Below are 60,948 nucleotides of genomic sequence, written 5' to 3'. Positions count from 1 at the left end.
CCTGTTTTTTGAATTATTGAGAACTGTTTTAGAGTTACAAACCAAGTAAGCCTCTATTTGGCCTGCTGTCTTCTCTATCCACGTGAGAGTTCAAGATGAGATTGATAGAAGGGAGAGGAATTTCTTGTGGGGTGGAAGTCCAGACAAGAAAAAGAATCATCTTATAGCTTGGGAAAAACTGGCACTTCCTAGGTCTAAAGGTGCCCTATCTTCTTCTTGTGTTCTTACTTGGAACTTCTTGGCGTCCAAAGAAGAGTTGTGGATGAAATGGTTCAGGGACAAGTACATAAAATGGACATTTTTGGACCATGAATCCCAAGACTAGTGATTCTTCAGTTTGGAAGGCTATTTGGAGTACCGGTGTGATTCTTTTGCAGCATCTCTTCTTCTCTATTGGTAATGGTCACAAATTCAGCTTTTATTACGGTCCATGGTTCAATGGACACTCTCTTCAGCAGCTATTTGGCTCGAGAAGACTACTTCTGATCCTATGGCAATCCTCCTTTCATCTACTAGGTGGAGGATCCCGAACAGTTGGCCCTCTGAAATCAAAAATTTCCTGCATTAACAATCTAATTACAACCTTGAGGATTCCATTAAGTGGAAGCATGGCATATTTTGTTTCAAGGCAGTTTGGAAGGTTTTTATAGAGCACTCCGATCCTGTCCCTAGGTACAGCCTGATATGAAAAATAAAATAAAAAATAAAACAGGCCCAGAATTGCTGTACAGTCTGCTCTCATTTTACATAAACTCCATTCCATCATGTTATAATCTCGGAAAGAGAGGATTTGTGGGCCCTGCCATTTGTCTTCTATGTTACTCTGAAGCTGATTCCCAAGACCACTTATTTTGGTGTTGGAACTGGTTCATTCAATTGTGCCACTGCTATGGACTCATTCTTGTTTTGCATTTCTCGGAAGTACTGGAGTGGTTCACAGATATCTTATGGAACAAGTGGAGTCATCTTTCTGTCATATTTTCAAGAAAATCACCTTGTATCTTACTTTTCTTGAGCTCTTTATCAGCATATACGAACTTTCAACTGGTGCCAAGAAAGATCTATAAAATTTGGTTTCAGGTGGAAGGATTCATTAAGACTGATAGAATTCATACCTTGCCACTACCAAATAATAAGAAAAAATAATAATAAATTATTACAAAAGAAATATCAGAAAGTCCTATTTGGAATCAAATGTGCATATGTACTATGTAGTGGTTTTATTGCTGTGATGTAGTCAGCCAGAAGTTCATCAGTAACTTGATTCTCTCTGCAAATTTAGCCTCAATATTACACTACTTTTTTTTTTTTTTTTTCCCCATAGCTTTCTTTTGATTTTTTACTTAGCCAGCCACAAATTTAATGCTGCACAAATTCGTAGCTTTTGTTAGCAATTTGTTAAATTTCTTATGACTGAGAAAGGAACAAGAAGATGTAGGTAAAATTGGTTTTCTGAATTCATGGATGTCTCTATTCAGTGAAATCACACAATGAGGCCACAAACCATGCTTGAAGGCTAGGGATTTTTTTTTGAGGTTCCAGAGAGCACTGAGGAGCAATCTAATAGGAGAACCAAACGTTACAATGCCTCTTATAGTTCCCCAGTAAATAGGATATTTTAAAACAATATCCCGGGGGTAACTGCTACGTGGTACCCCAACCAATGAAAAAGTCCCTTTTCTCATGATAGTAGAAATGGACAATCTATCTTTTGCTGGGTACTATATTATCAGTACCCCAACAGTGTTCTACAAAATAACAAGAAACTCTGGTTTATATTACCGATATCATAGGCAGTTAATGCTAAATTTATTGAATTCTGAATGTAGGGGATAGTATGAAAAGGGAATTAAACAGAAGGAAAGCTACATATATAAGTAAATTTGAGTTCCAAAGAAAAACAAAGTTAAAAAGTGAGAAATGTTAAACACCCTCAAAGTTCAAAACTGATTGTTAAAAAGCTTGCTCAATGCTGAGGGTTGTCCACAAAAGATCAAGGGCCATTTCCATGTGACAAGGAAACCTTTTGCTACAAGAAAAGCAGATATACCTCTGATACAACAACAACAACCAAGCCTTTGTCCTAACTACTTGGGATCAGCTATATGAATCCCATGTTTCCGAGAAATGTTGCAAGAAGTATGGTTGTATTTGTCAATACCCTCTTCCTCAAGTGAATGCATGGAGATGATCACTTATAGGGAAAAGCCATTTGTACACTCAAATCAGCTTGGAAGAGTTTGGGAGGTGATCATCAAACAAAGAGTTGGTATAAACAGTGTTGGAACCAAAGCAGGCCTGAAGCATGTTTCGCAACTTGTTTAGCTCTTCAAAATAAACTAATTTCTCTTTCGAATCTTCAACTCAGAGACATTTGTCCTACCACAGTTTGTCACAATTGTTATAAAGCTGGCAATAGCGTTGAACATTTGTTTTTTGAATGCCCTTTTGCCTCAGTTGTCTGGAAGTCGTCGTTTGATGTGTTTCAGTGGAATTGGAGCCAGATGACTCACGGCAATTTTATGGTTTCGGAGCATATTTAAAACTGATAATAAGAGGAATAAAAGATGTAGAATGGTCTTTACTATGTTCATCTCTCTGATATTCATATATTCAATGACCGATTGCCATTTGTTGGAGAAAATTTCCGATTTTTTTCCTGAGCTTTGTCAGACTAGTGTATGTGGATGTTTTGGTCTGTTCAGTGTTGCTAACCCTCTGTTTGGTAAGAGAAGTTTGGCTAGATATATTGGTGTTATCTTTCATTACTTTTTAATCATTTTTGGGGTTTGGAAGTGGTTGTTTTCAATTGTTTAGTGAGGAAAAAAAGGCACTTGTACATATTATACTTCATTGAACTTGAAAAAAAATGTTATTGAAGGAGTTCATATGAGATGGCCAAAAAAATTAAGGATGAGTCACATTGCTAAATCCCCAAGGAAGGATGTTACCTTAATGTTACTTTTTATCTGGATGGCCTCAAGAAGAAGCAATTCCTCTCTTTAGGAGTTAAACTAAGCATGTTGATCAAAAAAGTAATTGAACACTAACACAAACAGACTACAGTCATTGTTGGACTCTACATCAACATAAATTCAGATGGCTTAGAAATCAATGTCTCCATTGACCGTTGAAATTTTCTGTTCACTCTAGAACTGGATGATTTAAAAAAGAAAAAAAGAGTTGTCATCAGTTTGACTTTGTCTCCATTGACCATTGAAATTTTCTGTTCACTCTAGAACTGGATGATTTAAAAAAGAAAAAAAGTGTTGTCATCAGTTTGACTTCTGTTTGAGCATGCTTTTTTTTCATTTTCTACAAGTTTGGTGTATGATTTTATAAGGTAATCAAAGGGCTGAGATGTCAGTTTTACAAGCTACTCTTAAGGGGTTTAGCGGTTTAAACTTCTGGACAGCTTGAAACGCATGCCAAAAAACAGTATCTCAAGGGAGGACTATAAATTGTTTGCAGCAGCACAACACAACAATATTGCAAATGGAAATAGTCTGGTAAGATCAAGAACATCAACTATCAAATATATTATCACGAAGAGTTGAAATAAAAGTACACTATTCAAATTAAAAGGAGAAATGAACAAAAATAAATATATAGGATAAATGTACTCTTCATTTGTCAATTTTGGGGAAAATTAAACTAATAATCATCCTCAAGGGAAAGTTGTTCCATAATGTTAGGGAATTTTTTTGGCAAAGTAAACAAAGGTTCTTCACCACAAGAAGAACCTTGAAACGCCAAAGCCAAAGCATACCCCAAAGCTCGGGCAACAGGGACAGCAACTGCATTTCCAACTTGAATGTATCTAAAACAAATATAAAATGACGAGTCAGAGCAACTGCATTTCCAACTTAAATGTATCTAACCAAAATAGGACTTTTATTTTGAAAACTTAGCTAGAATTTCAATTTGATATTTCACCTTCACTTATAGTAGACAAACAAGAGACTATTAGCACTTTAAAACCTGACTAATCTAAACAAAATTTGCTCTTTTATTTAATGAGCTTGAAAACATTTATGAGTACGTGCATCCCCTTGGATAACCATCACCAATGGGCCATTAACCCAATGGTAAAAACTTGCTACCCTCAAAAAGGAGGGGAGGGGGCCTCAAGCCCTGGCATAGGCAATGAGTGTGTTAGTGCTTACTTCAATTGCACCAGTTCCTTTTCCAAGAAAGGGTTCACTTGATTCTCAACTAAAAATTACAGAAAAAAGGAGCAGGTGAACCACAAAAATGGAGTTCTAAGATTTGGAAATATTGAATTATAACATCAAGATAGCTAACATATTTTAGAATCAATATCCTTCATTATTTACCTTTCTTTGATTGGGCCAAAAAGTCTATAGTAATCAGGAAAACCTTGTAATCTAGCATTTTCACGAATGGTGAGTACTCTATTTTGCTGAGGATGCAAGATTGTCTGACAAAATATTCAATAAATGTAGTTAGTTAGACGACAAACACATACTTGTATTGCATATGCTAACAAAGACATTAAGGGAGAGAAATACCTGATTATGAGGCTCAGCTCTTGTAACAACAGTTGGTACTGTCTCATCCCACCATAATCGACCAAATGGTCTAATGATTGCACAAAATTAGAAACTAAATTAGAAATCTACTAAATAAAAATATGATTGCTTTCAAGTACTTACTTTGTAGAAGTCCCTCCCACAAAAGTTAAAGCATAATCAGGGACCTATCATTACACGCAACAGAATCAGAATTAGCAACAACTGCTTACAAACTTTTTATAGAAGAAACAAAATATCAATGAACAAATCTTACCAAAGGCTTTCCTGAAGAAAGGTACACCCTTGCACAATTTGGATCCAATTCAACTATGTTATCTTTACCGACCATAACACCTGTCAAATCCCTGAAGTTTGCACCCTAAGACCAGTACATCAAGAAGGATTCAAAAATTTTAAAAACAATTTTTTAACTAATATCAGACCAGGTTGTTGAAGGTAAAGCAAGCCAACCTTTCTCATTGGAATTTGACAAACACGTTGATAGTCATCCTCATTTAACTGGAGTGGACGATGGTCAAACAAGACATACTTCGGAACTTCTTCCCCAAATGTCGAACAACCCACCTCTACATAAAAAATGAACAAGGGTGATCCTACCCGCCAAAACAAATAGAAATGAAAACATGAAAAATCAAAAGTAACACATCTCCCACAACTACAAAACATCAAACACTTAAATCAATGTCCATTTGCAATATCACTAAAAATTATCCAATGGGCCTCTAAAAACAAGACGACTAGTACATTCTCTGAATTTTCATCTCTGATGACCCTTTGATACAATTTAGCCCTTCATTTTCTTAAGGGCAAAGATATATAATCTCCAGTTCTCAATAAATAAGGTTAAGTGCAAAAAAAAACCTGATATATAGTGTTTGAGCAAAACTAGTCCTTACTTTTTAAAAATGTGCAAATAAGCCCCCCGACCACTTTTTGGCAAAAAATAAATTTAAAAATCCAATTTTACCCTTTTGTTCTTATTTTGCCCTTCATCTCTGTCTCCCCCTTTATCCTCTCCACCTCATCCCACCCCCATTACAAGCCACAACCCTCATCACCGCCACACCTAGAAGTATATATACACACATGTATATAACTCAAAGCCCATCCCTGACTTATCAACCACTTCCACATCACTCATTCAATGGAACTCACACACAGTCTCTATCCACTGATGAAAGAACCAGAAGAGAGAGGGTAGATAATCAAGAGATGTAATTTTTTGGCCTCAACAAGTGATTTGATTTAGCGGCGATGATATACATATGGACGATTTCATCAATTTGTCCTCCACCAAGAAAATCGAATCTCTTTTGTGACCAACAAAAGGGTTTTCATCAATTCGTCCCAATTCCATTGTAAACCAAGTGTTATATATATATTATAGAGATCAGAGGGAGAAACATCTCTTTTATCAAACATCTCTTTTATCAAACCCATTTCTTTTATAAATGTTGCATGCGCGAGAAATGGGGATGAAAATGATTTTCTTTTTACTTATACTTCATCTCTATCCATATTATCATTACTGCCTCTAACATGACAATTGTTAATGCCTCTAACAAATTAATAAGTTAGTATAAAAAAATACATTATGACTTATTTACAAGTACACTTAAACAGAACTTATGACCTCTTTTCTTGCTCTAATGCGTTCATGGAACTTTCCTCTCCTAATGTTGGATCAAGATAATTATGGGTTGGATTTGGTAACAGTGGTGATGGCAGTAGAAATGCAAAATGGATTTGGGTTATATATGCATGTGTACCTAAGGTTTGGGTTGTGTTTCTGGTTTTTGAGTTTGGAAAATATAGTTGGTGGTGGTGGTGCGTGGAGTGAGAAAAAGAAAGGAAAAGGTCATTTTACAAATTCCTACATAATTTGGACAAAATAGTCATTTTACATGACTGATATTTATATTTATTAATTTATTTTACTGAAATGAGGGTATCATCGTCATTTTATACCACACAAGGGCCTATTTGCACCAAATTGATAATATAGGGGTTTTTTTAACCACAAAGAGACCGTTTTGCACTATATTGATAGTAAAAGGGGATTTTTTGCACTTTACCCCAATAAATACCCCCTCCATTTCACAACCCATACACACGCATAATCCATCATACAAAAAATTCCGCCTACTTAAAGTACCAACACTTATTTCCCCCATTTTTTTTTTTTTTTTCTTTTTTGTCACTTTCTGTAATTTTCCATCAATTTCTCAAAAAATGTCATGAAGACATTATTTGGGTTCTTCCAAGCCTCCATTGGTTGAAGAAAAGGAACAAGGGAGAGAGGCAAGCGGAAGATCATCTCAATTACACTATTTCCCTTTCTTTCTTTTGACAACCAATTCATTTCCTTACTGCAATAATTATAAAATAACTTACACGTCATATAACTCATGTTTACTCCCTTCTCTAGGCATTAAAGCCCAAGTTAATGCTTCATTGTGCATCCACTGGAGTATAAAGGAGGGCCAGGTTAGGGTAGCACATTATGTAATGCATGTTGCATGGGTACCGTATTATTCTATGCTAGACAAAATAAAGGGAAAGAGAATATACATCAATCTCCTTCCTTTTCTTGATTTCCTCTCATTTTCTCCTTCTATTTATTGTAGTCACAACATTCTTTAATTCTACCCATCTCTCCACACCTTAAAGTCCAAGCTTATGCTTCATTGTGCACATATTGGAGTGTAGAGGATGACTAATTTAAGATAACAAGGCATATTATGCATGTTACATGGTATCATATCCTGTCATAAAAAAAATAAAATGGGGACCCTATGCATCCATGGATTTTTGTCTGTGGTAATTAAACTTGCATGCTTATACACAATTGTTAGGAATACGTGTGTGTTGGAAATTTTCTACTCAAACTCAGATTGTAATGTTTGTTAATGTTTTGAGTCCGTCATCAAGATGATAGAAGATAATATAGATAGAGCTTAGCAAAAAGAATGTCAAAAACATCTCAAGACTCGATCATATTGGTTATAAACATGGACTTATAGTCAATCTAGGTTCTCTCTCATTGGAGGTTTCAGTTCCTTGCATATTATTTACATAATCTAAATTTTTAGAGAAACCTTTGAGAATCAATCTAGGGTTCTTCATAGATTACCAAATTATATGTGATTGAGATAATCAAGCAAGGAAATGAATTAAGCAACTTTATTCAAGCATCAACTGAATGGTTTCTTACCAATAAGAAGCTAGGAAAAAAAATTACAATTAAAACTTACCATCCTTTCTTAGTCTAATGAATCGCTGAAATTCGGTCTCAGGCTCACCCTCATAAGGCATATCATCCCGAGCCTCATCATTCTCAACCTAAGACATACACAAAATGTTAAATTAATTGAGTACAAAACATGTCAAATCAAAATAGAAAAAAGAAAAGCAAGGATACTAAAAATTTAGTTTATAAATATACAGGAGGGAGGTCAGATATAGCATCCTGGAGTAATAATTCCTTCTCAAGTTCAACGTTGCATCCTTCTTCATAAGCAACAGTGCACGACTGCATTAAAAGAGAAGGGTATTTAAAAAAAAAAAAAAAGCAAGAACAAAAATTAAAATTTAATGTGAAAATTAATTATAAAATCATACCTCAAATTCAACAGGGATGGTACCCCTCACTACAAGATTGTGTGTTGGTAGTGGGTATTGAGGCAACCTCTGCATATAAATAATAATCAATCATTATAGAGCACGAGATAAGCTTAGAACTAAAAAGAAATTGATAAAATTACCTCCTTTGGACCAGCACCCCAAATGAAAATACGCATTCGAAATTGTGGAAGTCCAAAACACCCTGCTGCCATCATTCCCACCCGTGCTTGATAATTCATTCCAACAAGTCGCCCTAAAGCATATCTTCCAAGATAACCCCCCGCAAACCTAACAATGTCTACTACATTTTCCATTAAAACAAATCTAGGCCTCAAAAAGTTAACGATATCCATGAAAACAACTAGTTGTTTATTTTTTGGATCATCTAAGGGATTTTCTTTATTTCTAAAGCGATTAAATCCACTTATCCCTTGACATGGCGGACCCCCACAAATAACATCAACATTACCCTATGTGATAAACAGGGAAAAAAAAAAAAAGAATTAATAAGAGCAAATGTCTGAAACAATTATATATTAATAATAGAATCATAATTTGTTTTGATGACTTACAGGCAATGGCAAAATCTTTGATTTGAAACCTTTTGTAACAAATTCCTTTATCTTCTCCTCACAGTTACTGGTGAATTACATTGATTATAAGATATTCCTTAGTTGGTACATAGAGAATGGCACAAAAACAAAGTTAAACTTTATACTAGCATACCCTAAACCTTCCATAGGCTCCCATGAGTCTTCATCCGGTCCGTAACCCTTCCAACGAATCTAAAATCATAAAAGGAGGATGAAACAATGCATTGATTGTAGAAGTTAAAAAAAATTAAACTATGTTCAAAACTTGTTAAATATATATATATATGACTGCATTTTAGAAGTTTAAAACATTTGTTTGTCAGAAAATTTCTTGTGAGAGTTCCTTTAACTAGAGATAAGTAAAAACAAGCTCAGTTTTTTTTATTAAAGATTCAATTACCTTAAGATACAATCCAGGTTTCTTAATTTCCTTTGGGTCACCATGACAAATTGCTAAAACCTTCTCTACTTCAAAATCTTCAGAATCATCTTCTTCTCCATCACTGACTTCAACACCTTCACCCTCGTCACTATCAATATCTGCCACCCTTTTAATATCCACATCTTCTCGTGAAGCCCTACTCCCTATCAAGGAAAATGAGATACACAGCCGTTCCCATTCTTTCAAAAGATTTAGAAAGTCTCCTGCTGACTCGTTTCTAACCTGTATTAAAATATGAATCAAGGCAAGAATTTCATAATTATGTAGTAAATGAGAAAATGAACAAAGGAAATTGTTTGGCAGCAAAACATACTTGAGTCTCAGGATGATTTAGTTTCAGGCTCTCACAGGCATATTTATTCAAGTCAACTGCCCATTTCTACATAAAACAAATAGAAGAGTTCATCACTAACAAACAGAATAGAACAAAATAATAATAATAGCTTAACTATTCACCATTCACATTTTAAAAAGGTATTATATGGCATGGAAATAGAAGTTTAGAACTTACAGTAACGAGATTGACACCTGACAAATTAGCACCAAGGCAAAGTCCTGTGGACATTGCTCCACAACCTGAGTATAGATCTAAGAGTGTCATCTCTGAATTTATTTTCTCTATGACTTGGGAAACTTCCTCACAGTCAAACTTTACTCCACCTACTGCTCCAGCAGCATTAGCCTCGCTAGAGATAGTTGAGCCTGATTCACTGCCAGCTCCTATATTATCTGCAACACACAAAATTTCTGAAACTGAATCCAAAAAAAATAATGCATTCCATTTTTAAGAACAAGTCCAAGAAATTTGATAAATATACAAAAAGAGCATCTTTCAGTGCTTTAATAAAAGAAACTACCTGATGGTAAATTCACAAAAGAAAAATTTGGAAGCAAGTACATCAAATCATAATAATAGTCACAATCTAAAATTGCTGATTTCTTGGAGGCAAAATCCATCTGCAAAATAAGCCAGGAAGATAAACATTTTAAAGTTCCATTAGAGATAAACTAAGTAAAACTTAAGCTTTTCTGCTTGGTAACTTCAGCCATACATTTAAGGGCAGCCTGCAAATCTTAAGCCTCTCAACAAGGCAATTCAAGGGGTTGTCATCCTTGACTTCAGACAAGAACACCCGCTTATCATCAACAAGGTTATAGTGGTTTTTGATGATCTGATGAGTAGGGAAAAAAAAATCAAGCACTGTTATTTCAGGAAAAAGAAATAAGCAACAAAACAACCAGTGGGGCATATGCCAGAAATTCTTACCGTATCCTTTGCCCTGTAAAACCATTGTGCCGTGAAATGAAAAGAGCCATCCAAGGCCTCAAACATCTCTAAAATTCTACAGATATAATTGTCTTCCCCCTCTCCAGCCTAAACACACAAATTAGTTGAAAACACACAAATTACATGTTAAAACTCAATTTTTGTTGTTGTTGCAAGTATACAGAATCAGTGGCATTAAAGGGAGCATTAAGCTCTAATGGTCAAACCATATCAGTATATGTTAGGCAAAGAATAACATTTGCGACATACTTGAATTACAAAATAATATAACCTCAATGAGAAAAAGTAACTTTGAGGAATTGAAAGTAAAAATTCAGAAAAAGTCATTCTTTCTGTTGAATAATTATCGGTTCACTAAAAAAATGTCTTTTGAATTTGTTTGCAACATCCAATATATAATATTAAGTTATCACACAGCAACTAAATTCCTAATTGAGCTAACATCACCATCCTAAAATCTCTGGTTTTATTGATATTGACAGACACCGCATCAATATAAAGTATATTGAACTTTAAAAATCAAATTACCGACAAAATTGAATAAATAAAAAACAATATAAGTTGGGGGAAATGTACCTTCACATGAGCATCGTCTTCTAAATTGAAAATTATACGACCATCAATCTCTGCCTGAGTGAAGTGCAGTTTAGCTTGAATAATCTCGTCTGATTCGTCCTTCCTGTGGCAATTGAAACAATAAAAGTAAAACACAATGACAAAAAAAGAGAACAAAAATAGCACATTGCAAACAAACAATAAAAATATGATTTTTATTTTTCAAGAGTTCAAGCAAACGCACATGCCTACAATATGATATAGATCACAAACTTACCCTTTTAAGCTTTTACATCCATCTATCCCTTTTCCCTTCTGTAATCCAAGAGATTGGTTATAAAAAAAAATTATCAAAACCGTAATACACAAATAACAATATGATATAGTTGTGTATGTATATGCATATATAGATAAATATATACAAAATATAGTTTAAAGCGAACCTTTCCGGCGTACCGATGAGGCCACCTCTGCCGAGCTTCTTCCTCAGGGACTGGTTCGCCTATGAATCTATTCTCGTCTTCATCGACACTAATCTTCTCGTTTTCTTCAATCTTCGACGTTTTTGAAGGAGTCGATCTTTGAGGGCTTTCCATCAAAACTGCTTCTTCGGCTTGTACAGTCTCCTTTAATCTTTTGGACTTCTCCGAGCTCGATGAGGCCTTTCGTTTCCTCTCCGTATGCGGTGACCCACCTTCGTCTACACTTGTCTTCTCGTTCTTCTCGAGACTTCTCGCGGACTTCCTTAAGGGAGTCAATCTTTGAGGGCTTTCCATCAAAACTGCCTCTTCAGTCTCCTTTGATCTTTTCGACGTCTTCAAGCTCGATGATGGCTTTCGTTCTCTCGCCATATGCGGTGACCCACCTTCGTCTACACTTGTCTTCTCGTTCTTCTCGACACTTCTAGTGGACTTCCTTAAGGGAGTCGATCTTTGAGGGCTTTCCATCAAAACTGCTTCTTCAGTCTTCTTTGATCTTTTCGACGCCTTCAAGCTCGACGATGGCTTTCGTTCTCTCGCCATATGCTGTCACCGAAGCGTTGAGAGGGTTTGGGAGGGATGAGGAGAATATAGGTTTCGCAGCGGCTATATCGATATGTGCGTGTTTTTGTGTGTGCGTGGTGTCTATTTAGAAAGAGGGAGGCAGAAAAGTCAAAAGTTTTTGAATAGAGTCGGTGGGCGGGAAGCGAAATTTTAAGAGGATTTGGCGAATTGGATTTGAACGTTGGGCTTGAGTTACGCGCATGTGACCGTTGCGAACAAGGCATTGTTTGGTTATGTCTGTAGGGTGTTCAAAATGGAATGGGCCGGGCCACAGGTTTTGAAATCCAGGCCTGAGCCCGTTAGGCTTTGACTGTTCAGTGTGTCGGGTTATCTTGAAATGGGCTTCATTCGAGCCGGGCTTTCTTTGAAAAAGATACTCCTGGTAAATAATTTTTTTCGGGAAATGTAAATAAGGATGGATACAATGATACATTTACATTAGTTTATAATTTATAAGTATATTTTCTAAAAAAAATTCAATAATCTACATGAAATTGTAAAATGAAGTTAATGAACTCGTAACGATTGAATTAAAGATTCGAATTTTCATTAATTAGAAATAAAAAAAAATTAATAAACTTTTGTTACTGAGGAATGAGTTACTGCATCACTATATCCAAACTAGGATGGTACCAAAAAAAAATTAGTGTAATCGGTGAATTGGTCAGGAATAAACTAACAGGGACGATTCGGTTCAATTCTAGTTGGGAATCAATTATGACTAAATCAAACTTTAATTATTTTGAAGAATGGTTGAACTTATTAACTTCCTTTTTCCCAAGAATTTACCTTTTAAAAAGAGCTTCTATGATATTTTTTATATTTAAATATTAACTAAATAAGTATGTTTTAATATTTATACAGTACTATTAATTAAGAACTCCTTTTTGAAGTAAAACTAATTGATACATACTTTCTTATCAATTATTATATGAACTAAATAGATAAGTATTTTAAAATTAATATTATGAATTCTTCTCCTCATATGACTGACGTGTTTATTATACTACCGTTCAAACACTCTATTACTCATATTTGAATTAAAGTCCTAACAAATTTAAAAAGCTGCAACAAAATCAACATCTAATCACATCGAGTAAAGATTCGATATTAAACTTGAAAACTTAGAAACTAAATTTAACATTTAACATCTAACATCTAACGCATATACGTATGCATATATATAACTTGGAAAAACAGACTTTCAAGCTAAATCGGTATACCAAACTTGGATTTACGGATTCATTTTAGGAGTCTTATAACATTATTATAATAATAATGATTTAATTATGCATATAAAAATGTTAAGTACATTAAAAAAAAAATATAATCTATTAGTGATTGATAGAGTTTAGGAGTGTATTATTAGTAGAGGAATTTTTTATAGAAATATCAAATTTTGGGTATTACATTACATAAAGGAGTGTAGAAGAATTTTGATAGAAATCATAGAATCTAATGATTTGAAACCCACATCTAATAATAATAGGAAGTATATTTTGTTGTGGGGAAAATTATAAATCACATTGTGATTTGTGAACATTCCCTCACTAAATTGGATTGTTTATTTTTTAATATTTCGAGGATAATTGGTACCTGACCAATGAAAAAAGAGGTCTACTAAAACTTGCTACTGTAGCTCAGTAGTGGCATTTTTTATTGAATAGTTTTAAATGGATTTGACTTCCTCTCTTTTTACAATTGTTTCAAGTCACTTGTTTACAAACAACATGTTAATTTGTTTTTGGTTAAAAAATTGTGCTAGAAAACATTTTAGAGAACATTTCAGAGACTTTTAATTATCTCCAACTCTCTCTCTTCAAGGAACACACAGTAACCGTTACCTAAAATTTTCAAGTTTGATGAAACGAATTTTATTCCCAGCAACGAAAAACCATTTTTGGTTTATGAAGAAGGAAATTTATTTTTGGTGATGATCTATTGGAATATGATTGGATGGAATTTATACTTATATATAACTTTTGATCATGTATTAATCTTTTGGGATATGATTAGATTTAATTATGGGTGTAGATAAATTTTACTGACCAATGGCACTAATATTATTAAATAATTTTTATGATTTATTGGGTTTAAAAAAATGAGATTATTCAAAATTTCAGTATTTATTGGTTACTATTCTTTGTCACAACTGTTTTGGTGTAAAAATGAGTTGAAAGTGTCAAAATTCAGACTCTATAGATTTTGTTTAGCAACAAAATATGACTCTAGTGGATCAATAATATGGGCGGCTAGAACGTCCGTAAGGTAAATGAGAGAAAGATGGTAAGAAAAACAGGTATCAATATGGAAAATCAACACGTTGTAAGCACGTGACTTGAAAGTTGAAATAGCTGTAAAAAGAAAGAAAGTCAAATCAATTTAAAAGTATCTAATAGGAGCTGCGAAGTGGTTATTCTGTTTGATCTAGAATAAAAGAAAGACTGTATTTAACAAAAATCAAATTTGAGTTGCGAAGTGCTTATTCTGTTTAATCTCGAACAAAAGAAAGACTGTATTTAGCAGTCCTCATCAAAAAATTCCATTTTCCCTTAAAAACAGGAATGAACTATATACTTGGAGTATATTAAGTAATGCTAAATTTATTGAATTGTAGGGGTAACGGAAAGTATAATTTTTTTTCTCGAAAGTATAAAAAAGGAATATGCTATTGAAGGAGAGTTCCTCCTATGAGATGGTCAACAAAGGATGATGATTGATGAGTCACATTGCTAAATTCCTGGGCAATAGTATGTTCCATTAATGTTTACTTTTTTATCTGGATGGCCTCACTAAGAAGCAATTCCTTTGTTTGGCAGTTGAACTGAGTTTGTCAATCAAAACAATAATTAAACACTAACACCCACTTTCAAGTACAGTCATCAGATGGACCCTACACCACCCATATCAATCAGATGACTTGCAAACCAGTTGTGTCATTCATTGCTGCCAACCCACCATAGTCTAGTGGTATTTATCTAAACATATGGGAAATTACTGTTAGTGATTACGATTTTTATTTATTTTTAAATTAGTGATAGTGATTACAATTTTTTTTTTTTTTTTTTTTAAGTTAAAAGCAAACAAACTAAGTCACGTCAAGCGAGAGCGAGAGTAAGAACAAATTTGAGAGCAGGAATATGATAACGACATAATTAAGTCATAAATAATAAAAATTTGAGTTACAACATGCGCAAAATGAAAAAGTAAGAGCGAATTCGAATGAAAAAGTAAGAGCGAATTCGAAACGTGAGAGCGACACCCAAATTTGTGTACCTTAGCAAACAATCACATACTGACTATTACCGGATTCTCAGAAAAGAGATTATACCGTTATTGGTTAGTGATTATAAATTAATATTCGCGTACCAATTGTCAAGAGCAGATGAGAAGTTGGTGAAGAAAACATCATATATTTGCTCCAATTGAGTGCCATATAATTCACCTAACCATATCAATTTCATCTCCTTTTTTGTCCAATCAACAGTATTTTATTTATTTATTAAGAAGTGGAGTCAACAACACTGCAAGTCATGGTGCCTCCACTAGCAGTGTTGTTGGGAGGACAGTCCACTTTTTAGCAACCATTTATATCTGAAATGGTGGGTCATGCGTTAGGTGTAGATTAAAACATCAGAATAAGGAAAGACAGTTGGATCTATACCCAAAAAAAAAAAAAAAAAAAAAATCCCAAACAAACAAACATCAACACAATTTGACCCGGTCAGTTTTTGACCATTCAACTTGATTTCTTAAAAACATTTTTACAATGTTTTTTCTCTGTTCTTTTTGCCAAGAGTGAGAAATGAGAAATATCATTCACCAAAAAAATTTACAAGATCTTGGGGGGCATACCCCCCTGTACAATTGTGCCAAGGGTAATAAGCTGTAGCAAAAACAAAACAACTTCTATACATCCTGGGACTATGATATGAACAAAAAAGTTATCAGGATTAACACACCTGTAATAAAACGTTGCGACTAGTAATAGTATATAATGCAATCATTGATCTTCATCAATCCCCAATCGTATGGAGTAATCCGACCTTGCATCCAACAATAAACAAGGCCCAATAGCTCTAAAAGCAGAGATCATAATAGGAGGGAGAAGGCAAACCACAAAAACCCTTTTTTTGGATAGAGTGAATATCTTTATCAACATTGTTGTATATTCTAGCTGCTGTGATTGCTCCGTTATGCACGCTTCTTCTTCACCATTTTTGGATACTGTGATTGCCCCAATTCTGCTGCGCGGTCAAGATGGATCCTGCGAGTTTCTTTCCTCTCACATCTCATTATACAACAGCTGCAAGGATCAATCTTCCCAAGGTAACAGAAGGAGTTTTGCTCTTCTTATTTTTGGCTCCCAATCGTTGACAGCTGACCACCCCCCCAGTAGGCCAAGGAATAGCAGACTTTGTTCTAATAAATTACCATATATTCTATCCGTAAATTGACAATGGAAGATATGATATTCCAAATCTTCAGTATGGGATCTACAGAAAACACAAGAAGTAGACGTGAGAGTGCTAAGAGTGTTCAATTAACCAAGGAAAGCAAGCCACACGATAAAAGCTATGTTTTGGTATTATAACTCGAGGGGACCAAACACCAACATTAAGTACATATATAGCTAACAATGGCGGTATTATTTCTGAAAAAGGTAATCCATATAAAGATATTCTGGCCATAAAACTTTTGTGAGGTTCACATGCAAAGCTAAGCTATGTTTTCTTGGTTGTTTTAGTGTACATTTAGCCAAGTTTTACGAGGTTTCAAGATTCCACAATGCCCAAAGAATTTTGATTGGTAAAGAAACAAATTGAACATAAAAGGAATGAGAAAATAGTGACTTCTCATTCAGAAAAAAATTAGTGCCTTCTCTATGATGAAGAACAAAAGATGGCAACCAAAAAATGCAAGGGGATGCATTTGAGCAACCAATAGTGGCAATATACTACACTTTACACAAAAAGCATACCAAAATGTACTTAGGTAGGTTCCAAGGATGGAAACAGATCCGCTCAATTCAAGTAACAACTAATCCAGAAAAATGAAATATCAGGTTAGCTGACTTACATAGGCAACAAAAGAATCCGCTTTAGATGGTTGACACTTGACACTAGTCCAAAAATCCTGCCACGGGAAAGACAAAAATTGTTGAGGTGGCTCCGAACAACAAGAAGCATCGTATTCAAAATGATAGGGTGGGGCAATTAGGGAAGTGCTGCCTTTGCAAAACCCATGGTAACTAATGTTCAATCATCTCCAGCTGAACAAACAAGGTTCACACAACAAGAGGCAGCATAATAATCACAATGCAGAGAGAGGAAGTAGCACCCAAATAAGGTCCAAGGACAGCCGAGAGAAGAAGGTTATCTGCGTATTTTTCCAACATATAAAGTAAAAAGGGGAATATGAATAGTTTGCACAAAGATTGCTCTTTGCTGTACAACACTGCTGATATGAAGTTGAAGGGCTGATCCAACTTCATTTGTCTGGGAAAAACCCCGAAACAGATAGATTTGACTGAAAAACGAGCAGGAATCACATTTCTCCAGTTCATCAGCATATAAGAAATGACCGAATCATCAAGAGCTCACCTCAAAATGCTTTTTTCAACAGAACAAAGATATGATGCCCAAACCAACAAACAGAAGAACTGCATGGACATCCAAGTGGAAGGTGCTCTATCAGTCTATAGATATATGCAGCTTATAAGATACAAGGACGGTATAGTGTTTCCGCATACGGTACTTCATACATATGAACTTAAACTCAAGTCCAGAAGCCCAACTCAGCTTCATTGCCTGCTACATTCCTTCAGCTCATCAAAACAACTGCAACAACCTGCTGTCAATGTATGCCTCCAGTTCATCAGATCCAACTTCATTTGTCTGCTAAAACCCTGAAACTGATAGAATTAAAAAAAAGAGCAGGAATCACATTTCTCCAGTTCATCAGCATATACAAAATGACTAAATGAACAAGAGCTCACCTCAAAATGATTTTTTCAACAGAGCACATATATAATGCCCAAACCAACACACAGAAGAACTGCATGGACACTGCTCTATAGATATGCGGCATATAAGATACAAGGACGGTATAGTGTTTCTGCAGACAGTTCTTCATACATATGAACTTAAACTTAAGTCCAGAAGCCCAACCCAACTTCATTGCTTGCTACATTCTGATCAAAACAACGGCAACAACCTGCTGTCAATGTATGCCTCCAGTTCATCAGCATACTTTGGTTCAACTTTGTTCTCTGCTACAAGCAAGAGCAGAGTTCCCTCCTCCCTGCACTGGAGAACCATGAACAATGTATTCTCAGAAATTACCCACTTCAATTAATAAACTTACAAATTAAAATAATTCAAAACACTATTGCAATAAGCAAATTTCAACTCTCCTGAACGTACATGTGTCAATCCCTGCAAAAACAATATTAACTTTCAGGAACCAGATCACAGGTGAAAACAAACAAAAGATAATACAGCATAAATTAGAAAAGAAATTGGGTCTTCCCTCTTCAACCTGAAATACAGTAGGAAAAACAAAGCAGTGATAAATCAAGACAAATTTCTAGAACACAAACCAAGATGCTCTTCACATGCTTGTTTATATGTGCACCATCAAGTAACAATCACCTTTACATAGATGTGGAGATAAGAGAGATAGGTCAGAGTAAAGCAATCCACTATACCTAGAATATCATGTGCTCATGTAACCAAGTTCAGACTAAATCACAAGAATAAATATGAAACAAATTCACATATACCACAATGTAACAACAAACATTTCAACCATGCGTTATTAACACAAGATATAATTTCACTCATACACAGATCAGAGAAAGAAACAACAAATAAAAGGCAAAAAAATGAAATAGTAACAACATTGCTAGAGCAACCCTGTATGATAAATGAAGACACTCATTGTTTGAACTTTGGAGTAGTAAAACGGGCAACTCAAGCTTCATAAGAAACCCTTGCGGATGTTAGTAGAGATATAGCATTATTAAATCTCCTATCAACAGTCAAGCTGCTGGGAGTGCTAACGATCCATTAAACAAGACTAGAGAATTAAGTTTTTTCCTACAAATAGGCAAGACGCATATAGGTCTGCCATTAAAGTCTGACATCAAGTTACGTTATCCATACTTGCCCCATGAAAAAGGAAAATTCAAACGAAAATAGGGGAAAAGGTAGAGGTTTATCATTATTATGCCTAGTTCATATCCATGCCGTCTCCAATTTGACTGCAGATCGGACCAACAGCAGCGAAGGATCTCTCAAAAGGAGAGGGATGAAACTGTGGACCCCTTCTGCGCTTAAAAGCACAGCTATCAGGAGGGGAACTCTCAGCATCAAGCTTCCTCCGGACACCTCTCACTGCCTGTTCCTCAGTCGGTGTTAGAGGGAAAACCTGCCTGCTCACTCTGCAAAGGGAGCTATGGTTATCATACAGAATTCTCTGGTTACAGTTTTTGTCACAAATGTGTGTGAGTCCTGTAAGCCTGCAACGATACATGTTTCCGCACACATGTTCGTTTTCACATTTCCAATCGCATTTGTGAACAGTGTTTGGCCCATCTTGGCCTAGAATAGTTGACAGAAAAATAACATTTGTGGGCACGGCTACCATAGATTTGCCAAATACCTCCATTGCTACTCTGGATCAGCAAATTTCAATATCTTTATGAAGATTCCTCACCCAAAATGCCTTGCCTCAAAAGTTCTGCAGCGTCCAACACAACATGAGAAACTGTCAAGTTCAATGCAAAAGGGCTTGTCGCTCTAAGAGAATTTTTTATTTTTTATTTTTTATTTTAATGTCCCAACAGGAAAAATATATACATCTAGAGGGCTTATGAGGGCTAATTTTCAAACAAACACAGAGAATTTGTTAGCGACATCTAACAGCAACAATTCAGATATTTTGAGACCCAACTCATGCTACAACAAATTAGATTTCTCAAAGTGCATAAATTTATGAAGCCTAATAGAGTGCCACATCTCTTCTCTCTGGTTGCTAACATCATGCCATAAAACAAAAAAAAATAAATAAAAGAAGGGGTCGGATTTACAAGATCAAGTTCCTCGGGACCAAACATAAATGAGTAATTTCGGGAATTTGATCAGATCATTAGAAAGAATTGCCAAGAGAAATGAGTAATATCAAATAATTTAAACACTCCCGTATAAATTGACACTTACTTACAGCTAATGCAATCAAGCCTTGAGGTGGGATACAACAAAATAGATCTTGCACATAACCCTATTTATAGAAGTCGTTGAAAGTCTCTGGATGGCTATTTTACTTCCCTAAACCCTCCAACTACACCCCAAAAGAGTTCCTCTGTATGAATAGAACATCATTCTTGCAAACTTTTCATCAAACAAGTTATATACATAGCCAATATAGAAATTCTGAAACAAACGTAACCTCCAATTTAAGCAACTTTGAGCACGTCAAAACAACCAAAAAATAAGGGGAAAAGAAAACAGTAATTAAAAAGCCCTAAAAACTTGAAAATGATAGGAGTCTAGAACATGGAATACATAAAAATGACTATATCACTAAAAGTCACAGTCTATCACCAAATTATTTTGGAAATAAGCAACAGAAACATAGATAATTAATACATACCGAATATACATAGTGTACTGAAGAGCAATTATAACATATACTATACACATACATATATATATATATATATATATATATATATAAATGAAAACCTTAATAATAAGACAAGAGAAGGAAAGAAGAGCGCATAAAGAAAGACTCACCAGCAAACAAAAAGAAGATCTCTCTCTAGCTCAACGCCGGGCCTAGTCTATCTAAAGCGAAAATGTCGACAGAAGAGCGATGGGGTTCGATATTTATAGAGAGAGAAGATAAGGTGATCCGATTCATGTGACGTTGAAGTAGCAGATGAAATGCAAGTGAAATTTCGGTGAAATGAGGAAAGAGTGAATTTGTCTTCTTTCATTTTCCACCCTTTTTTTTTTTGTTTTTTGGGAAGGTCATTTTCCACCCTTTTGTTACGCACTGCCCAGTGCCCCACCAATAATTAATAAAAGAAAAATATCTTATAATGGATTTATTTATTTCACATTGAAGAAAGTTAAAATACACCCAATGTTCTAAATGGTCTTGATTTATCATAATTGAATGTATCATTTTTTCTCATTTGAAAGCTGAAGTAAATACAAATACATCCATTATTTCTCTCAACCTCCTATTTAGTGGTCGTAATAAAATATGTACCTCACAACATCCATAAATTATTATTTTTTTAATTTTCATTTTTTTCAAATTAAATCTAATATTGTACTGTAGATTTCGTATCAAAATTTTTTTTTCCAGGATAAAGCTTACTTTTTATCCAAATTTTATATATTTAAAATAAATTTGATCAGATTAAAATTTTTATTTTTGATATACCGTGTGAACTACGTAATAGAGTGATCTAAAATAATTTAAAATAACAATAAATATAAATTATTTTATAACTTATAATTTTAAAATGAGGTCATACTTCATCCACATAAATACAATAAGATTAAAATGGATATTGAAATTTTTATTACAAATTTATAATTTTTAATATATAATAGAAATTAAAAAATAAATCGTGACAAAATATACAGCAGTTCTAGTGTGAAAAGCCTTGGCCATTATGAAAGTGGTCGCTTTGCTTGGGTTGGGGTGCACAATTTCACGTGGGTCTTTGTCTTCTTTCATTTGACTATTATTGAGTTTGGAACGTTAGAATAAATATAAATAAATAAAAAAGTGTTCGTTGAACTTTTCTGGCCTATTAGATGCATGACACGTGTGACTTGCAGCTGCATCGGCGGTGCACGTGATAGGGTGCTCTTCTCACCAGTCGTTTACCTATTTTCAAATATAATAATAAAATAAGAAGACTTTAACGTTTACTTGTGCGGGCCCAATTGGAAAGGGATGGAGAAGCTCATGGTTGGGGCTTGACATTGGGCCTGAATAAGACCAAACTAAAGGCCCATTTTGATATAATTGTAAAAATGCAACCCAATTTAAACAGAATTTGCAAAATCAACAACGGCCCAAAACAAATTCGGAACATGAGTTTTTGTTTTTAGATGTTGAATTAAATCCAAGCATTCAGCAGAGCCAGATCCCCTCTCCAGTGGTATTGTTCTTCAGGTGTTTCAAAATGGTACCGTTGTTTTAATATTACTGATATGAAATTCGTGTTGAATATTGTGCGTATGCACTAAAATGATATTGTTTTAGTACATAGGACCTCTCCACATAGAAGGAGATTCTCTTCAACTTAGGCTGTGAGCACACCATTTTTATTATTAAGACTTTTCTCCTAATTGTAAAAGTTTGTGCAATTTGTCTCGTGTTTAAATCCTCACACACTAAGATGACCTTCAATTAGTTTTTGAATGATTCTAACCCCTTTAGAGTCCAAGAGTGGGAAAAGCATGAATAAAAATCTCTAGTAGCAAGTGGTGTCACCAGAGAGGGTTAAAGAAAATTTATTAACTTAAATGAAGTGATTTATGGATATAACAAAATTAGCTAAATATAAAATTTAGAGTTGGGATATATAAAATCAAAGCTCTAAATACATACAATGGGGAACTATTCTATTTGTGGGGCTTCGTTTAGATGTGCTATATGGGCCCGTTTACTCATGAACTTCACTCAACTTAGGATCTTCATATATCTATATATATTTGGAGGGTTATATATAGTATATATACATACATAACTACGTATATTATAAGAACAAATTAAGAATAATTAACGAATATTGAAGCAAAAATTATATTCTTCCAAACTTTGGTCTGGTTCAATATGCTATATATATATATATATAAGTTTGGAATGGTTCAATATGCTATATATATATATATATATATATGTATGCGCATATATAATATGCCCATGGAACAGAAAACGCCCTGATTTGCGCAGTCCATAAAGACCCCGCACGCACACACGTATTACACTTGGACTCTCACTCTCTCCCTCTTTCTCTCTCCGTTCTTCGGAATTCAATAACAGAAAAAATAGTGGAAAAAAAGGATCACAGACAGTACTATAGAGATCTCATTTTTGTTTCTCAAATTGCTATAGAAGCGAGAGACAATATATATATATATGTATGGAGAAAGAATTTTTGGATTATGTGTTGGTACCAACAGGCCTCCTTGTAATGGTGTCTTACCACATCTGGCTCTTGTATCAGATTCTCAGACACCCCACCACAACCATCGTCGGCATAAACGCCATCAACCGCCGCTTCTGGGTTCGTGCTATGATGGAGGTACGTGTCTTGGCTACTTTTTTTTATTCAAAGAAGTAACTGTATTTAGCATTTCTCTGTAGAAATATATAGATTACAGAAGGATTCACAAATGGTCGATATTACAATGATATAATATGGCAGGATGTGTCCAAGAATGGGGTTCTGGCAGTACAGACGCTGAGAAACAACATAATGGCATCGACCCTTTTGGCGTCGACGGCGATCATGCTCAGCTCCGTCATCGCCGTGCTGATGACCAACGGCGGACACCAACGGTCGGCCGGGTTCGTCTACGGGACTCAGAGTGAGCTGGGGTCCTCCATAAAGTTCTTCTCCATACTGGTGTGCTTCTTGGTGGCATTCTTGTTCGATGTTCAATCAATCAGGTACTACAGCCATGCAAGCATACTCATCAACGTGCCATTCAAGATGACGACTCCGCACAGCCACCACCTGACGGATGAGTACGTGGGGAGGACGGTGAACAGAGGGAGTTATTTCTGGTCTCTGGGCTTGAGAGCTTACTATTTCTCTTTCCCTCTCTTTCTGTGGATCTTCGGACCCATACCCATGTTCTTGTGTTGCATTGTCCTGGTTTTCATGCTTTATTTTCTTGATGTTACCTTTGATTTTGGGAGAGTTGCTGGTGCTAATTCCAGAGATGAGATCAAGGATGAGGAGATCGGCACTTAGGGTATGTTTGGATTGAGAGATTTGAAGGGATAACCAGAGAAAAGAAAAGAAAAGAAAAGAAAGGACGGCGTAAATTGTGTTTGGGTAGGTTAAAATAAGAGAAAAAAAAAAATTGAGAAGACAGGAAGAGAAAAGATAGTGTTTAAGTAGTATTTTAATAATTTCGAAACTACCTTCAAAGGAATAAATTATTATTCCACTCATATCCCATCTATTTTAAATGATATATTAGTAATTTCATTATTATCATATCTCTTCTTTTCTACTCTCTATCATATCCAAACAAGAATACTATACTTTCTTTTCTATCTATCCAAATATAAATATAAATTATTGCTATCTTTTATCTTTTCTTTTATCTCCTACTTATCCAAACACACCCTTAAGGAGAGGTTAAACCAAAGGCGGATCCAGCCTTTCTAAGTGGGGTGGACTAATTTTGGATTGAGCTAACTTTGAACTGAGTTACCATTACTATTTTTTTTTTTTTGGGCTGGGCTTAAAGTAGTATGGTAAAAAAATTTTCTTTTTTTTTTTGGGTGGGCTGAAGCCCAGCTTCGCCCACCCTTGGATCTGCCCTTGGGTTAAACATGTAATTTTCCTTTTCTGTAAGCAGAGTAGTCCAGAGTAAGAAACCATTTTGGGGTCACTGTATATTGGGTTATTCTTGTCATTTTCTTAATTAGTGCAGTATAATAATGACAAATTACAATGGGGCGCAAATCCCCTGCTGTGCGATTTCTATGCTGTCTCCTGTTGTGAACGTTAAGTGGTCTTAGTTTGGCCACATTTTACTCCACTTAATAGACACTAAGACTGTGTTTGACAATTACACCACTATTTATAAGTAACATTTTACTACCATTTATGAGTAATATCACAAGAATCTAAAAGCAATATCATTGGAGTTTGAAAAGTAATATCACCATTTGTAAGAAGGTAACATCACTGCTTAAAAAGTAAAGACTATTGACAACCTCATAATCCCCTTCAAAATCATCTTTAAATTAACATGTGATTTTTTTTTGGACGTTCTATTTTTATTATAAAATTTAACTTAAAAAATATATAAATAATATGTTGAATTGAGTTAGATTTACGTGTGATTATTAATTTTTCAGTACTATGTGAATACCTTTTATTGATGGTGAAAGTGGTGAGTGTGACAATTAATATTAAACTTTGCCAAATTTTTTCTTTTGATGGTGAAGGTACTGTGTGTGACAATTAATATTAAACTTTGCAAAAAAATTTTTAAAGATATGTTAAATAATTTAAAACTAAATGCATGTTTTTTTTTTTTTTTTGGAAGAAAAAGAAGAAGAAGATGTGGCTCATTTCCTTATTTTTTGAAACAATGTTTGTTGTCTAAAGTTAATCCAAGTGATTTTAATTTTGGTTTAAATTCTTTAAATTAACATGTTAAAGTGTTTTTAAAATACTTTAATTTCAAATTATAACATAAATGATATATTGAATTGAGTTACGTTTGTATGTGACATTACTTGGTTTGCATTATGTGCATACCTTATTTTGAGGATGAAGATATTTATAAATGGTGGTGAAATGTTACTTATAAATGGTGGTGTTTGTATATGACATTACGTAATCTGCATTATGTGCATACCTTATTTTGAGGGTGAAGATACTTATGAATGGTGGTGAAGTGTTATTAATAAATGATTGTATAATTATCAAATACAGTCTTAGTGTATATTAAGTGGAGTAAAACGTGGCAAAATCAAGTCTACTTAACGCTCACTATAGGGGACAACATAGAAATCGGACGGTAGAGGATTTGCGCTCATTACAATGATAATAATAAGGAAATTGCTGCTCTCTCCAGCCGAATCCGAAACCCTACACGCATCACCAGGGCAACACAACGCCATTATGAAACAACAATAATGTGACATAATTGCATAAGCATTATGGGATGAAAAAAAATAAGAGACGATCGGATTCCTCTCCAATAATAGAGAGCCACGTCCGGATCTCCATGCATAATATTACTGTTCTCATGATAATAGAACTTGCTATCTCAAGTCAAATGTGACAATGTGACAACCAATACCTAGCACTTTGTACAAGTTGAGCGCTTCGAATCCAATGAGACAATAATGAATGCAGAATGAATTCTTTTAACCCAGTTTGGACACGCACACAAAATTAGTAAATGCTGTAGAATTTCTTCTTCCAAAGGGGATTTATACTTCTCCATAATATTATTGGACATCTGGATCTCTATTTACTTTGGAACATTCCTTCTTTAGGAGATTTTTCCAGGATAGAAAAGATGAGGAGGTGTTTCATGCACATCATGTTATGCTAGACACCTTTGTGACCTAATTTGACTTCCGTACACTTGCCTTAAGTTTTCGAGCAATTTCAGTTGTATCTATGCTTTATATTGAGACAGGTTGGTACCTCACAACAATAAGTTATTATATGATCCTGAGATCATTAGTCTCAAGTCAATTATCAATAGATACGTAAGTAAAGTAATGGTGTTAGAAATGTATAAACTTAATTCCGTGTTCAACAGTGATTGACCGAAATCAATTGGTCTCAGGACCATCTAAAAATTTTCACACACTATAAAGAAGAGACTATGAAAGTATTCATACTGCGATGAGAGATGTGACAAGTTCAGTATCTTTCGTGTATGCAAAAAAGTACAAGTCAAGACAAACCTGTATAGTAGCAACCTTTGTTTTCTTCCTAGATATAGAATTCTATATTTATGTAGAAAACAAGGGTTGGTACCATACAATTTAAAATTGAATATGTAACACATTCTTCCATTAAACATCTCATGTACGAAGCTCCTGAAGCCTCTGAGTCACCTCAGAAAAGACTCTTGCCCTATGCTGGTAAACCTCTAATGACTTGAGATTTGGTTAAAGCTGCAAAAGTATCTTGAAATGAATCTCAATTTCATAGGCAACATGAAAAAATCTGTGAATGTAAATTTCCAAACAATGTATATACCTATGTATAACAAGGGTAAAAATTTCTTACTAAATCTATTGATAAATTATCTGTAATCGAGCTAAACTAAAAAAAAAGAAGGAAAAATACCCTGTAAGATGAACACCGTCACTCCTTTTGCGTCCATGGCCATAAGTATCTACAAGATGACGATGTTCAACATGGTCCCACCATGGATCTCCTTTCGTGTCATGGGATTCTACAGCCATGGTCATTGCTTACACTCCAAACCATGACAATCCCTGTAAATTCCAAAGCCCTTTGTTTTATCAAGCCTATGATTCACTTTGAAGCGTTCCTGGCCCTTTCTCATCATTTTCTATGTAACAGTATATCTGCTTCTGTAGGCTAACGTTGATGTCAAACTTGATCCCTGCCACAATCACAAGATCTCCGTGAAAAGTTCATGGCTCACATGTAGGAGAGCAACAGAAAGAAACTAACAATGTGTACATAAAGAGGTTTAAGAAGCACCAACAAATTAAGACAGGGCGGCTGTATTGGAGTGTCAAAGTTGGGAATGGCCACAGGTGGTGGAATGTGGTGTATATGTTCATATTTATAGATGGACACATCATACATATATTCTTCATATGCCTATATGCCAAAGAAAACTTGGATTCAATTAGTAGGCCAGCAACTGCCCATCATGATTAATGAAGGTTATTCGCCCTTTTCATGCCAATTTGTGCAAGTACTTAGATTTGATTCATACCTGCAATATTCAACTTGTAACAATGCCAATTAGAGACCAATCAGAAACTCTGGATCTCCACTGCAAAGCAAGAATGCCCTTGAACGTAGATGCAGGAAATGGACGGCACCTGAGTCTGGCAATTGAATATAATTTTGGTTAATGGCTTTGATGATTATGCATCCATGAGGATACAAACACACACTTTACCTTTCAGATTACCACATCCACTAATTTCAACTTCAACTTCACGTTACCAGCTTGAACTACCAATTCGTCTTTAGATGGCTCCACTTTTAAGACAGTTGCTTTTTTGTTAAGGGAAGAAACGTGCACCATATCACCAACTTTGGGAAGTTTAGCCCTCCTCTCTGTAACGTTTACAGTGAAATTAACAATCTTTTAATCAGTATAATTTAAATAATGAAGATAGCACAAAGAGCTTCTTTGTCATACTTATCTTGAAAACACTTAACTGGAACAAAAATCCTATTTATTCTTTATGAAAATACCTGATGGCGAATCCTTGATACTATCAATGCGGTACAGAGTCTTAGCTGCTACAGAAAGTTCACTATTATCTGATGCAGTACGCTGGCTGTTAATTGCTGGTATATGCTGGCTGTTGTTTGCTGCACTAAGCTGGGGAGCTTGTGTTGCAGATGCACGAACCTGTCGCACTTTTTTGTGAAGGATAGAACGTCCCATTGCTGCCATCTCAGATATTTTAAGCATCTTCTTGTATCTTTGATCATTGCCATGTTCCATGACCTTCGTTCTAGTCGCCAGTAGATTTTGATGAAGATCCCTTGAAAGCCTGCAACCACAATACTCTTAGTTCTAAACAATCAAAGGCTTCCAAGATAACAGTATCGTTATTAACTGATTGCATGGCCATTATCAAGTTCCGCATAGAAACAAATCGTCCACTTGGAAGAAAATTTGCCAGATTCATTTTGTACATAATAATTATCAGCTTTCGCCTTCCCCAATTCAAGGAAGACACGAGAGTATGAGAGGATACATGTACATAGACTTTCATTATATTCACAATAAAGAATGTCATAATTGTACATTTTAGTTTTGAACAATCTACATGCAAAATCAGAAAGTACAGAAGACAACAGTAAGTCCCATGGTGATTTAAATGTCAAAAGTGCATCTGTTCATGCAGAAAAATTGTAGTGGAAATAACTTCCAACAATTTACAGGGAAAGTTCTTACACAATAGCGTTAAAAATGACAATCTCGAGAAAAAGGAAAAAATAAACAAAAACGTAAGTCACATAAACAAGGTTATAGGGAGGCATTTTACAGACACGTTAGGCTTGTTTGATGTGGAGACTAGCTGAGACATGCAGGCTTCGTTTGTTTTGGCATAAAATATTTTCCGAAAAACATTTTTTTCTTTTTTCCGGTGTTTGGCTACCATTCAAAATTACAAAACATTTTACAAGACAATGTTTTACACCAAATTGACAAAAACAACTAAAGGATCCAATTTCCTCAAGTTATTTCTAACTTCTAATTCACGACATAATTGGGGCTCCAAGCAATTTTAAAAGGCAAATGCTGTTTTGACATTTCACTTTGGCAAATTTCTTCCAATAGAGATTATGCACAATGCCAGTAAATATTTTCTGGTGCCGACGACAATTTTCTGGTGCAGCTGAACATTTGACGAGGCTGACTATGTTCTCACCACAGTAAGTGGGCTAATAAGTAACGGGTTCGTGTTTATTTCCCGATGAATAACAGGTTCATGTTTTTTCTGTATGTGCCACACACACAGCTGGGGTGGGGGCTGTTAGAGATTGGGTTGTATTTTTTTGTGAAAAATCATGTCTACACATACATATATATGTTATATATATTTATACATAAGTGTAAATGTATGTGTATATATGTGTCATATATCTTGTGATGGGTGTACAATGAATGGGTAGTGAAACATCTAGCACATGATGTGCTAGCAGCCTTGAGATGTTAATTGAGTGTATTTCATTTTATATATGTATGTGTGTGTGTGAAAACTCATAAATTAAGTTATTAATAGAATTATTTTGTGAAAATATGTTTTGTCCAGAAACAAAGAAGCTCTTTTCCAGAAAATATTCTCAGTTGTTCAGCCAAGCATCAGAAAATGAGAAGAAAATCATTTTTTTTAATGTAAGAAGTTTTACATGGAAATTATTTTTTAGCATAAAATATTTTATATCGAAACAAATGGAGCCAAAGTAAATTTCTTGTGGAAATATGGAGCCTAAGGCTATATTAGTGAAGGGTTTAACTGTTTAAGAATGCATAGGTGTTACAATATACAAATAATTAGGTTAAGATAGAAAGGGAATATTTTGGTAGTAATAAGGAATTTAAAATAATTTTATGGAAAGAAAAGAGAAAAACTGAGAACGTACTAAAATAGGCATGAAAATTTTCACATTGTTAGTTTATTTATTTATCTTTTATTTTTTTAAAAATCATTCAATATAATGGGGTTTAGAAGTATTGCCTTCCCAATGGCAGTGGTTTTAAGTTTCCACTCTCTCAGTACACATTAAGCTAGATCAAATGGAATTACAGAAAACAAATTTCCTAGCAACCTCCCAAATTATAGCCATAAATTTCTAACTTATCACTTCAAAATTTGTGGAGTGCTTACTTCATAAATATACTAGAGGTTTAGACATTAATTTTGTTGAGCAAAAGATTCTTACATCAGATAATGCCGTGCTTCATTAATATGCTTGTGTAAACCCTGCTTAAACTTTTCCATATCCATTATGACCTGCAATAAATTATGTTACACAAAATGTTTAGGAATGCAAATGATATTTGTTAAAAGCAGTGAAGTTAAGCAATAAACATTTAATATCCATGTAAAGCAAGCAGCTCAAACCTCCAGACCCGAAGGAAATAACCAAATTTCAACTTATGCAAGTAAATCTTGACCACCTTATCTCTTTAATCCTTATTAATTCTCACAATGACATTGAGACCTAAAACCATGTAGACCAAGACAATGATGGTCCATCTATTAGAAAGATTAACTACTGTTAGAGGGTAATAAACAGTATGGGGTTCGACTTGGTATATATTCATGCATGGTAAAATAGGAAGATATATATTTTAGGAAAATAAGCCTTTTTGTTACCGTTCAATATTTTAGATGTTAATTTAAAACTCCAAGGCAAGTTAGAAAATTCACAGATCACTCCAACCTTCTAATAGGAGTCAAAGCTTGAGAAGTAAATACATATGAATGCCAATACATGTTACCTCATTAATCTCTTGACTAGCTGTTCCATACAGTTCACGAGCATTATCTAAAATTATGTTGGGCAGTCCTAACCTTTCAGCTATATTGATTGCATTTGAACGTCCTGCAATTAAGATAATTACATTACTATACTTTAGTAATGTCCATTGATATAATGGAATTATAACGCTCCAAAATCTGGGGAAAATGGAGGTATTAAACAACCATCAGCTGCTTAGACATAATAACAATGTACCAAAAACACAAGTAGAAGAGGAGGGAAGAACTGCCTATCATTGTGGAAGCAGGATTATGATTTTGGAGTTAAGAAGTCTCTCTCTCTCTTACTTATCAAAAAAAAAAAAAAAAAAAGTCCCTCTCTCTCTCTCTCTCTCTCTCTCTCTCTCTATATATATATATATATATATATATATATATGTATATATATAATATATATCCACCAAATTTTTCTACTTCTGCTCTCCAGCCCAGTTGAGCCGTCCCCTTTCTCTCTCTCCCCCTCCCTCACTTCATCTCACATTTCCCTCTTCTCTCCAGTCAACTAGCCTAAGTAAAAAAGAAGCTGTATACTCAAAAGAAAGGTGACATTCAAATCCTCAGGGATATAGAAAAACAAAATGTTTAAATTCCATGCTCACAAGGCAGCCAAAATATTACACTGGATACTTGTAACATCATTCCAAATATTAGTATCATACAAATAAAGTTAAGCTATGAATCTCAGAGAACAAACCTGGGACTCCCCAGAGAATCCTATAAGTTGGCTTTAAGTTCACTTCATCAAACTCCATACATGCATTTTCGAAAGCATCGTTACTGTCAAAGTCGTTGTTCAAAAAACATGAACCTAAGGTTTTAAAGGATACAACACCTGTCTCATAATGAACTCAAATATTAGCTACCTGTATTTGAGGGTTTTGAGTTCGCCATGATGAGTAGTAGCAATTGTCAACAAAGCACCAGTTTCAGCAAAAGACTCCAGCAATGACATCCCGAGTGCAGCTCCTTCTAGGGGATTTGTCCCTGCACCCACCTAACAAATACAAAAGGATAGTACACATTTCATGTTCCTCCAGAGATACTATAAGTTCATCATCACTCAATTTCTTTTTCTATATTCAGTAGGCGAGCATTATGTTCGTGACATGAGAAATAATTAGAAAAGCTTTTTCTAGTACATACTTCATCTAATAGCACCAATGACTGAACTGTAGAGTGCTTTTGTATGTCCTGCAAAATTTAGAAAAGTTGTATGAAGGATGTATACACCCAAGAATTGATCACTAAGAAAATGTAAAAAGAGGAAATAAGGAACATTTGCTGTGCAAAGTAATGAATTGAAGACCAGGGAAAGTTTATTGGCAACAGGGTACCATTTCTCACCAAGCCCTACCTTGCCAATGTGTTCGATACTGATTTGAAGTTAGTAGACAAACCAAGAATTTTTGCAACTGATAAGAATTACCCTAACATTAAAATTGTGACCACATCACACTAAAAGCTTGTCTAGCAGCCCTCAAAAAATTGTACAAACTTTAACAGCAAGAAGAAATAAAATGATCCTCAAAAATTGTTTAGTCACAATAGGTGGAATCAATCAATCGACTTGTTTAGTCACAATAGTCACAAGATTGTGATAAATTGCATGGTAGGAGGTACCTTAATCAATAGAGGAGGTTCAACCGTTTGAGCCAATGTGGAGCAAAATCAATGCTATTGGCAGCAATAATTGACTTGATGAAATTTGAATTAAGGTGGAACTTGATAGATATTGTTCCCAAATTCAAAAGGTAATTAGATTTCTATTTTAGAGTTGCATTTTATTTTTAAAAAATTCTTGTTGGGGTATACTTGGGCTCCAATGAATAATAATCCTTGTCCAAGAAGAAATTAGGTCTGGGACACTATAAATAGACAACTAGGGTATAGATTGAGAATGAGAGACATGTAGGCTCATAAAGGAGTAGATGGGCCTATGAGAGTTTTACCTCTTTTTTAATTGCATAACATATAGAGATGTGGTTAGTAGTTGGTAGAATGGAGAGAGCACATGGAGAGAAGGGAGTCTCCTTCAGTTATCCACCATGAAGGGCTCGGGTATTGGCCTCTATACTCTGGAACGGGAGCTATTATACAAAGTCTAGTGTTGCGTATTCGCTACTATTTTGTAATGTCTCCTACAAAATTATAAAAATATCTCTTCTAATCCGAACCTAGTCGTGCCAAACTGCGTTAAATCTTGTGTTTCGTGTTCTCTATCAATTTGTGTTAGGATCTTTGTGCATGTGTTTCCACTGGCCCAACAGATGGAATAAGGGCTGAATAGGATGATTATGGTACTAATTTTTTTTTTTAAAAAAAAAAAAACTATTTAGTATTTCTGGAAAGCCAGATGACATCGAAGTTTTAGGGCTTGTACAATGGGAAATAGCATTAAAGTTTTATATCAGAGAGTTATAGGGTGTTGGAAGAAAAGGGTAATCGGATGGGCTGGTTATAGTTATTGTGTGCAATAGTGAAAAAGTTTGAAATAAAGAAAAAGAAAGAGAAGAACAAGAAGAAAAGAAAAACCTTAAGATCTCACCAAGTCCTTTAGGAGTGCCACCTAATTAATGGATTCCCACGGTCCCACCACTATAAGAACACAAAAATATCCCAAAAATTCATAATAATCAAGAGTCTTATATTATCTTGAAAGACTTGATTTTATAAAAGCATGACTAATATAAAATACGAACATAATACTTTAGAAAAACCTTTTACTGGACAAAGATAAGATTCAACTAATTCCAAAGAAGAAAAAGAACTAGAAGAGACAAGCAACTTGCTATGTACACCAAACACAAGTAAAAGAAATAAGCTATTTCTTATCGGCAAAATTACCAAAATTACTCCGAATGAATATATGATAACCCAACTCAAAAGGAGGAAGAATCATTTGGGTTCAACCAAATCAATTCAAAAATAACTCCAGATAAGTGACGCTGACAGTCCATTGGTAGGCCCATGTGGATTTTTCTCCACTCTTCCCTTTCCAAGACTACACTACCTTCCCTTTTTCATCATTTTGTAGAGGTAGTCAGCATCAAAAGAAAAAAAATATACAGCAAGTGAGTTTCTCCACTTGAAAAAAATAGGATTCTTCACAAAAAATTTCTGTGAATGCTTGTCCTTTGGCTCTCTCAGAAATTTCAAGTGAGGTGAAAAGAAATTTTAAGTTCATAGTAGCTGCACTATGCGGTAATCTGTTTAGAATATTATTTAATAGCGAGCCAACTTACACTAATTTGTTTCAAATGGCCAGAGAAGGTAGAAAGAGACTGGGACAAGGACTGTTCATCACCAATATCAGCAAATACAGAGTCAAACCAAGGGATCATTACAGGTTCAGAAGATAATACATAGAGACCTGCAATATAAAAGAAATTATTGAGGTTATATGGAAGAACAGAAGATTTTTCTAATGAAAAAGCAACAATAAGAATAGAAGATTGTCATCTAATATAAATCATTTGTGTAAGTACCAACTACTCATCTCCTCCTTGCTGACTAGGGTCATTTGGGTTATTCATGAACTTACTGGGTGAACTTGAAACTGCATATAAATTTCCAGTATAACTAGTAAAAGAGAAACTAATTGACCTAGTGAAGGAAGCAGAGTCACTTAATCAACCAAATTTGGCACAAATCAATCGGTCCGTGCTTGAGAATCGGTTCGCCAAGCTACCTAGCTTACTAAACTCAAGTGCAAGTGATGAACAAACTTCCGCCGACTCACCAGGGCTGGAACTGGCCCAACATTTGGTTGATACAAGAATGCATCAACGTGATTCATTTCGGTGCTGAATGGTCTCTTTTTGGCCCAACCTACACATCGACCTCCTCTTCTTCCCGGATTACATTTGTGCATTATTTTTTAAACTTCCATGATATTTCTCTACCTTACCATTATTGACTTTCGTAGCAACAATATTAGGTAGTTAACACTTCCATAGTTTGTATCTAGACATAGGCAGGTTTCCATTGTCATCCAACATTGAGTATCAAAATATTTAATATGGAAAACGTTTAAAAATTACAAGAGATGGGTACTCTTAATATGATTATGATGCCTATTACAGCTACAGAACTTAACGAGAAACATCCATAAGAGAGAGTAATTTGAATACAATGCAAAAATCAACCTGATTTTGCCATCATAGCAGCCAACCCAACTGTCTTTAAGCAAATGGTTTTGCCCCCAGTATTGGGGCCAGTTATAACCAGAACTCTAGTTTTATGAGGAACAAAAATATCAACAGGAACAGGGCGAGCTTGTTCCAATTTGGTAACCTGAAATTCAGAAGAGAGCTTGCACTCAATGGAACATTATTGCATTCACAAATGCATATAAAAAAAATGATGAGATTTGTCGTCAAACCCTTATATTAAACAGTTACCTGCAGTTTTAAAGATGAAATTTCCCATTCATCTTCCTGAGCAATATTTTCCCCTCTCAGTTTTCTCCTTCTATTTTCCTGATTACAAGAAATGCAAGTAATTAGCATGCTATTGACTATTAGAACCTAAACTATTGTACAACAAGGACTGTGACCAGTTCAGTGCAACACCAACCTTGAACAATCCCCCACCCCCCGGCGAAAAGAAGAAAAAATCCTTGTGGGTGTGATTCCCATGATAAACTTACAGCAGTAGCATTACTGACATCCTTCTTGGCCTTCTGCAAATTTTGCCGATATTGTAGAAGTAATAGAGGATGAAAAGCTTTTGGGAGATACAATGCCCATTTCCTCCTAGTGGGGTATAATGCAATTGAAGCTTGTTTTTCCGGTAAGGCTTCAGCAGTAAGGCATCCATCCTTGGCTTCTGGTAAAAATAGATCAGGATATGTTCCTCCAAAAGAAAGACTAAAGGTTGCTCGAGCATTGATCTGCACTTAAAGAACCACAATCAAAATAACAATGGAAATTATGGAATCACCAAAATTAAATAATGTAACATCTGCCAGAATATTCTCCATTTATTATACGATCAAACCTTTTGATTAGAGTTTTAGAAGGTACATGAATTTGCTCAAGAAAAGAACCTATAAAGATCAGCCCTCAATGCCTGAATGCACACTGTATAGTTGAGGCATCTTCTAAAAAAGTAGCATAAGATAATAATGAAAAAGATTTACCAGCAATGGATCAGTAGGAAATGTTTGTTACTCAACAGATAACCAAATTCAAGAATTCAAGCCACATGATATCATAAGGTAATTATCGGAAGGATAGATCAGTACATAATTTGTCCCTCCATCTTATTTCAACTCACTCCCTAACATTTACGATAGTAAATATGTATACTACTTTTTGTCCATTGACAAGTAGATTTCATTTTAACTTCAACTTCTATCTACAAAAACTCAAAACTCAACTGAAAGACAAAAAGGAAATAATCCTAAAACTGTCTGCTTTAAAAAACATTGTGTGCTTTAAAAACAGATTTCTATTGGAACTTCAAGCATGAATGAAGTTTCTTGATGACAAAAGCCATAGTAGAAACCTAAAGAATGAAAGCTTGGTGAGAGATTCCTACCACATCCAGTTGAAGAATGCTGTTTAATAAATTTTCAATGTCACCAATATCCACTTGCAACTGTACAGAAAATAGCATTGTGAAATATTAACAGTGAATTATACAAATTGTGTGAAAAATTATCACTTGGATAAATCCAACTGAACCTTCTCTGTTATTTTTAAGAGCATGTCTGCCTCAGCCTTTACTACTGCAGCCCTTGCTTGTTGCAACTCATCATTTAATGGAACAGCAGAGAGCGGTTCTATAATGCTTCCTGCACCTGAACCACTACAACATAGTCTTACCTATCAGGAATGGTATATTACAGTGTGCTGCTTTGATTTACTGAAAAACGTTAAGTACAATAATATTCAAACAAAAAAAGGTTTCCCACATTAAGTATGTGTGTTTTCACATAAATCAAACGACTGGAAAAAATACACCAAATGAAATAAGTTACATACAGTATCAAGTTGACCAATCCTACAACATACCACAGCCTTATGACTGGATAATTACTGTTCAAGTTTCAGTATAAGAAATTTTGTATTCTGAAAAGGTTTCTTGTCATCATGCTCCAGAACGAGGTTTAAATATAAAAGAAATTGGAAAAGAAGATTGACTCAGCTGTTATTTGCTTGTGGATTGTCCTCCCCTCTATATCAGCAAAAACAATTCAGAAATCCACAAATTTTGGCAACAGTTTGAAGTCCACAATTAGTTTCAAAAGTTTACAGATTTTACTGAAAATATATCCTCTCAGTTGACCAGTATCATCCACTCAGTTGTGTATATATATACACACACACACACACACATTATTTAAAAAATAGCATTTTTGTAACAATTCAAAACAAAAAGAAAAGAAACGAAAATCTAAGTCTTGCATTTATGATGCTTTTAAAGACATGACCAAAAAGCACTTGGCATTTTAAATGATAACCAAGAGATATGCTAGATATTTAATGTACCTGGACAGCAATAGGCCCTCAAAACTTGTAGGTGGATCAATCCCCGATCTTATACACCACCTTCCATCAATATTACTCACTTCCTGAAGACGGAATAAATAATTAAAGAAAAAATGGATATACAAATATACCCATAAGAAAGCATATCTCACCATAGAGGACGTCTCTTTCAATTTGGTCCTAACTAGGCTGTCCATCAACCGGTACAACTGAATAAAGAAATAACAGCATGAGTAGTATTCCAGGAGTTCTTGAGAACTTAGACCCATGATTACTTCAAATTGAAAGCCAACATTATATGCAGTGCATATGGCCATTATTTGCCAAACTAGAATCCATTGACAATGCGAAACAGCCATAGCAACTCAAAGACAAAATGCACCTTTCTTTTATTAACATGTATACAAGTCTTCTAAAAAGGATACAGAAAAAAAAGCATAAAATTTATTACCAATGAAAAATGGAACTTGAGAAGAATGTAGAGAAACAATTGAAGAAGCAAGAATAATACTATTTAACCTACCAACGAAGCTGGAGTGAAATATCTAAATACTTCTATCTAACCGATGAGTTGAAATAACAGCAGAAAAGAAGTGAAATGAATAAAAATTCATAAGTCTTATAGCAATAGAAGCAATAATGGGCAACTCATGGGGCCATGTAAATTGTGTAGCAGTCCAGGTAGAACTTAAAGGATAACTTTATATGTCTGTATACACATGCACTATGAGACTATGAAAAGAGTTTTTTCAAAAACACATGCCCTTACATCTTAACATACGCATGCATCAAAATGTATTAACCATTCTCAGTCATAAGAGTGAAAAGTTAACATAAAATATCCGTTACCACTCCAAATCAAAATCTTAAGTGCTTTTACTGAAAATGATTTTGGGCATAAATTTTTGAGATTTTGTGGCGCAAATTTGGTTCCGGGTCGTGTTGTGACCCGTTTTATGGGCCCAATCCCACCAAAGCTCTGAGGAAAATCTTTGACCTGTATTTTGTTTGCAGGTCGTGAACCATATTTAGTACTCTCTTGTAGCCCAATATTTAAGGACGTTTAGGGTTTGGAGTGGGATATTGAGAGAAACTGAAAATTGCAGAAAAGAGAGTGAGTGAAAGCAAGAGCTAGGGTTTGAGAGTTGAAACTTGTAATATCCTGTTTTTTCGCATAGTGAAATCTTTCGCTGGATCTTCATCATGGACTTAGACACACCTTGTGTCGAACCACACTAAATCTTTGTGTTCTTTGTGTGTGGCATGTTTATTTTTCCTGTCATGTTATGTGATTGTTACTTGGGTTGTGTTGTTTGTCGCAATAGTTTCTGTAATTGTTTATGTTTTCTCCTTTGCGGACACATGATCTTTCGGTTCCATGGACACTTCAAAATGTGGAAAGTGCCTGCTTTAAATTAGTCCATGTAACCAAGCTTCCCTTGGAGAAGTATTTGGTGCCACGAATAAACCCCTTAAGACTGCATCTTTTGCTTGGAGGAAAGCCTTGTGTGAATCCTTACCTGGAATAATTTAAAGCAAAGGGGCATAGATTGGCAGTTGGCTAAATGATGTGGAATGTTTAAAGAAGCAGAAGACTGTCAACCATCTTTTACACATTGTAAGTTGCATGAAACATGTGGTGCAATGCTTGCTGAGCATATACTAAAATGGTATCTATAAGTGATACAAAGTAGTTCATTCATTTGAAGTAATAATGTAACAAAAGAAACATATAGATATCTTAAGTATAGTTATTAGGTATATGCCTAATCAAAAGTGTTGGACACATATCTTTTTTTTTCCTCCCTTATTTCATACTCATGTTCATTTGTCACGTGTCTGACAAGGGAACACATACAAAAATGTCTGTAACATAAGCTTGGAGTTAGAGTGATTTTGGATTCTTGGCGGAGTTGCTTAGAGGGGAATGCCTCCGAAGGAGAGATAGACAATGTTATTAGGACTTGCCTAATTACCCCAAGGTGTATCAATACGACAAAAACACAGACAAGGGTAAGGATATGTGTCCAATACAAGTACATGTTCGTTGGACACTCAAGAATCAAAGAAGAAGAAAAAGATTGTACCTATTATAACTTTACAAAATTAAGACCTTCAATTGTCCAAGTGTTAGGCCACTGGAGTACAACAATCATCAAAATTAAAGCAAAAAATTGAAATAAGCAATATTTCATTGAATCAAGAAGATAATGATGAATAAGGACCTGCCTACTGAAGTCTTCAAGAGTTTCCTTTGTGGATGCTCTCAGCTTCCATATAGGAAAAAGGAAAGTTGATATAATATGATAAATCCTTCCAAATTTTGATATTCCTCCCAAACTTAGTTTTTATTTTCAAGTTGACTCCAGTGCTGTTATAGTTTTTTCTTTTATCCTTATAGAACTATCTAATTTTCTGTAACTCTCCTCAACTTTTTTTGCATTTACAAAGTAATCTCCAATTTCACATAAGATGTGACATGTATATGAGTGAGTACAACGTGTCCAACAACCAGTACATAATTCTTGGAATCACTTTAGTTGAGTAACTTGTATCCTAATATGTAATTGATTAGGTAAGTATACACTTTGACATGTACCTGCAACCCGATATATTTGGGTCCAGATAACATGGATATATATACATATTATATAACAGTGTCACATGTGATATTATAAGTTAAAAAGATATACTCTCATAGAATTTTCATTCAAGTCATACGTAATTTAGAAAAGGAGGTTTCCATCTATCCCAAAAGTAAGAAACTCTCCTCTACTATCAAATTTGAGCCTTTTCTTCTTCCATCGTCACATTAAGAGGGCTATGGTGTCAATTTGCATTTGACATTAGACACATAATTCATACCTATACCCATGTTGTATTACACCAACATGGTATGTCGAGAGCAATAAGAGAGTCCATGCAACACAAGTTGATTGAAGCAGTATATAGCCTTAATTATTCAAATCTCAATGTAAAATTTCAATAAAGGAACCGGCATCAAGAACACTAGGATTAGTTAATCAGGAAATAAACACATGTACCTTTTCTTCAAGCAACCGCACTTGACCGCGAGACCGTTTTAAGGTAGAACTCTGACATAGAAAAATATATATATATCTTTAAGAGCAGTGAAAAATATCAAATTGAAGAGAAAATGATTTTTTTCTCATGGAACAATACTTTATTTTACAGATGATTAGACAAAGAAATATACATTGGATGCAAGCCCAACAAACCAACACAACATCAATAAATTGTTGTATAATAGCACAAATGGAGTGATCAATAAGTTTACTTTCCAGAAAATTAAAAAGGTGTAAATATTTGATACAATTAATTTCTAGAGGACAAATAGACATGTCAATATGTATAAAGCCACGAAATAAGTGATGATAAAAAAACAAACCGAAGAATCTTTAACAGAGCCATCTTCATCTATGATTTGCTGTATGAACTTTACTAATGATCGATTTACAACCAATTCCATGATCTGCAAGTAAATTTAGAAAAATCCATAGGCATCAAAGCATATAAATGTATAAACTCATGGACATTTAAGGGAACAGTCATGACATAATTACAGTTTCTGTAAGAGGCATAAATCGCTGATACCAATCTGAGTCTTTCTTGATTGCAGCTTTGAGATTCAACTGCAAAGTTTCAGCAAACTGTAGCAAAGCAACTATAGCCACTGCTTCAGTTCCATCCACTGGCAATCGTCTTCGGACATTTCGGATAGCAGATTTCACCTCCAAGGTTAAAAAACAGGCAGTTAGCTACCTCCATAACACATATAGGATGGCGTATTAACATTGACTTGTGAGGAGACATGACACACCCCCGCCCCCCAAAAAAATATCCAACAGTACAGTAACTACAGTTATGAGTATCTAAAAATGTAGGAGACTAAGGAGAGTTTAGGGTGGGATTTTGTTGTGTACAATTTGGTGCCTTCAGGCTTCAATTTTTCCAGAAACCAAATTAACCAATAATATATACTTATCCAACACTAGATAGCAGAATTACAGAACGGTCATAACTTATTAAAAAAAAAAAAAAAAGGCTAGCCCAGTGCATGAGGCTGCCGCCGGTGCAGGGACTGGGGTGGTTTGATGTATGCAGCCTTACTTGCGGATTCAAAACCGTGACATACAATCACAATGGAGCAACCTTATTGTTGCCCTCTCATAACTTACTAAAAAAATTAAATCAAATGTTGTTTACATACCAATATAACATCAATGCGGCTGAAGTCCATGACGCAATCACCGTGATTGTGCATTTCCACAGCCGCATTGGTTTCGCCTAAGAGCCTTAAACTCTCTTCGTAGGTTTGATTCAACGACCACAACTGTGCCTGAAAGAATGAGAAAATAATTATAAAACAATACACTCAACAAATTCTGAACTCATACAGGCATCTATACATGTATGCGTATATATAGAGAGAGAACAGAGGGAACTCAGAATACATATATGTGTATCTTTGTATATATATACTTTTGTGGCTTCTTGGCCTAAGGAAGTGCCGGCGAAGGAAGCGACGGAGTCGCAGAGCTTGTTCCATTCGAGAAGCCTGAGACTGTCGTGAACAACGGATGATTTATTGACGTGTTTTGGGAGTGAAGACGAGGGTTTGTTGAGGAGTGCTCGAAGCTTGAATCGAACCGACCTATGACTGATACTGGTGGTGGTGGCGGTGGTGGTTGGGAGAGCAAATGTTATTGTAGTGGTAATTGAGATAGCAGAGTTGCACAACACTGAAGATTGAAGCATTATGCGGCCAAGGCAACGACTACCAATGGCAAATTTGGGCGATTTGCAGGGAGAGGGAGGAGGTATGGATTGAATGGAATTGGATAGACGATATGGCGTGGAGTTTTGTTTTAATTTTCAAATAAACTGCTAAAATTACATTTATATGGAATTCTAGATTTCATTTATTCCGTAATAGAAAAGTTATAATTCTGTGAAAAATCAAGTCACTTTTTCATCTTGTCTAAGTTTTCAAATAAACTGCTAAAATTACATTTATATCGAAACGTAGATTTCATTTATTCCGTAATTTTTATTTTTATTTTTTATAATTATGTAAAAAATCAAATCACCTTTTCATCTTGTCTACATGTGGAAATTACAAGTTTAAGTAGAGTTAAATTTATTTTAATTTTTTTTTTAATTTGATTGAATAGAATAAAATAATTATATATGAATTGAGTTTTGAGAATCATGGTTCATGCTTAAAATGTCTTTCAAAATTTTATTCTAAAATATTAAAATTTTTTATTTGATTAATGGTGCACAAGAGGTTTCATAGACGAATATTCATTGAGTACATATTTGAAGGAATTAAAAAACAGTCATACTTGAGTGTATTCTTTTAAATATTTTGACTGAAAGGAATTATATTTTCAATGCATATGTAATTATTTTATATAATTTATTAATTCAGTAAAAATGAAAACAAAATTTTTAAGGGTACCACTTCGTTATTTATAACTCCTAAATGTAATTTTTTAAAAATTAATTTAAGTTTTAGTGTACACTTTAACTGAGAACGCCTGTAACCCCCTTCTCATTTGACTCTATCTTCAACCTTCAATTCAATCACCAATTTGATGAGGTTTAAATTATTATCCACGAAAAAATGCCCATGTCCTTATGCAATGGAGGTGGCAATGGAATGGAACTTAGCTCCTTTCATGAACCGTCGCACCCAAACCCTTCTTCACATTTCCACAAATTTTTCTTCCACCACCACAACTTCATCCACCATAGCCAAGCCACCACCATCACAAGAGAGATGTTTTATGAGCTTGTTGATGGAATCTCGCCAGTGCCTATGGGTTGTGTTCGGGGCTTTTCTGCTATCCACATTGGGCCAACCTTTTGGACAATATGGATTTTGGGCCACTTTATGTGGGCTTCTTTCTTATATTGTTGACCTTTGTTTTTTGGTTATATGGACGCCTAGCCCATAACACTTCCTCTGGTATGCCCCCCTTGTCTACATATGTATAATATTTTCTTTAATTTCACTCTTTTTTCGTTATTGACTGTTAAGTTTCCATACAGTTATAATTTGAGTCCTGTGTGATACGCAATAGCCTTTTGAAGAAGAAAGTCCAGAATTTGATCCATTCTCTGTATTTTTCAAGGTTTTCAAGCATAAGCCCATTGGGTTATGAAGTGTCCAAGCCAAGCCCACTCTAGCTTTCACTAAACATATAGTGTCATCTTTTTCATGCGCAACATTTCAAGCATCAAGCATGTTTGACCTAAGTCAAACAGTTACCATGAATGAGTGCGCTACTGTCAGGCTTTCTGCAACTGCTCTGCTCTTGTTTTCATTACCGCTCTCGAATTCGCTTTCGCCCCATTCCTGCTACTTGGTGTTTGACACTATGTTCCACGTCTCGTTGGCATCTTTTGTATATATCCATTTGACCCGTTTTATGATTTATATATTAACTCTAACTTTTATATGTAGCTAGCTGCAATAAGCAATATTCACCAATTCTGGGAGAATATATATGTCCTTATCATTTGCAACCACAGCTTTCATTCCAGTCAATTATATGAAGCACAAAAGCTGTGAATCTCTTGTTATTCCTTAAGAAACAAAAAAGGTTTTACAACTGTGACCTCTATAAAATACAAATTATCATTGATTTCTTCACGTATCAACCTCACAATAATGGATGCACAAAAATTTTAATTTGTAGTATGGTTACTTAGCTGTTCATGAGCTAATTTCGATCAATTTCTTGTTTTTTGTTCCGTGAGATCGACAGGAACGGCTTTCAAGATGCCTTTTTATCTCAGAAATGAGGTCTATCTGTCGATTAATTACACATTCATCTCTCTTGTGATCAATTGTTGTCTTGTTGTATGCTGTTTTTCATATTTGGAACTGGTTCAGAAAATGAAAGAAAATGGATTAATTTAAGAATGGATTTTCACATCCGAGAAAGACTATGCATATATTAAATTCAGAACAACATTGGATTGCGTTGAGATTTAATGGACTACTTGTCTAAGTAGCCGTAATTCTGGAGCAAAATGACAGTTAATCCTCTGCCAGCTAATAAATTTCATATATTTGCCATGAGTATGGTATAGGATTGAAGTAGCAAAACTTGAAATTCAAAGCTCGATGATTACTAGACATTACGTGCATAGTTTTTAGTTTATGCGAAGCTGCTAAGCTAAACTTGAACCCTCGCCTTTCATTGTGGGAAATGGTAATTTATAACTAGATGCCATATATGTGAAAATTACTAGCAGAACCGTTCCCATCAAGCATTGTGCTAACACCATATATTTGAGTTGTGAAGCCCAGGTCAATAAAGGTCTTCCGTTTGTTTGGATGTAAAATATTTTTTAAAAAATATATATTTTTTAATATTTTTGGTATTTGGTTACTTTAAAATCTAACAAAAATAATTTATTTATCAAATTAGTCAAATTATTTTACACGTTCTACCCGGTAAATTCGGCCGCGACCTTGACCACACTTTATTTAAAGAGAATAATGTTAATGAATAGGTGTGTTTCCCTCCCGACATCCCACGCATACAAGTGGGACCAACGCATACATTTAGTAACGATCTTTGTCATATCTGCAGGCTGCATGTTTGTCACTGATATTAGTTAGACAGGTGAGGGATGGGACTATACTGAGAGTAGAAGCCAGACCTCAAAATATTGCCGGCAATGCAGGACCACTGTACCAGTGTTGATTTGTTAATAAAATTGTAAAAATGTCAACGGTGGAGGGATCGATATTCAAGTTGGAAGATGACGATGCATATATAGGGGTGTGTTGTTTGCTGCCGGCCGGCCGGCCGGCCGGGTTGTTTGTATTGTAGTAGTGACAAGAGGAAGAGAAAAAGTGGTCAAATTTAAGGTCTATCTTAACAACTAGATGCCAATCTTCCACGGCTAAAAGTAAAATAAATGATCTATCAGTTGCCCCATTCAACTTTGTCTCATGTCACAACCCAGAAAGTGATTGAAAACAGCGTCTGAAATTGCATTATCTCAAACCATAGAAGCTAATCCTGTCACTTTCTATGTGGGAACACTTCCACGGCGTGCAATTGCTGTTTCTAGTCAACAACACTCATTGCCATGGCACACTTCAATTTCTTGGGCCATGTTCACTTCCAAAATATTTATTGATTATTTTTTAAAATTCACTCAATTTTCTCATTTCATTTGAAGAATTCACACACACACACATCATAGACTCATAATCTTATCATCGGATACGCGAAATATCGATCAATATACGATCATTTTTCAAGTTCGATACACGATTCGGCCAGTTCGATACACGATTCGGCCAGTTTATACTTGTACCGCGATCATAACTGATACCGTGATCATTATGGATATTACGAATCATAATACATATATACTACCTATGTCCCTTTATAATTGTCCAAATCCATAGTGCACAATTTTTAAGGTAATAAGGTAACAATTTTTGTTATAGTTTATTATACTGGTAAATGATGTATTTCCAAATTTACCCTTCCCTAAAAATTTGTAAAAGTAGTGTGAAAAAGTTATTTTTAATAGGGTCCACTTATTACATTAGTAAAAGTAGTATGAAAAGGTTATTTATAATGAGGTCCACTTATTTTGAAATTTTAATTAGTTTAATTTTTTAAGAATAAATTAGGAATGTAATAAAAAATAGTATATTGATTTTTGAGATATGACAACTAAAATGGGAAAGTAAAAAATGAAATAATGAAATATTAATATGGGACGGATCGGGTATTAGTTTGACAAGAAACTCACATGGATAATAGTGCAATTATCCATGCAGATTTAAATTCTGGACCACCATTGAAAGGTACAGAAACAGTAAGTGTTGGAAAAAATCATATGGAGATTTTGGACAATTTTTCAAAGGTAGTGGGGCAGAGGAATAAGGTTTGCTCATATAAAAGTCAAATGTAATAGATTATTAAGTTTCTTGATATGTGATTCCAATTCCAATGAGTTGTATTTTTTAATTTTTTTTCTTTCTAGAATGCAATATTTTTATGTTCCTGGTCAAATATAATATGAACTGTAATAAAATTTAAAAAGAATTAATATATTTATTTATGTGTTGGAATATAATTAATCAACATCACGTAGTCTCACACCATATATAATTACTTTTTAAGATTATAATTCAAGAGTTCGTAGAATGAAATTCATGTAACCAATCCAAATGGTTAGAAAAAAGTACTTATTATTGTTATTATCAATTAATTTGAAATGAATAATGTTATAAATAAGCTTTTCATATTTTTAAGGGAGGCTCCAATCTAGCTCTTTTAATAGCAATAATCTTATGAAAGTACAGTATCATAATGTAAAATTTTAATATTAAAACTTTTGAATTTAAAAAAAAAAAAAAAGTGTGTGAGTAGTTAATATGGATTTATCATAAAGCCGTATAAGAATATTCAAACTTGAATATAAAAATCTCAAGGAATCTAATATTTGATGCACTAGTATTATCCCAAACAAGTTGTTATGCAACCAAATTCATACTACTGTCATCAAATCCCACACCCTCCTAGTCCTAAAAAAATATAAAAACAAATTAAAAAAACTGCTGCAAGCTGGAGAGCGAGCTATACACACATAAATAAAAAACTCAGCTCTCACACACCTTCACAACGCCATTCCACACAATCTTTGAATTCCCAAATCTCCTCTTTTCTCTCTCTCTAAACACATCCATCGAATCATGGGTTTCCAAGGAGACGAAGAAGTTGGGACGACGCCGAGCCAAGTCGCCGGAAAATCATCCATGTTCAGGTACAATTCGCCCCTTGTTCAGGTGGGTCTTATCGGACTGGTGTGTTTCTGTTGCCCTGGCATGTTCAATGCCCTATCCGGTATGGGCGGTGGTGGGCAGGTCGACCCCACGGCGGCGAACAACGCCAACACCGCCCTCTACACCACCTTCGCCGTCTTCGGCATCCTCGGCGGCGGAATCTACAACATCTTGGGCCCACACCTCACCCTCTTCTCCGGCTGCTCCACCTACGTTCTCTACGCCGGCTCCTTCCTCTACTACAACCACTATCACCACCAGTTGTTCGCCATCATCGCCGGCGCATTCCTCGGCATCGGCGCCGGCCTCCTCTGGGCCGGACAGGGCGCAATCATGACCTCATACCCACCCGCCCATCGGAAGGGCACGTACATCTCTATCTTCTGGAGCATTTTCAACATGGGTGGTGTGATCGGAGGACTCATTCCTTTTATCCTCAATTATAACAGAAGTGAGGCTGCTTCGGTCAATGATGGAACTTATATTGGATTCATGGTGTTCATGACCATAGGTACTGTTCTTTCCCTCGCAATTTTGCACCCTAGTCGTGTTATTCGTGACGATGGTAGTCGATGTACTAACATAAAGTACTCCAGTATATCAGTTGAAGCCATTGAAATTCTCAAATTGTTTTTTAATTGGAAAATGTTATTGATTGTCCCTGCTGCATGGGCAAGTAACTTCTTTTACAGCTATCAGTTCAATAATGTTAATGGGGTTTTGTTCAATTTGAGGACTAGAGGTTTGAACAATGTGTTCTATTGGGGTGCACAAATGTTGGGTTCAGTTATGATTGGGTATGTCTTGGATTTTAGTTTTAAGAGTAGGAGGATGAGGGGATTTGTTGGAATTGGAATTGTTGGTCTGCTTGGGACTGCGATTTGGGGCGGTGGGCTTGCGAATCAGCTCGGCTACTCCCACAAAGATCTGCCTCAGAAGCTAGACTTCAAGGACTCTGGTTCTAAGTTTGCAGGACCATTTGTGTTGTATTTCAGTTATGGGTTACTGGATGCTATGTTCCAGAGTATGGTTTATTGGGTAATTGGAGCATTGGCCGATGATTCTGAGACCCTTAGCAGGTAATTGGATCACTACTTTTCCAAATTGTTGCACGATTTTAGTTCAAAAATTGTACAGCTAACATGGTGATGGTTTTTAACAATTGTTGCAGGTATACTGGATTCTATAAGGGAGTTCAGAGTGCAGGGGGAGCAGTTGCTTGGCAGGTGGATACACACAAGGTTTCATTCTTGTCCCAACTGGTTATGAACTGGTCACTCACTACAATAAGTTATCCATTGTTGGCGCTTCTCATCTTTCTGGCTGTAAAGGATGACACAAAAGCTGAACAAGAGTCCTCTAAGGAAGTTGCTCTTCCAACCGCTGATGATAAGCTTAGCAAGTAATTTAAAGATCAATTCGCTTATTTGTGTCATTTTTTTTTCTTGTCTTGTCTTCTTCTGGTGGTGTTGTGTTCTCTGTGCTGTTAGTTATATTTTTGGAAGTGGAATTCTATTGAACTGTAAATGATTGCATAAAGGTGATTGAAATCCAAGCTTCGTGAAGGAATTTTCTTTGTAGATGTATTTTCACTTGTCTTTATTTATGAATTTTGTTCACGTGTTCTCAAGAGTTGTTCTCAATACATAAAATTCTTCTAGTTTGCTTCTGTCTGATTGAAAAACAAATTTTCCCCTTCCCTTGCCTGAAAAGTTATGGAATTTTACCTGCTATGGTCAGTTTTATGAATTTTGAAGTATGGAAAAACAACAAATAAGGACAATATGGTAGGGATGTTAAATCTCCGGTTCTCATATTCGGAGTTTTTACACTAATGCATGGAGCAAGTGGTTGCCTAGGAGGATATATAACACCCTTTCAAGCTTTATGGGAAAATGGTACATCAGTAGCAAGCCATACTAATACATACCTTCTTATATCCCCATTTTATGACTTTGTAGACTTGTAGATTATGGAACTAGTGATGAGAGAATCATTTGATATTCAGCAGAAGACATGTATCTTAATCCTTATATATTAATTCTAATACATAGCTTCTTATATCCGCATTTTATGACTTTGTAGACTTGTAGATTATGGAACTAGTGAAATATAGTCATTTGTGAGCACTGGAATTATGATAATCTGACGATCATAAATGGTTTCTAGCAGAACACCATTACAGACAAGTTAGTATGAATCTAGGGAGATTAGTTGCTGTAAAAATCTTTGTGCTCGATCTCTTTATAGGATCATATCTAAAAACTATGGGGCTTCTCTAGTTATTCCGTCCTTTATCCAAAATGCTTTTTTCTTTTTGGTAAGTCTCTCTCTTTGGAGCACTTGATGTTGCGACAAGTATTTGCCCCGCAATAGAGATACAAATGCCATTGTTTTCTGCTATTATTGGTTTTGGATCCATGTTCCACAATCCAGGGCCTGAGGTTCAAGGGCTTGGAGCTAGAGAGACCACTTATTTGAACATCAATGTGGAAAACAATCTGATGTTACTTTCAATATGGCATGTTTTTTTCTATTAGGTTCCAGTTTCTACCTTATTTTTATGCTTATAGGTAAAGATGGTTAATGCAGGATGGTTTTAGTGGAGCAGTTCTTTTGGCATGCTTTATGATCACGAATACTTCTAAAATTGAAAGATAAATTTTATAAACAGTTATTAGACTGGTTATATTTTACGAATCAGAATATTGGGCAATTAAGAAATAACATATTTGTAAAATGAGAGTGGCCGAAATGGGAATGTTGAGATGGATATGTAGCATCAATAGAGATAAAATGTGACAAAATTAATTAAGGAGGAGTAATGTGGGAGTGATGTGAGGGAAAGGCTTAACTAATGTAGCTGAGATAGTATGGAAAGACATGTAGGAAACCTAAATAGCAGGTAGTTTGAGTGGGCAATGACAGAATATGAATCATGTAGCGAACCCAAAAAATGGAGAAAAACGTGTTTGTTGAGTTGAGTAGAAAAAATGGTTAGTTTCGACTCCCCATGCTGTTATGCCACTCATCTGAGCTCTTGACCCCATGCCACTCTTCTCTTTGAGAGGGGGGGTTACGATGCTTTTGAGTTTTTCTCATTCTTTTCACCTAAATATGGTATATTTCTGATCGTAGTAGGATTCATTAGATAACTAAGCAAATTAACTTATTGAACCGGTCAACATTTTTGGTTGTCAATGGGTTTGGTCTTAGTAGGAATAAGATTCTTGACACTTACTAGTTTTGCCTAGTCGATGTAACTGTTAAGGTCTAAGAATTTTGATTAATAGAATTAACAGGGGGTCACTCCACCTGCAATACTACTACTACTAAGCATGAAGTCAAATGCATGAGCAACGAGGTCTTTTTTTTCCAGTTATATACTAAACAGGAATCTTGGTACACGACGTATGTGTCGGTAGACGATCATTTTTTAAGTCCGGTACGTGACCCGTATTGACTAGTTTACACTAACTTTGTCTGAGTCCATTATACCATGATCGCAACTAATACCGTGACTGCGAATCATAATATATTATATATATTACTTTGACAAAAAACTCACGCACTTTTACCCTACATAGATTTGAATTCTGGGCCTTTGTTGAAAGGGAAACAAATAGTTAGCAGTGAAAAAATTCATATGGAGATTTTGGACAATTTGTCTTTTCAAATGCAGTGGGTAGAGGGATAAGGTTTGCTCATATAAAAGTCCAATGTAATTAATAATGTGATCCCATTTCCAATGACTTGTATTTTAGATTTTTTTAGTAGAATGTAACATTTTTACCCTAATGTCCACGAAGATGATATCCTCCAAATAGTTATTACTAAAATTGGTTCACCTAGTTTTTTTTTTTTTTTTTTCTTTCCACAACTACCTGCTCTCGCTACTCATCACAGTGCAAGAAGCATTTTAAGTAAGAAATTTGTAGGGTTGGAAGAGAATTGAACACATACCCAAGTGCTAGATATGATTGTCTAGCACTTAGAGGCTCTCCTCCCACTAACTTTGCTGGCGCCCTTGGGGTCGATTCCACTTAGGTTACAATAAATTATTATATGATTTCGGTCTATTATAATTAGAAATGTTATAAATTTTTTAAAAAATTAATATATTTATTTACGTGTCGAATTATAGTTGACCGAAATCATATAATCTCACATCATATATAATAACTTTTTAAGATTATAATGAAGAGTTAATAAATTGAATTCATGTAGCGAAATCTAAATAATTAGGAAAAAGTACTTATCAATGTTGTTATCAATCAAACCATGTTACTTAATTTGAAATGAGTAATGCTATAAGTAAGCTTTTCTTCTTTTTAAGGGAGGCTCCAAACTAGCTCTTTTAATAACATTTAATCCATAAAGCCGTATAAGAATATTCAAACTTGAATATTAAAATCTCAAGGAGTGTTATAGAGGTTTTTTTTTTTTTTTTTTTTTTTTTGAAGTGAAGCTATTATAAAAATAGAGAAAGCTACAGAAAAGGCCTTTTGCCTAAACAAACCCAAGATATAAGGAATCATATAGTTGATGCACCTAGTATTATCCCAAACAAGTCGTTATTCAACCAAATTCGTCCAACTGTCATCAAATCCCACACCCTCCAAAAAAAATATAAAACAAATAAAATTAAAAATAAACTGTTGCAGGCTGGAGAGCGAGCTCTACATATATAAATAAAAAAACTCAGCTCTCACACCTTCACAACCCCATTCCACATCAATCGAATCATGGGTTTCCAAGGAGACGAAGAAGTTGGGACGACGCCGAGCCAAGTCGACGGAAAATCATCCATGTTCCGGTACAATTCGCCCCTTGTTCAGGTGGGTCTTATCGGACTGGTGTGTTTCTGTTGCCCTGGCATGTTCAATGCCCTTTCGGGTATGGGCGGTGGTGGGCAGGTCGACCCCACGGCGGCGAACAACGCCAACACCGCCCTCTACACCACCTTCGCCGTCTTCGGCATCCTCGGCGGCGGAATCTACAACATCTTGGGCCCACACCTCACCCTCTTCTCCGGCTGCTCCACCTACGTTCTCTACGCCGGCTCCTTCCTCTACTACAACCACTATCACCACCAGTTGTTCGCCATCATCGCCGGCGCATTCCTCGGCATCGGCGCCGGCCTCCTCTGGGCCGGACAGGGCGCAATCATGACCTCATACCCACCCGCCGATAGGAAGGGCACGTACATCTCTATCTTCTGGAGCATTTTCAACATGGGTGGTGTGATCGGAGGACTCATTCCTTTTATCCTCAACTATAACAGAAGTGAGGCTGCTTCGGTCAATGATGGAACTTATATTGGATTCATGGTGTTCATGACCATAGGTACTGTTCTTTCCCTCGCAATTTTACACCCTAGTCGTGTTGTTCGTAACGATGGTAGTCGATGTACTAACATAAAGTACTCCAGTATATCAGTTGAAGCCATTGAAATTCTCAAATTGTTTCTGAATTGGAAAATGTTATTGATTTTCCCTGCTGCATGGGCAAGTAACTTCTTTTACAGCTATCAGTTCAATAATGTTAATGGGGTTTTGTTCAATTTGAGGACTAGAGGTTTGAACAATGTGTTCTATTGGGGTGCACAAATGTTCGGTTCATTTATGATTGGGTATGTCTTGGATTTTAGTTTTAAGAGTAGGAGGATGAGGGGATTTGTTGGAATTGGAATTGTTGGTCTTCTTGGGACTGCGATTTGGGGCGGTGGGCTTGCAAATCAGCTCGGCTACTCCCACAAAAATCTGCCTGAGAAGCTAGACTTCAAGGACTCTGGTTCTAAGTTTGCAGGACCATTTGTGTTGTATTTCAGTTATGGGTTACTGGATGCTATGTTCCAGAGCATGGTTTATTGGGTAATTGGAGCATTGGCCGATGATTCCGAGACCCTTAGCAGGTAATTCGATCAATACTTTTCCAAAGTGTTGCATGATTTTAGTTCAAATATTGTACAGCTAACATGGTGATGGTTTTTAATAATTATTGCAGGTATGCTGGATTCTATAAGGGAGTGCAGAGTGCAGGGGGAGCAGTTGCTTGGCAGGTGGATACACACAAGGTTTCATTCTTGTCCCAACTGGTTTTGAACTGGTCACTCACTACAATAAGTTATCCATTGTTGGTGCTTCTCATCTTTCTGGCTGTAAAGGATGACACAGAAGCTGAAGAAGAGCCCTCTAAAGAAGTTGCTCTTCCAACCGCTGATGATAAACTTAGCAAGTAATTTAAAGATCAATTCGCTTATTTGTGTCATTATTTTTTTCTTGTCTCATCTTCTTCTGGTGGTGTTGTGTTCTCTGTGCTGTTAGTTATATTTTTGGAAGTGGAATTCTATTGAACTGTAAATGATTACGTAAAGGTGATTGAAATCCAAGCTTCGTGAAGGAATTTTCTTTGTAGATGTATTTTCACTTGTCTTTATGTATTAATTTTGTTCACGTGTTCTCAAGAGTTGTTCTCAATACATAAAATTCTTCTAGTTTGCTTCTGTCAGATTGATGAACAAAATTTCCTCTTCCCTTGCCTGAAAAGTTATGGAATTTTACCTGCTATGGTCAGTTTTATGAATTTTAAAGTATGGAAAAACAATAATAAGAACACTAATGCATGGAGCAAGTGGTTGCATAGGAGGATATATAACATCCTTTCAAGCCTTATGGGAAAATGGTACATCAGTAGCAAGCCATACTAACCTGGTTAAATGATTTTTAAGAAAATGCCAAAACAACATATTTAATTTAGTATCTATCAAGAAAAGGAAAATTAACAAAAATCTTTTGCTTTGTTATTTCAAGATAGATTTACCTAATGGATGTTGATATTAAGTTAGAAAACTCACTTTGTTATCATATGAAGTCTTTCTTGTTCCTTTTTCACTTTAATAAAATAACCATTGATGAGAGAATCATTTGATATTCAGCAGAAGACATGTATCTTAATCCTTATATAGTATTTCTAATACATAGCTTCTTATATCCCCATTTTATGACTTTGTAGACTTGTAGATTATGGAACTAGTGAAATATAGTCATTTGTGAGCACTGGAATTATGATAATCTGACAATCATAAATGGTTTCTAGCAGAACACTTTTACAGAAAAATATTATGAATCTAGGGAGATTAGTTGCTGTAAAAATCTTTCTGCTCGATCTCTTTATAGGATCATATCTAAAAACTATGGGGCTTCTCAATTTATTCCGTCCTTTATCCAAAATGCTTTTTATCTTTTTGGATGAGTCTCTCTCTTTGGAGCACTTCATGTTGCGACAAGTATTTGCCCCCCAATAGAGATACAAATGCCATTCTTTTCTGCTATTATTGGTTTTGGATCCATGTTACACAATCCCGGGCCTGAGGTTCAAGGGCTTGGAGCTAGAGAGACCACTTATTTGAGCATCAATGTGGAAAATAATCTGATGTTACTTTCAATATGGCATTTTTTTCTATTAGGTTCCAGTTTCTACCTTATTTTTATGCTTATAGGTAAAGATGCTTAATGCAGGATGGGTTTAGTGGAGGAGTGCTTTTGGCATGCTTTATGATCATGAATACTTCTAAAATTGAAAGATAAATTTTATAAACAGTTATTAGACTGGTTATATTTTACGAATCAGAATATTAGGCAATTAAGAAATAACATATTTGTAAAATGAGAGTGACCAAAATGGGAATGTTGAGATGGATGTTCTAACATAATGATAAAATTGGGAAAGAACGCCTTACTGAGACGATTGAAGTAGCATCAATTAGAGATAAAATGTGACAAAATTAATTAAGATGGTTTGGGGAAGATCAATAATTGCACCAATAAGGAAAGAGTGATGTGGGAGTAATGTTAGGGAACGGCTTAACTAAATGTGGTTGAGATAGTAAGGAAAGACACGTAGCAAACCTAAATAGCATGTAGTTTGACTGAGCAATGACAGAATATGAATCATGTAGCGAACCCAAACAATGGAGAAAAAGTGTTTGTTGAGTTGAGTAGAAAAAATGGTTAGTTACGACTCCCCATGCTGTTATGCCACTCATCTGAGCTCTTGACCCCATGCCACTCATCTCATTGAAGGGGGTCACCTTTACGATCAAAATTAAGATGGGAGGTGGCAGTTATACTTTTGAGTTGTTCTCGTTCTTTTCTCCTAAATATGGTATTTTTCTGACTTATCAAAAAAAAAAAAAAAAATGGTATTTTTCTGATCGTAGTAGGATTCATCAGATAACTAAGCAAGGTTCCTTCCTTTTGAACATAAATCAACTCCGGAACTGGTATTTGTGGAAGACCACCATATCATTTTCTCTCCTCGCTCTTGCACTTTTTACCTTCATATTTGATGTAACTATACAGTTATCTTTGATGCTTGGGCATGAAACCTCCAAGAACATTCAGAAAAAGTACATTGATGTTACTTATTTGTTACCAGGTGCTTTTAGCAAATGCTTAGAAAAGATTCCTATTCTTATATTCGTTTCACTGAGAAGGTGTTTGAGATGCTTCCTTTCTCATGAGAGCAAGGGTAAGTGAATCTGTTAGTGTTTTCGTGTGAAGTTGATTCCCTAGAATGAATAAATAATTACATTTGAGTACTGGGAGTAAGAACAATTTTGGAGCAGATGCAGAGAAATAGACTTGTGGTTTTGTAATATGATTGTTCCAAATATTGTTACTGTAAGTTTGTAACTTACGTGTCACCCTAAGTAGTCACCATGAATTAATAAATTGTTCGGATAATTTTAGATTGGCCAACTTTTAGTAATCTTGGTGTCATAGTAAGTCTTCAAGCCCTGTTTTCAACTTTGCATTAAATTTACCTTCTGGAATATATTGCCTGGGATGCTTTTTCTGGACAATAGAGGCATTAACTGGTTGGACTTAATTCAAGGAAAGTGTCATTTGTTCTCTTTCAAACGCGGGAAGGGCTGACTACTTGTCACCTTATGTGTCTACTATCCGCACAATTATTTTTATTATTATTTTTCTCTTATTCAATGATAAATATAGAGTAGTTTGTACTCTTTACATTGGATTTGGACTTTGGAAGTCATTATGTTGGCATACATAATGGAAAGAATCTAGTGCATGTAACGTAATTCTTGGTTGCCCTGAATGCATGCAAATGTGTTAAGGTTAGGAGTTCAGAAGAGGAGTGACTATCCCAACTCTTTGTACTACCAAGTTTAGCCATGATTGAGTTATTGTCAGAGTTGAAATTGGTTTACAGGGCAAATTAACTTATTGAACTGGTCAACATTTTTGGTTGTCAATGGGTTTTGTTCTTAGTAGGAATAAGATTCTTGACACTTAATAGTTTTGCCTAGTCGATGTAACAGTTAAGTCTAAGAATTGTGATTAATAGAATTAACAGGCGGTCTCTCCACTTGCAATACTACTACTAAGCATGAAGTCAAATGCATAAGCAACGAGTTCATTTTTTTTTTTTTGTTATATACAGAACAGGAATCTTGGTTAGATTCATATATGGTCCATCTTTGAAAGAAAAACCAATTGTCTTTGTGTGAAGGCCACAATAACATCCAGTCATGGTTGTTATTGAGCTAAGGTACTAGTAGTCAGAATAAGTTCCCAATATATCAACTTTCAAATATTCAATATTTCATCTTAAAGGATCCGCCTCTTATGCAGAATGTTTGTCAGGGACGTCTCTTAAAGTCTTACGACAATGCCTAGAACAGAACCATGTTGAGCTTACTTGCTAGCAGAAGTTCAGGAAAGGTCAGTCATAAAGGCCTGCACAAAGGGACAACACAATCAACTTTTGCTCAACAAGCTGGAAAACATATCAATTCTTGGTGTGGGACTGCTGAAAGGCGCCGTAGTACATGTGACGGTATTCTTGAATGATTCAATTTGGGAACTTGTACCTTCATTTGCTGGTAAGTTTGAGAGAGAGTTTTTCTAAACATGAGTAGTAAAAATTGCAATCAGTTTTATTTGGCATGCAATATTTGAAATCATCTTTGCTAGTATCATAAGAAGGCCGTTGTGAGGCTGTATTTTGTTTCATTATTACTGCTTAGATTTTCAGCCATTACATTGGTTCCAGGATATGAACGTACTGCAGATAGCTTTCATTCTAATAGTTCAATTCTATTTTGTTACAAGGTCTTAAGTTTTCTAGTGAGTATGATTCGATCAATGTTATCATCTAACACAGAAATGAACTCATGTAGAGGCTTTTAGTCTTGAGCTTTTGATTCGTAAAATTAATAATTTAGAAATAGAAATTTAGCAATAGATGAATATTCATACGTATAATACAATATGAATAAAGGTGAACATATGCCCCAATAAAAAAATCAAATTCTATTATTGTCCATTCATGCTTCGAGCTTTTCTGTTTTCTGTCTTATACAGTAAATCTAACGGTCATCACACTGTAACAAGTGGTGCATCACTTTTGTCTTCTGAGCTCAGAGCAACAACATCAACCTTTGGCTTTTCTGCAACATCTTCTACTTTTTTCTCCTCTGCTGGCTCAGTTGCTTTAGCAGCCTCAACTTTGTCGTTTGTTGGCTTGGCAGTCACCTCACTTGATTCGGAGGGTATGCTCTCCCTAGAAACAGCTTCTGCTTCGACAGTCTTGGATTCAGAGGATGTGCCTTCACTGTTGGGAGCCTCCTGAGAGGGTGTGCCTTCACTGTTGGGGGCCTCCTGAGCTGGTTCAGAATGATCTACCAAAGGCTCTTCCTTCGTAACCTCACCTCGGTAGTTGTTCTCCTGCATATTACCAATGGCAACGAATTAGAAACAAATAACAAGATCATGTGAGACGTGAAGATACCCATTACCACAAACAACTTGAGTTTTGACACTTGGTAAAAGAAGACATGACTCGAGTCTCTGGTACTGACATCCAAGAGACTTTACCAATTATGAAAGGTTTTATAGAGGTAGGGTTGTTACTTCCGGAACAGTGGCCTTCTTGGGGCTGTCCGGTGCCTCTCTAGGGATCGGCTCTGGAAGGTCATCCAACAAAGCTTTGGGTTTGCTCGCACAGCCTCCCATGATTGTGGAGCACAGGGCGGAGGTTAGAGTAAAAGAACAATATGGGAAGCTTATTATATATATGTTATGCAAAATGAGTAGTTAATTTAGTTGAGGCTGTGAATGAAGAAAGAGGAGGAGGAAAGATGTTATATAGGTGGACTATTAACAACGACATATTGTTGGGGACAGCAAGCTCTTATAAATTTTGAAAATGGGAAGACCTATTTGTGGTCAATCTGTGTTGTGTGACCTTGTTGTCATACCTACCATCATAGATTTCGTTGGCGCATTTCATGGTGGGAATTGGATTGCCCGTATTTGGAAATTATGACAGTTGAAGAAGACCTCCAAAACTCTGGAAATTGTTTCCAAGATTCATGTTTGCCGTTAGTTGTTACATACCCCAACTCACTATGCATTAGCATGTGTAGTATGTACTTCTCAATTATGAGTAATGTTACAATGTCCGAATTTAATCTTTTGTCGACTTCAATAAGTAAATTAATGTTGAAATGACTCTTACTTTCTTAGAGTATCTCCGATCGTATATATATATTTTTTTGTAAATATATTGTATCATAATAGATTTACACAAAAATTTTGAATTATTTATTTTTGATTCCAACTGTTGTATTATATTTTTTGTGTAAAAATATATCCCCCAATAACAACCAATCCGTGTTATGCCTGGATCCTAAAATACACAACATTTACACATTAGTGATGAAGCAACGTATCTTAACAGATGGAGATAAAAAAAATTTACACAACAATTTTAAACATTAATGATGTGGCATTGTATTTTAACAAAATTTTATATATCATAGGTGCAGCGAATTTTTTACACAAGGAGAGTGTTTTAACATATTGCTTGTGTCTATATCATTTTAAAGTATTGTTAAGTTATTGCCACGTCAGTTGATAGAAACTTTTATTATCTTCTTTCAATTTTATAAAAGAAAATGCTTATAAAATGCTTTGAATAGTTGTGACCTCTGCAGTCGTATATTTTACATTGCAACAGGTACAATGATGCTTCATTTGGATAATCCCTACTGAACAAAAATATGAACATATCTCCTCGAGTTTGAATCTCACGGAACATATTGTGAGAAATGAGTGTTTGTTTGTTTTAACCTAAAAAGTAAAATAATAAATAAATAAATTGTGATCAATAAATTTTTCGTATATATTTCTTTTCATTATCACCAATATATAAAATTGTTGTGTATTTTTACATTACTTTTTTACACTATCACATCAGCATATTTCCTTTTTCTTCATTCTTTCTCGTTCCACTAACGAATCTACCCTATATTAAGTATGTTTGTAAAAATTATGTGGGATACAGGCAGGACACCTATTAGTTATTATTGGAAATATATTTTTATACAAAAGGTATAAAACAACCAAGTTAAAAATAAACAATCTAAAATGTAAGAAATTTCTTCACAATTTTAATTTTTTTTAATATAAAATACTCATTAAAACTCATAATGATTCATATATATATATATATACTATTCTTAAAAGTGTAAGGAAATTGTTAACAATTTTGATTTTTTTTAATATTAAATACTCATTAAAACACATAATGATTCATAAATAATTTTTTTTAATGATAAAATAAAATATTTACCATAATAGTTCATGAATTACCCACTCTTTCACAAACGCATGGGATCACAAAAAAATCTGTTTCCGTTAATTTTCACTAATGATGGTTCACGTTCATTTATAACAATTTTGCTTTTAAAGTACATGATGATTCACATTCCTAACATTTACCTCTTAAGAGTTACTCAAGATGATTTTGCTTTCAAATTTCAGAACGAGTCATATTCGTAATGATTTTGCTCTTGATTATTCGTGGCTTGATGAAGATGAAACGGAAATATAGGTTTGTGCACACAAAAATCTATACTGCATCTTTTATTTAATTATATTTTTCAAACATAATGCTTCATATAAAACATTTGTCTAAACTTCTTGTTCAATTTGTACAATTTGGTGGTCAAGCTAACATTTTGCTCTAATTACCTATTTGTTATGTTTTTTTTATTGCGAATTTGTTAGGGGGGCTTAATTTCACTAGCCTTTGTTGCATGACAAAAATATCATTTGTTCAAAGAAACATTAGTGTAAATCTTTTGGTCGTATCAATAAGTTTATATTTCATTTTAGTTTCAATCTTATGTTCATAGAGCATAAAAGTTGATGTTTGATTGGATCGACCAATTCTGTTATATTATTTAAAGCATGCATAGTTGGTGTGTGTGTTTCATTCTAGCTCCATTTTTGTTTGATCTTGTTTCAGTGCTCATAATTTTAATGCTGCATAAAAAGTGAATTTAGGATTTTTGGTATTTCTCAAAATATAATTGATAATATCATGTCTATTTACATCCCCGTACCAAATGACGCGTGTATTAAACTCCCAATCTTTCATTTATATCCATATCAAT

At 35.0% G+C, this 60,948-nt stretch overlaps 7 protein-coding genes across 16 annotated transcripts; 3 read left to right on the top strand and 4 right to left on the bottom strand.

Moving 5' to 3' along the window:
• Positions 1-3,515: 3,515 nt before the first annotated feature.
• LOC132312835 (DNA (cytosine-5)-methyltransferase CMT3-like) lies at positions 3,516-12,144 on the bottom strand. Its single transcript, XM_059811366.1, has 21 exons — positions 11,502-12,144; positions 11,336-11,373; positions 11,080-11,182; positions 10,483-10,590; positions 10,268-10,387; positions 10,073-10,172; positions 9,727-9,944; positions 9,529-9,594; positions 9,174-9,437; positions 8,907-8,965; positions 8,753-8,819; positions 8,321-8,650; positions 8,178-8,246; positions 8,002-8,088; positions 7,811-7,898; positions 5,007-5,122; positions 4,810-4,914; positions 4,677-4,720; positions 4,533-4,602; positions 4,338-4,441; positions 3,516-3,820 (listed from the first exon to the last, which is right to left on the bottom strand). The coding sequence occupies exons 1-21, from the start codon at positions 12,078-12,080 to the stop codon at positions 3,655-3,657; spliced, it is 2,901 nt and encodes a 966-aa protein (XP_059667349.1). The 5' UTR covers positions 12,081-12,144; the 3' UTR covers positions 3,516-3,654.
• A 3,756-nt stretch (positions 12,145-15,900) lies between these two features.
• Positions 15,901-21,035, bottom strand: LOC132312834 (uncharacterized). Of its 7 annotated transcripts, none has more exons than XR_009483336.1 (5): positions 20,900-21,035; positions 19,767-19,844; positions 18,100-18,409; positions 17,181-18,015; positions 15,901-16,597 (listed from the first exon to the last, which is right to left on the bottom strand). XR_009483336.1 is itself a non-coding variant. In XM_059811360.1 (5 exons), the coding sequence occupies exon 2, from the start codon at positions 19,770-19,772 to the stop codon at positions 19,335-19,337; it is 438 nt and encodes a 145-aa protein (XP_059667343.1). In that variant the 5' UTR covers positions 19,773-19,844; positions 20,900-21,013; the 3' UTR covers positions 15,901-16,597; positions 17,181-17,237; positions 17,705-18,015; positions 18,100-19,334. The 7 variants fall into 7 exon arrangements, 6 of the variants coding, with proteins under 6 accessions (XP_059667343.1, XP_059667342.1, XP_059667348.1 ...); XM_059811360.1 differs by having other exon boundaries at positions 17,181-17,237; positions 17,705-18,015; positions 18,100-19,844; positions 20,900-21,013; XM_059811359.1 differs by having other exon boundaries at positions 18,100-19,844; positions 20,900-21,013.
• Positions 21,036-23,042: 2,007 nt separating this feature from the next.
• LOC132315021 (uncharacterized) lies at positions 23,043-24,381 on the top strand. Its single transcript, XM_059813777.1, has 2 exons — positions 23,043-23,436; positions 23,560-24,381. The coding sequence occupies exons 1-2, from the start codon at positions 23,275-23,277 to the stop codon at positions 24,109-24,111; spliced, it is 714 nt and encodes a 237-aa protein (XP_059669760.1). The 5' UTR covers positions 23,043-23,274; the 3' UTR covers positions 24,112-24,381.
• A 2,236-nt stretch (positions 24,382-26,617) lies between these two features.
• LOC132312832 (uncharacterized) lies at positions 26,618-42,488 on the bottom strand. Of its 4 annotated transcripts, none has more exons than XM_059811356.1 (23): positions 42,113-42,487; positions 41,841-41,969; positions 41,194-41,361; positions 41,019-41,102; positions 40,654-40,704; positions 37,762-37,818; positions 37,610-37,692; positions 36,803-36,926; positions 36,657-36,716; positions 35,764-36,006; positions 35,516-35,593; positions 35,261-35,408; positions 34,358-34,485; positions 32,259-32,306; positions 31,979-32,109; positions 31,810-31,892; positions 31,076-31,179; positions 30,514-30,584; positions 28,309-28,613; positions 28,007-28,167; positions 27,818-27,932; positions 27,193-27,475; positions 26,618-27,017 (listed from the first exon to the last, which is right to left on the bottom strand). In XM_059811356.1, exons 1-20 carry the CDS (start codon positions 42,386-42,388, stop codon positions 28,010-28,012), a joined length of 2,529 nt encoding a protein of 842 aa, XP_059667339.1. In that variant the 5' UTR covers positions 42,389-42,487; the 3' UTR covers positions 26,618-27,017; positions 27,193-27,475; positions 27,818-27,932; positions 28,007-28,009. The 4 variants fall into 4 exon arrangements, with proteins under 4 accessions (XP_059667339.1, XP_059667340.1, XP_059667341.1 ...); XM_059811357.1 differs by lacking the exon at positions 26,618-27,017 and adding an exon at positions 27,581-27,699 and having other exon boundaries at positions 27,061-27,475; XM_059811358.1 differs by lacking the exon at positions 26,618-27,017 and having other exon boundaries at positions 27,061-27,475; positions 27,818-27,926; positions 42,113-42,488.
• A 4,653-nt stretch (positions 42,489-47,141) lies between these two features.
• LOC132312831 (UNC93-like protein 1) lies at positions 47,142-49,039 on the top strand. The gene is made up of 2 exons (XM_059811354.1): positions 47,142-48,538; positions 48,631-49,039. The coding sequence occupies exons 1-2, from the start codon at positions 47,370-47,372 to the stop codon at positions 48,863-48,865; spliced, it is 1,404 nt and encodes a 467-aa protein (XP_059667337.1). The 5' UTR covers positions 47,142-47,369; the 3' UTR covers positions 48,866-49,039.
• Positions 49,040-51,995: 2,956 nt separating this feature from the next.
• On the top strand, positions 51,996-53,925 carry LOC132312829 (UNC93-like protein 1). The gene is made up of 2 exons (XM_059811352.1): positions 51,996-53,373; positions 53,466-53,925. The coding sequence occupies exons 1-2, from the start codon at positions 52,205-52,207 to the stop codon at positions 53,698-53,700; spliced, it is 1,404 nt and encodes a 467-aa protein (XP_059667335.1). The 5' UTR covers positions 51,996-52,204; the 3' UTR covers positions 53,701-53,925.
• A 3,851-nt stretch (positions 53,926-57,776) lies between these two features.
• LOC132312830 (uncharacterized) lies at positions 57,777-58,688 on the bottom strand. The gene is made up of 2 exons (XM_059811353.1): positions 58,400-58,688; positions 57,777-58,213 (listed from the first exon to the last, which is right to left on the bottom strand). The coding sequence occupies exons 1-2, from the start codon at positions 58,499-58,501 to the stop codon at positions 57,866-57,868; spliced, it is 450 nt and encodes a 149-aa protein (XP_059667336.1). The 5' UTR covers positions 58,502-58,688; the 3' UTR covers positions 57,777-57,865.
• Between the last annotated feature and the right edge of the window lie 2,260 nt (positions 58,689-60,948).

Source organism: Cornus florida, unplaced genomic scaffold (assembly GCF_030987335.1).
Source record: "Cornus florida cultivar Cherokee Brave unplaced genomic scaffold, ASM3098733v1 CherokeeBrave_3.0.0_Hap2_Chr06, whole genome shotgun sequence".
NCBI classification, from domain to species: domain Eukaryota; kingdom Viridiplantae; phylum Streptophyta; class Magnoliopsida; order Cornales; family Cornaceae; genus Cornus; species Cornus florida.
The sequence above is the reverse complement of the archived record's forward strand: the minus strand, read 5'-3'. Positions and strand labels throughout refer to the sequence as shown.

Coding starts and splice junctions, on each gene's coding strand:
- LOC132312835 (XM_059811366.1), bottom strand. CDS start 12,080: ATGGCGAGAGAACGAAAGCCATCGTCGAGCTTGAAGGCGTCGAAAAGA. Junction 8,820..8,906: donor GAGCCTATGGAAGGTTTAGG/GTATGCTAGTAT, acceptor GTAATTCACCAG/TAACTGTGAGGAGAAGATAA. Junction 4,603..4,676: donor GTGGGAGGGACTTCTACAAA/GTAAGTACTTGA, acceptor TGCAATCATTAG/ACCATTTGGTCGATTATGGT.
- LOC132312834 (XM_059811359.1), bottom strand. CDS start 19,772: ATGGAGGTATTTGGCAAATCTATGGTAGCCGTGCCCACAAATGTTATT.
- LOC132315021 (XM_059813777.1), top strand. CDS start 23,275: ATGGAGAAAGAATTTTTGGATTATGTGTTGGTACCAACAGGCCTCCTT. Junction 23,437..23,559: donor GGGTTCGTGCTATGATGGAG/GTACGTGTCTTG, acceptor ATAATATGGCAG/GATGTGTCCAAGAATGGGGT.
- LOC132312832 (XM_059811358.1), bottom strand. CDS start 42,388: ATGCTTCAATCTTCAGTGTTGTGCAACTCTGCTATCTCAATTACCACT. Junction 40,705..41,018: donor GCTCTGTTAAAGATTCTTCG/GTTTGTTTTTTT, acceptor TTTCTATGTCAG/AGTTCTACCTTAAAACGGTC. Junction 37,819..40,653: donor TGCGGTTGCTTGAAGAAAAG/GTACATGTGTTT, acceptor TTCTTTATTCAG/TTGTACCGGTTGATGGACAG.
- LOC132312831 (XM_059811354.1), top strand. CDS start 47,370: ATGGGTTTCCAAGGAGACGAAGAAGTTGGGACGACGCCGAGCCAAGTC. Junction 48,539..48,630: donor GATTCTGAGACCCTTAGCAG/GTAATTGGATCA, acceptor CAATTGTTGCAG/GTATACTGGATTCTATAAGG.
- LOC132312829 (XM_059811352.1), top strand. CDS start 52,205: ATGGGTTTCCAAGGAGACGAAGAAGTTGGGACGACGCCGAGCCAAGTC. Junction 53,374..53,465: donor GATTCCGAGACCCTTAGCAG/GTAATTCGATCA, acceptor TAATTATTGCAG/GTATGCTGGATTCTATAAGG.
- LOC132312830 (XM_059811353.1), bottom strand. CDS start 58,501: ATGGGAGGCTGTGCGAGCAAACCCAAAGCTTTGTTGGATGACCTTCCA. Junction 58,214..58,399: donor AGAAGGCCACTGTTCCGGAA/GTAACAACCCTA, acceptor GGTAATATGCAG/GAGAACAACTACCGAGGTGA.